Source organism: Rutidosis leptorrhynchoides, chromosome 4 (genome assembly GCF_046630445.1).
Source record: "Rutidosis leptorrhynchoides isolate AG116_Rl617_1_P2 chromosome 4, CSIRO_AGI_Rlap_v1, whole genome shotgun sequence".
Classification (NCBI taxonomy): domain Eukaryota; kingdom Viridiplantae; phylum Streptophyta; class Magnoliopsida; order Asterales; family Asteraceae; genus Rutidosis; species Rutidosis leptorrhynchoides.
Window position 1 is genome coordinate 550,494,122 of NC_092336.1, and position 72,089 is coordinate 550,566,210.

Genomic DNA, 72,089 nt, shown 5'->3' on the forward strand with positions numbered 1-72,089 from the left:
AACATTTGATCTTTTGAAAATTAAATCTAGTTTTTACCCTAGATAAGTTTTCCGGAATAACCCTTTACCGGTGTTTGCAAAATATTTGTGGGTTTGGTGGGTTTCAGATTTGAAAATTTTAGCTCAAAACTTGCGGTTTTGTGTCACCCACTTGCTAACCTTGTATTTGGAAAGCAACACGTCCAGTTTACTTGTTCCGTATATTACCTTTCGGCAAACTACCGTCCGGTTGTAAAGGAAAGCGTTGAACAAGCAACTGTTAAGGCAATGTCCCGTGACATGCTTTTGATTATGGTCTATAACGTGTCGGACGCAATTACTATCCTTGGTAGGAGCAATAGTAAAGCTCACCCTTATAATTTTTTTCGGTCTGGCACAAGGTCATGTCTTTGACCACTATGCAACCACCGTTCTTACGGTTGACACCCGATTTAGTTCAGGTGACCTAATGAATTTCAGGTGAATTCCTAGGATTTTACGTTCAATGGTAATGAACGCATTGAAAATAGGGTTTTCAGAAAACAAATCGGTTTATAATTTTGATCAAAATATTTTCTCGTTTAAGCTCGAGTTTAGATATCATTGAATTCCATGAGTTTGAATTCTCAATCTTTAAGGTCAATCTCTAGGATTGAGTAATATCAGTCTTAAAAGCTGATTTTTAATCTTTAAGGAGATTATCCTTTCTGGGGATCTGATTCATTAGTCTTATCAAGCTAATTTGCACGGTGCCTCCCCATTGTAAGAGATAAATCCTTCTCATGGTTAGGATAAATCTGACCACTTGGCGACCCTGTTTAATGCTGAGGTCCGTGGATTTCCTGCTGATTTTAGTGATGACTTTTCTAGATTTTTCGTCAACCTACAGCTGGTCTGGACGACAACTTCATGACCTAAATCAAGAAGCGCGTTTCTTTTTCGGAAGACTTTACTTCCTTTTAATGATGGAATTGATTCATCGTGTAGATCCATCTCTTCTTTTCTTTCATTGGGTAAAACAGTTTAGTTTAGTCCAAAGCAAAAGTATTTTCAGTTATTTGTTACAGATATATGTGACATATGTTTAAAATAATTTGGTAAATTTTCCCACACTTGGCTTTTTATTTTTCTTTTTATCGTCCTCTATTCCATTTTAAATGAATTTTAACATTTTAATTTGTTTCTCATTTTATGTCCTTTCCGAGGTAACAATAATTTCGGTGTTAAAACCTAGTTTTATCGTTCATAAATATGTATAAACATGATTTTGAATTCATTTAATTGAAAATTTTGAAAAATTTTACTAGAATTGGGTAGTCAGTATATAAGACTAGGGCTGTTCTTTTTTATCAGAGAGCACTAGATTCTAATACAACTACTGCTTTACTAGTATTTTTAATGGTAACCAAGTGTATAAAGTAAAAAATTTTAAAATCCGAAAGAATTTAACCCCTTCCCACACTTAAGATCTTGCAATGCCCTCATTTGCAAGAAATCAGTAACAATTTAAATTATTGAGGGTGATTTGTGTGAAAATGATTAAATTTTTACCAAAGTTTCCAAATATATTGGCGTTTGTTTGCTGAATGATAAATGGTGCACATCATTTGTTCATTCCGTCTTGTTGTTATTTCACATATATTTTGCATCTTGTCGTCAAAATTAGTTGCTTTTGCTGAACTTAATGCCAGTCTTTGAAAATGCGTTGTTTTACCCTGTTGTGTACATAAGATAAACTGCAAACATATATACATATTTTTGAAGTTTGGTATATTACCCCACATTCAAAAATTATTAAAATCTAAGAATAAAAGTTAGATAATTATAAAAATGATTACAATATTAACAAAAATATTAAATGCATCAATAATTACAAATTACAAAATAATAAAAATAAAATAAAAAGTAAACTAAGGATGATATTGGTACCAATAGGGGTTCCACGCATAACCATAAGTGCTATAGAATGCTTCAGCAGGGTCATACGTAGGATATGGTGGCTGCATCTCTATCGACCAAGGAGGGAAGACGGGTTTCGGTGTAGGAATATAGTTTCTACCTATATGTTGGCAATGCGCTATGATCTGGTTCTGATGAACTTGCCAATCTTCAAATGCCCTCTGTCTAGCATTTTTGTATTCCTGAGAAGCTATAAACCTATGCATTTCTTGCATCTCATTCCCCCCTCCTACATTACCTTGCTGCTGGTTTCTCTCTACCTGTGGATGTCTACCATTGTATCGTACTGCGGCGTTATTTCGCCGCTTCAAAACTTTCGCACCATGGTATACATTTAAACCTATAGTGTCGCGGGGTTCCGGCTCTTCTACTAATAATCCCCCCCGACTTATATCCACACCGAGATATTCACCAATCAAAGTAATAAAAATACCACCTCCTATTATGCTATGTGGACGCATCCCCCGAACCATAGCTGATAAATAATAACCCACACAATATGGTATACTTACAGCGCTGTGTGGGTCTCGAATACACATATGGTAAAACAAATCTTGTTCATTTACCTTTTCTTTGTTTTTACCCCTTTGTGTAATCGAATTAGCTAAAAACCTATGTATTACTCTTAATTCGGCTCTATCTATATCCAAATAAGAGTAGTTTCCCCCTTTGAAACGGTGATGGCTTGTCATTTGACTCCACACACCGTGTGTATCAAAATTCTCATCTATCTTTCTACCGTTTAGTATCAATCCTCTACAATCGGCAGACGCTAACTCCTCAGGCATATATATACGTAAAGCCTGAGCCATGTCCAGTAAAGACATGTGGCGCATCGAACCGCCTAACAAAAATCTAATAAAAGAACGATCGGTTAAACTAGCTACCCGATCATTCAACTCTATACTACATAACAACTCTTCACACCATACTTTATATACAGGTCTGCGTATGGTGAATAAACATATCCAGTCATTAAAAGAAGAATTACCATACCTCTGTACCAGTAATTCCCTAATTGGCCCGGCCAATTCTACAGCTTCTAAGGGTCCCCATTCTATGACCCTCGGTACCTCAACAACCTTGGAATGAAGAGTATGCAAACCCCGTTGATATTTTGGATAATCTATCCAAAGTCTGTCAAATCGCAGGTTCGGGTGCAACTGTTCCAAGTGCATATCTGAAAAGGTCATGACTGGATGAGGTACATCCTGCTTGTAGTAGTTATCTACCTCCTGTTGTTCCAAGTTCTCAGCAGGAGCATGGCGGGCTTGGGATGAAGATTCACCCCTTTCATTCTGCAAAACACATCAAACACAAATTTTGTGCATCCAAATATGCATTAGTGTCAGCAAAATCATCAATCAAAATAATTACAATGACATTATTAATTTATATCAAACTTAAGCTTATTTTCACATTTTTATCAAATCTACACTTTTTCAAATAAGCATATACGAAAATTTTCGCCAAGTTCATAAGCATTCAACTTAAATAACATGTCAAAATAATCATTACTAGCAATCAAACAAGTCTCAAATGGCATTATCTTTCAAAAATCAAGTTCATGAATTTTAGACTTGAAAAAGTCCACTTTAATTCTCAAAATCATGTTTAGGCTAAAAGTTTGGATCATTTAACTACCTAGACATGTTACACTACTCAATTTAGCAACAATTCATGACAAAAATCGGCCATAACCTGTTTATATCAAAAAGCCCCAAATTTGCTCAAGAACACAAACCCTAGATTATTCAAAAATTGAAGTTTAAGGCTTCTAATCATGTTAAACAACATCAATCTAGGTTATACAAGCATAATACATAAACAATTTAAGTCTAATTACACTAAAAAGCATCAAAATCAAATTGGGGAAAAAATAGCTCAAGAACACTAAAATTCGAATTAAATGGTGTTTAGGTGTAGAAATTTACCGTTTTTCTTGAGTAATTCTTAGATATCATCCTTCTCAACATGATTTTAGCAAAAAATTTGGTGATTAACGGTTAAAAATTGGGATTTTTGGGGTGTTTTTGGGTGGTTTTTCGGGGTTTTTTCGCAGCTATTTCGCTGTGTTTTTGTGTGTTTTTGTGTGGGTTGAGTGAACTGATCGTGCAGCTCTTTTATTTTTTTTTTCTGTAATTTGGTCCCTCCGCGAGTCGCGGAGGTTTTGCACACCTTTTTTTTTTTTTTTTTTTTTTTATAATCTTTAACTTATAAAACAATTAAGAAATTAATTTTAAAATTTTGTTTCCCTTGTTATTTAGGACGAGGTCGTTTCGGATCGATGTCCTAGTCCGTCCCTCGACAAAATTTTAAAATTTGTCTTTTTGTAGCGATTGTTTTAAAAGCTAAGATTTTTGGGTTTTTTAATGTTTTTGGCATACTTTAAATCAATAAGATTAAAAATAATGATAATAAAAGTTCTCGTCCCTCCCTCGGGTAAAGCAATTTCGGTTCAAAGACCTAGTCTTCAACTTACGACGAATTTTAAAAATCATATTCTTAACTTAATGAGATAAAGTAAATTTTTTTGTTTTTAAATTCACACAACTTAAATATAAAATTCAAAATTAAAAATTAAAAATTAAAAATTCACACCAAACTTAAAATTTGAAATGCATAAAATTTAAATTTCATATTTTAAAAATTAAAAATTCACACCAAACTTAATTTAAAAATTCATAAATTCATACCACACTTATATTAATTTTTCAAATATTTACAATTTTAAATATATTGTTTTTACAAAGTTTACAATATTAATTTAAGATTTAAATATTAATTTTAAAAACATGGTAAAAAAAATTAAAAATCTTTTTGTCTTTTTATCCCACTTTAATCAATCAAATATTATCAAAAATATGCGCCCCTCTTTTCGGTAAAGTAATTTCGGTTCCAAGACCTAATTTAACTCATGACGAATTTTTGAAATATTTTGGGTTGATTGATTAAAGATATTTATACCTTAAGAATAAACGTTAAATTTCGCAGTGATGTAATAAATTTTTGAATGATATCAATAATTTCGGTCGCCAAACCTAATTTTATTTAATACCAATTTAATACTTTTTAGCGAACAAATTAGCGTTTATTATCAAAAGGTTAAAAATAAAAATAAAAATAAAAACTGTACAAACATACCTGTGAAATAGATTTCTTAGTTATATGATCTATTATATTCATAAGATAGTCGGTTTAATTGGTTTTCCATGGCTGCATAGGCGTAACCTCGAGCATTCATTGTCTTTTCTTCTAAACATATGAACGGTCCGTCTCTGCATAAAGTAACAAATTCGGTATTTGAATAGGTTTGATTATTTGAACATTTACCTCCATGTGACCATTTTTCGCATTTGTGACATCGTTCTAGGTGTCGTGCTCTTCTTTTCGCTGCGGATTTTGATTTTCCTTTACCAAATTGTAACTTATTATCTTCGCATCTGGATCCTTTTCTAACTCCGTCCATTCTTTCTCTGATTACTGATACTAATTCACTCGGTAGTATGTCATTATTTCTTTTAGTGATCAAAGCGTGTAGCATTAGACCATGGTTTAATTCACAGGCAGTCTTCATTTTGTAAAAACCTAAAAAAAATAAAAATTCAGAATGGGGGGAGAAGACTAGTTCTTTAGGGTCTGCTAGGGAAAGACCATTCGGGTTCCATTTTCGAAAACTACACGAAAACAGACAATCTAACTCTAACAGAAATACATATTATCCTTTAAAGACTTGATTCTCCCCACACTTAGTTAGCTGTGGTGTCGAAATTGTGATTAACTTCGTTGTCGACTTCCATCGGACCCTGTATGTAATGTTTAACTCTGTGACCATTAACTTTAAATTCAATCCCATTTGAATTTATTAATTCTATCGTTCCGTATGGGAAAACTCTTTTGACTATGAATGGTCCAGACCATCTTGATTTCAATTTTCCAGGAAATAGCTTGAATCGTGAATTGAAAAGAAGAACTCTGTCTCCTTCTTTGAATTCTTTTGAACTTCTGATTCTTTTATCATGCCATTTCTTCGTTCTTTCTTTATAGATTAACGAATTTTCGTATGCTTCATGTCTTAATTCTTCTAATTCGTTTAGTTGACTTAATCGTAGACGTCCGGCTTCATGTAAATCAAGATTACATGTTTTCAAAGCCCAAAATGCTTTGTGTTCAATTTCTACTGGAAGATGACATGCTTTTCCATACACAAGTCTAAAAGATGTGGTTCCAATTGGAGTTTTGTAGGCTGTTCTAAAAGCCCAGAGTGCATCCTCCAATTTAATGGACCATTCCTTCGGATTTGATCCTACGGTTTTCTCTAGAATACGTTTTAAAGCTCGGTTTGTATTTTCAACTTGTCCACTTGTTTGTGGATGATATGCGGTGGAGATTTTATGAGTTACTCCATATCTTTTAAGAACTTTCTCAAGTTGATTATTACAGAAATGAGTACCCCGATCACTTATTAAAGCTTTCGGTGTTCCAAACCTTGCAAAAAGACGTTTTAAAAAGTTGACTACAACTCGTGCATCGTTAGTTGGGAGAGCTTGTGCTTCCGCCCATTTAGATACATAATCAATGGCTACGAGTATATATAGATTATTATGAGATTTTGGAAATGGACCCATAAAGTCAATACCCCAAATGTCAAATACTTCACATACTTGGATGACATTTTGTGGCATTTCATCACGTTGACTTATTTTTCCGGCCCTTTGACATGCATCACAGGATTTGCAAAGAAGGTGTGCGTCTTTGTAAATTGTAGGCCAATAGAATCCAGCTTCATAAACTTTTCTTGCTGTTAGTTGAGGCCCATAATGCCCTCCTATTGGTCCCGTGTGACAATGGTTTAAAATTTTACTAGCTTCATCTCCAAATACACATCGGCGTATTATTCCATCGGGACAACTTTTAAACAGATGTGGATCTTCCCAGAAATAGTGTTTTATATCACTGAAGAATTTCTTTCGTCTTTGGTACGATAATCCTTTTTCAAGGAATCCACAAACTAAGTAGTTTGCATAGTCTGCAAACCATGGGATTTCTTTATAATCTATCTTCAATAGATATTCATCAGGAAAGTTGTCTTGTATGGCCGATTCATTTAGAACTTCTAATTCGGGATTTTCAAGACGAGAAAGATGATCAGCGGCGAGATTTTCTGCTCCTCTTTTATCTCGGATTTCAATATCAAACTCTTGTAAGAGTAAGATCCAACGGATTAATCTTGGTTTAGCATCTTGTTTTGAAAATAGGTATCTAAGAGCAGAATGGTCGGTATAGACCACCGTTTTTGCTAGAACGAGATATGATCGAAATTTGTCAAAAGCAAAGACAATAGCAAGGAGTTCTTTTTCAGTAGTTGTATAGTTCGTTTGTGCTCCTTGTAACGTCTTACTAGCATAATATATAGGTTGAAATCGTTTTTCAATCCTTTGTCCTAAAACGGCTCCCATTGCAAAATCACTTGCATCGCACATTAGTTCAAATGGTAGATTCCAATTTGGTGTTATCATGATTGGTGCATTAGTGAGTTTTTCTTTAAGAATATTAAAAGATTTGATACACTCATCTGAAAAGATGAATGGCGCATCCTTTTCTAGGAGTTTATTCATAGGAGTGGCAATTTTAGAAAAATCTTTTATGAAACGTCGGTAAAAACCGGCATGCCCTAGAAAACTCCTAACTCCTCTAACATTGGTGGGATGTGGAAGTTTAGCAATTACATCTACTTTAGCTCTATCCACTTCAATTCCTTCTTTTGAAATTTTATGTCCAAGAACGATGCCTTCTTTAACCATGAAATGGCATTTCTCCCAATTAAGTACTAGATTTGATTTTTCGCATCTAATTAGCATTCGTTCCAGATTAACTAGACATGATTTAAATGTATCACCGAAGACTGAAAAGTCATCCATGAATACTTCCATGCATTCTTCTATCATGTCATGAAAAATCGCCATCATACACCTTTGAAAGGTTGCAGGGGCGTTACAAAGTCCAAATGGCATGCGTTTATAAGCAAAAGTACCATAAGGGCACGTGAATGTGGTTTTCTCTTGATCTTCGGGTGCTATTGGAATTTGAAAATATCCGGAAAATCCATCTAGAAAACAATAGTAACTATTTCCGGCTAATCTTTCCAACATTTGATCTATGAAAGGTAAGGGAAAGTGATCTTTTCTGGTGGCGTCATTTAATTTTCTATAATCAATACATACACGCCATCCTGTTACAGTCCTAGTAGGAATAAGCTCATTTTTCTCATTTGTGATGACAGTCATGCCACCCTTCTTAGGCACGCATTGAACTGGGCTTACCCATGGACTATCAGAGATTGGATATATTAAACCTGCATCTAGCAGTTTAATAATCTCTTTCTTAACTACATCTTGCATATTAGGATTTAGTCTTCGTTGACGTTGCACATACGTTTTATGACCTTCTTCCATAAGGATTTTATGTGTGCAATACGAAGGACTTATTCCTTTAATATCATGAATCTTCCATGCAATGGCTGGTTTATGAGCTTTCAACACAGAAATGAGTTGTGATTTCTCATTTTCAGTAAGAGAAGACGATATTATTACAGGTAATTCAGATTCACCATGTAAATAAGCGTATTCCAAATGGTTTGGAAGTGGCTTTAACTCTAATTTCGGAGGTTCTTCTATCGATGATTTATATCGATATCTGTCTTCTTCTTTTAGCATTTGAATTTCTTCTGTTGTTGGTTCATATCCATTAGCTATAAGTGTAGCTAACATTTCAGCTTCATCAATTGGTTCATTACCTTCTCCTAAAGAACATTCTCCTGTTCCTTGTAATTCTGGAAATTCTTCTAATAATTCTGCATGTGCATCTATAGTTTGAATATAATAACATGTGTCATCTGCAGATTGTGGTTGTTGCATTGCTCTATCAACTGAAAAGGTAACACTCTCATCCTCTATACTTAGGGTCAGTTTCTTACCGAACACGTCTATCATTGCTTTAGCCGTGTTTAAGAATGGTCTTCCTAATATGAGAGGAACTTGAGAATCTTCTTCCATGTTCAAAACAACAAAATCTACTGGAAATACTAAAGTACCAACTTTAACTAGCATGTTCTCCATTATCCCTCTAGGATATTTTATTGATCTATCGGCTAGTTGTATGCTTATTCTGGTTGGTTTTAATTCTCCAAGGTCTAGTTTAGCGTATAGTGAATACGGCATTAGATTTATACTAGCACCTAAGTCTGCCAATGCTTCTATTGAACTAAGACTACCCAGAAAACATGGAATTGTGAAACTTCCTGGATCAGATAATTTTTCTGGTATCTTATTCAACAGCACTGCTGAACAATTAGCATTCATAGTAACAGCCGAGAGTTCTTCCATTTTCTTTCTATTCGTGATTAGATCTTTCAAGAATTTAGCATATCTTGGCATTCCTGAAATCACATCAATGAAAGGAAGATTTACATTTATCTGTTTAAACATATCCAAGAATTTGGATTGCTCGGCTTCAAGTTTTTCTTTCTTCATTTTACTCGGATAAGGAAGTGGTGGTTGGTATGGTTTAACATAAGGTTTATCCTTAACTGTGTTATCTTCATTAACCTTTTCAACTACCAGTTCTTTTTCCTTATCTTGATCAGGTTGTGGTTCTTGTGGAGTAGGAATAGTTTCATCAGAAGTTACAGGTATTTCAGGTGATTTAAGTGTTGTACCACTTCTTGTGGTAATAGCTTTAGCTGTTTCATTCCGGGGGTTAGCATTTGTATCACTAGGTAAACTTCCCGATTTTCTTTCACCTATTAACCTTGCTAGGTTACTTACTTCTTGTTCCAGATTTTGAATAGAAGCTTGTTGATTTCTAAATGCTTGAGCATTTTGTTCATTGGTTTGTTTTTGAGATGTGAAAAACTGCGTTTGAGTTTCAACTAGCTTCGTCATCATATCTTCTAAATTCGGCTTTTTATCATCGGTTTGTTGTGGTGGTTTGTTTTGAAAATTAGGTCTTTGCTGATTGTAAGTATTATTGGATACTTGTTGATTGCTAGGACCTTGTTGGTTATTGTATGGAATATTTCGGTTATAGTTCTGATTTTGATTGTAAATAGGTCTTGGCGGTTGATAATTATTCTGATAATTATTTCCAGGCCTTTGGTTTATGTATGAAATATTCTCTCTTTGTTCCATTGTTAATTCAATACTGAGACAATCTTTTGTCAAATGTGGTCCTCCACACTGCTCACAACTAATTCGTATTGAGTGAATATCCTTAGTCATCTTTTCCATTCGTCTCTCGAAAGCATCTATCTTTGCTGAAATGGAATCTAAGTCATGGCTAGAATCGGCTCTAGCTGCTTTAGATGATCTAATGATATCTTTTTCTTGGTGCCACTCATGTGAGTGGGAAGCAGTGTTATCAATAATTTTGTAAGCATCAGTTTCGGTTTTCTTCATAATAGAACCACCAGCTGCTATATCTATGTCTTTCCTTGTAGTGATGTCGCATCCTTGGTAGAATATTTGTACTATTTGACAGGTGTCTAAACCATGTTGCGGACATCCTCTTAACAACTTTCCATATCTTGTCCACGCCTCATATAGAGTTTCATTTGGTTTCTGTGTGAACGTAACAATTTCTGCTTGAAGTCTTACGGCTTTAGATGCAGGAAAGAATTGTTTAAGAAATTTGTCAATTAAAACATCCCATGTATCGATCGCCCCTTCAGGTAACGATTCCAACCAATCTTTGGCTTCTCCCTTTAAAGTCCAGGGAAATAACATGAGATATATCTGTTCATCCTCCACTTCTCGGATTTTAAATAGTGTGCAGATCCTATTAAAGGTACGTAGATGTTCATTTGGATCTTCCTTCGGCGCACCACTAAATTGGCATTGATTAGTCACCATGTGTAGAATTTGTCCTTTGATTTCATAATCTGGCGCATTAATGTCTGGATGAGTTATTGCGTGACCTTGGCCAGTGCGTTTAGCTCTCATTCGGTCTTCCATACTTAAAGGTTCCAGATTCTCCATAATTGAATTTGTTGAATCGGTATCACTAGATGATTCTGATTTAATGGTTCGTTCCTCAACAATCTCTGTTTGAATGATTGGTGGTTCCGGAGGAAAGTTTAATGGTTCAGGATCTACGAACCGTTCCTGAATATTCTCTGGATTCTCAATTGTGAGGTTGGGTTCAAAAAATGGATTATCGGAAATTTGAACTGAAGTACTTGGTCTACTGGATGACGATTCTAAAGAAAAATCAACGGCGGTTATATTTGTTAAACGATGTCTTGATCGAGTTACAGGTGGTGAACGTACAAAAGGTGGTGAACGTCTTGCTCGGTGCATTCACAGAATATCCTATTAGTTTTTAAAAGGAAAGAAAAATTATAATAAGTTATCCAATCAATAGACTTTTCTGATTTTGCCCACGTTTCGAATAGCCAAAAGATGCAGCAGAGGGGCAGGATTCGTTTGGTCTCAATATAATTGAGGACTGTTTGGCTCCAATAACCCGGTCCACGTACAAATCCAACTATTACTACGAACCAGAAAATTTTGATGTCTATTAATTTAACCACTTAAAATAAATTTTCGTAATTTTAAGAAATTTAGATAAGAAGTAGAATAAAATTCTAAGTCCTAAAAACTAGAATGGCGAGAAATAAGAAAGACAAAGAGTTCGTCGCAAAAGGTCGAAAAAGAAAAATGGTTGAAAAATAAAAGGTGACGGAAAAATAAAAGAAACTTATAAAAACTTAAAAATACTTAACTAATTTAACCTTATTACTACAACTAACTTAAAATTATAATCGCAAATTGATATTACTAATTGGAATGATAATTGATACATAGTAAAAGGTCTAAAAATATTAAAGCTTACAGGAAAAACTAAATCCCAAATGGAAATAACTTAAAAAGAAACTAAAACTTAAAAAGGCGTCGCAAAATTCTAAAGCACCTAATTCTTAGTCTAAAGAAAAAGCACTTGAGGAATTCTACGGCAAAGCCTAAAAATCTAGGAGTAAAAATAACTATAGCAAAAACTAAGTTTAAAATTAAATATGAGCTAAAAAATACAAATATTACGCTACAACGATTAAAAAGGGACAAAATATAAAAATATACAAAAAGTTGTAAAAAGTACAATTTTTATAAAAAAATATTATTTTTATATTATTTATTAAATAAAACTACTAATTTTACAATTTAATAAAACTAATTAAACTAAAATATATAAATAAAATAAAAAGTAAAAAAAAAAATAAAACTAAAACTAATACTAATAATAATAATAATAATAATTAGGTTTAATAATTAATAATAATTAATATTAACCGTAATTAATGCAGGTTTAGGGCTTCCTGTCGCCTGTCAGAAACCCTCCGCGAGTTGCGGTGATTAAAGAAGAAAACCCCGCGAGTCGCGGGGTTCAGAATTTGAGCTGACAGATTTATCTTTTTTTACGCGTTTTTCTTTTTTTTTTTTTTTTTTTTCTGTTTTATGTTTTTTAAATAAATAAAAGATTTTAAAATAAAACTTATATTTTTATAAACTAAAATAGAAATAAAGAAACTTATAAAACTTAAATATTTACAAAATCTTAAAAATACATATATTTTTGTTTTTTTTTTTCTTTTTTTTTGAATAATTAAAACGTATTTTTACAAAAGCGACTTTTAATAAAAGTAACTAAAAATCTTTTTTTTTTTTTATATTAGCGTTGCGCTTCCGGTTTTTAAGAGTATTCCCCGGTAGCGGCGCCAAAAATACTTGATGTTATGCGAGGTGTATATAAAATAGTTATTATTTTACTAGGAAAATACTATTAAATACGATACAATTTTACACAAGATATTTATTTATTTATAGAATGGATATACTTAAACCTTGCTACAACACTTATAGGCAGTGTACCTAATCGTACAGTAGTGTAGTTTTTAGTAAGTCCGGTTCGTTCCACAGGGAAATCTTTAAACAAAGCTCAACGCTATATTAGTTTACTTTTATAAAAATACAAATATATATAAGTAATATTATTATTATAAAGGGGGGTTTTTACCGTTTAATGACCGGTTTGTCGATTTTAAGACTTTAGTCGCAGTTAAAACCTAATGTAAAAAAATAAATACAAGACTTTAAATTAAAGCGTAAAGTAAATAACGATAATGAAATTGCGAATAATAAAAATGCGATAAAATAAAATTGCGATAATTAAAAAGTACGATAATTAAAAGTGCGATTAAATAACAATAAATAAAAGTGCGATAATTAGAAGTGCAATTAAATATAAAATAAAGGAAATTAAATATGAAATAAAAGAATTATGCTTATTTAAACTTCCGTAATCATGATGTTTGACGTGTTGATTTTAGTTTTATGCCCATGGGTTAATTGTCCTTTGTCCTGGATTATTCAATATGTCCGTCTGGTTTTTGTCCATAACAGTCCATCAGTCATAAATATAAATTGCAAGTGTCCTTGTCAAATTATTATTATACCCGAAGTTAAATATTCCAACTAATTGGGGATTCGAATTGTAACAAGGTTTTAATACTTTGTTTAATGAATACACCAGGTTATCGACTGCGTGTAAACCAAGGTTTTACTACTTTGTTAACAATTACACCAATTACCCTTGAATGTAATTTCACCCCTGTTTTAATTATTCTAGTGACTATTAATCCATTCCCGTGTCCGGTTAAATGAACGATTATTCGTACATATAAATACCCCGCCCATCGTGTCCGATCGAGTGTATATGGTAATTTATAGGGACGCCCAATTGTAAATCTTTATATTAACATTAACAAACTTTCATTTAGTTAAACAAATATAAAGCCCATTAATAGCCCATAGTCTAGTTTCCACAAGTGTCGTTCTTTTATCCAAACCCCAATTATGGTACAAAGCCCAATTACCCAATTTTAGTAATTAGCCCAACATCATGATTACTTCGTTTTAAATAAGCATAATAATAACTTAGCTACGAGACATTAATGTAAAAAGGTTGAACATAACTTACAATGATTAAAAATAGCGTAGCGTTACACGGACAGAATTTCGACTTACACCCTTACAACATTCGCTAACATACCCTTATTATTAGAATTAAAATTAAAATTAAAATTAAAATATAAATTATATATATATATTACTCGTATGAATGAGAAGAAAAAAAAGATATGAAATTTGATCAGAATTCGGTTGGCTTTATAGCCAGAGTTGAAAATTGGGGCTCCGCGACTCGCGGCAAAATGCCCTTAAAACTCCGCGAGTCGCGGAGATGTATTTACAGCTCACACCCTTGGAGTTTCTTGCTGCCGACGGTTTTTAATATATATATATAATATATATATAATTAATATAATTAATTATATATTATATTATATTTATATACATAGTTAACTTGTAATTTTTAGTCCGTTGCGTCGAGCGTTAAGAGTTGACTCTGGTCCCGGTTCCGGATTTTCGAACGTCCTCGCGTACAATTTAATATCTTGTACTTTGCGTTTTGAATCTTGTACTCTTGTGATTTCGAGACGTTTCTTATCAATAATTGGAACCTTTTTGATTGTCTTTTGTTCTTTTGAGCTTTTTGGTCGTTTGCGTCTTCAAATCGTCGAATCTGTCTTCTGTCTTCACCTTTTATTATTTAAACGAATATCACTTGTAAATAGAACAATTGCAACTAAAAGCTTGTCTTTCTTGAGGAATAATGCTATGAAATATATGTTCGTTTTTAGCATTATCACTGTACATTCTTCGAATCTGTTTCAACAGTCATTTACGATCCTACCCTACTTACATCCATCGATATACGTATCCGTTCACCACAGAATAACCATTTTCATTCAATTTCATATTTGGATCTTGACCTATCAGAATCCGACAAGTGGCATAATGAAGAAAACATTGGACAAAATAAAATTTGTTAGAAACAAACAAATTAACTATGATAAATTTTGTTAAGAATTCACGCTAACAAAATCCTAGCTAACTGTTCCTAGCTAACTGTTAATTCCGTATTACATTGTAACTATCGTAATTTATTTTATCGCAATTTTAATTCTCGCCATTTTATTTATCGTCATTTAATTTCTATTATTTACTTTACGTACTTTATTTATTGTCATTTAAATTTCTGTTATTTATTTTACGCACTTTAAATATCGGGACACGTATACAAGGTTTTGACATATCATATCGACGCATCTATATATATTATTTGAAATCACCATAGACACTCTATATGTAGTAATGATCGAGTTCTCTATACAGGGTTGAGATTGATTCTATAATAATATATATACTTTGAGTTGTGATAGAGTCTGAGACATGTACACGGGTCAAGATATGTATTAATTAATTTGAATATTATAAAATAAATTATATATGAATTATTGGACTGTTAACTGTGGACTATCAATTGTGGACTGTCAACATTTGACAAATTAAAATGAATTAAAATATTGATTATCACCTATGAAACTAAACAATTCTTCAAGTTGCCACTTGATTTTATCTCAAACCTCATTTGTATCTTGACGATTACGATCCACGTTCAAACCTTTTATGATTCTTGAAAACATCTCAAACGAGAGGATGAACCAACCGCACTTCATCTACGGGAGAAAAGATTGATGCATTTAGTTATGCATCTGAAAAACTCTCGAAAACTGAGTAAACGTTTAACACGTAGTTGTGCTAATTCCTTTAGTATTATTATTACCCAAAATAACTTGGTAATTCCTTTCAAAGTAGCAAATTTTGTCACAGCTCCAGCAAATCAACTTCGACTTTTCGTTCGAAACAACCTTATTATCACCTTGATTTATATGTATGCTCTTTTATTGTTACCGGGGAACCTTTTATATTCCACCATATTACCGTCAGCGTTTAATCATCTAAAAACACAATTCTCTTGAAATCACCTCGGATCGATAACCAATGATTCAGATATGGTAGCAGTAAATGTAGAGGAATCGGTAATCAGTACTTTGAAAACTCACAGCATATCTATATCAACAGTTATATGTATAACATTTATCTCCTAGAATAATGACCTTCCATTCTGAAATTTTGAAAAGCACCCAGTCTACAAATCAATACTCTGAATATTGAAAAAGTTGAATGAAGCAGTAGAAACCGTAGACAACCTTAAACGATCTTAACAGCTAGAAGTTTGATAATAAAGAATAGTATGTTGGAAAAGCTCAGAAAAGTTGGAACTGGAAAACAGATTAAGCTAACCATGAAGGAGACCAAGGACAAATACAAGGGCCAAACCCTATATTCAAAGAATCCAGGTAATTCTGGATCCGATGAAATCTTTAGAGAATATCCTGCTCCGAAATCATGTTAAAATCTTGCGGAAAATCTTTTTCTTATCAAATTTTGAACTTAGAAATTCTAAAATATCATCATAAATATCTTCGATACTTCTGAAGATATTTTCATAAATATTCTCGTCCGAAATTATATACCTCTTCGTGCTATCTGTATTACATCATATTGAAAACTGTTTTAGTTTTCAATATTCTGTAACATCTAAGTATAAATTATGAATGAATTCCGGAGAAGTGTTGGGAATTGAAGCATGAGTTAGTATAATATAATGATACTTGATCAACGTGATTATATTACAGTAAGTCATGCTGAGTTTATAATGGAACGTGATGATTCACAGAACATATCGTCATCACGTGCCATGTTACATAACTCTTTCATTCAAATTAACTTCTGAACATATCAAGAAAATATATTCTTGATAGTTCTATTCTCAGTGATTCTGGTAATTTGACAAATCAAATCGTGCTATTACGTTCTTTCTTGCTTAGAACATTAAGTTCATTTGGAACTCCATACCTACAAATTCTGGACCAATACTTGCGAAAAGAAAACAAAAGCATGAAGCTCCGAAATAGAAAGGGGGTATAAATTGCAGCAAATAAGAGAGAGCATTAACTGTGGATGACGATGATTATAGGAGACGGAAGCAAGAACACCGAAATATAAGAGAAAATATAAAGCCCAATGACGACACATAGATTACAAACTGTGGATATTAATACAAATAGCAATATAAAGACATGGTATAATTAAGAGTAGTATCACCCAAGGTAATAGTAGAAGTAAACAGATTTTTCTGGGGGAAGATTGAAAAGAAGGATGACAGAAATGATAATTAGGAAATTATCAAGGATTAAAACTGGATTAAGCATTTTCACAATCCTTTGGATGTACGAACTAAGAAAGAAAGTATTGGAATGGTAAAAATAATGGAACGGATGAAGTTCATTTATAGTGGAAATATCAGACAGAGTAATCGAGGCAGATCACCGTATTTAATTATGAAGATCTTAATTTCCATAAATCCCGAAGAATCAGATCTTATAGATTTCATAGATTTTCTTTTAAAATCTCTTGAATTCCAGAATTCAACCAAGACAATGTCAAAAGTTAAGACGAAACTTTATTTATTCATCTCACTCTTTATGATAGCTTCATTCGTGCTCTTCGAATAATCGAATTATTTTTTATCCATATTACTCAATGATGATGAAACTCTATTTATCAAATCATATTCGTCATGAAAACATTTTTATTGTTAGCCATGACCACCTCACTCAAATTTCAGGACGAAATTTCTTTAACGGGTAGGTACTGTGATGACCCGGGAATTTTCGACTAAATTTAAACTTAATCTTGATATGATTTCGATACGATAAGCAAAGTCTGTAATGTTGAGTTTCAAAATTTTGAACTGTTTTCATATATGCATTTACCCTTTGACTATGCTCGACGATTCACGAACAATTGTGTGTAAACAAATATGTAAGCATATATATATATATATATATATATATATATATATATATATATATATATATATATATATATATATATATATATATATATATAAGTGTGTATATATATATTAACTTAGATTTACAGAATATAAATTAATCATTTGAAATCAATATGAAAGAGAAAATACAAGTTAAGGAAGTTGTTACTAAAATAAATCTATGTATAGATATATATATATGAATTTTATACAAAATTATTAGATGTATACTGAGATATATAAAATTTATAAAGGATCAATAAAAGATATTGTATGATTATTAAATATTACATATTTGATAATTAACAAGTTAAAATATAGTCGTTAAAGTAATAATATTATTATTTTTATTATTACTAATATTAAAATTAATATTAATAATTAATCTCGGTATTAGTTATATTTTTACAGATAATATATGAATTTGAAGTATAACACATCTAATTTGTCATATTTACTATTATTATTATTATTATTATTAATACTCTTATTACTATCATTAGAATAAATAGTTAATCAGTGTTGTTGTTATTATTATGTAGAATACATAAATACGAAATTTGATATAATTAATGTATTGTATTACTAGTATTATTAATAATATTATTGTTATTATTTTTAGTATGTTTATTATTAAACTTATTTAAGTTAATATTTTTATGATTATAGTATCATTGTTATTTATTACTATTATTATTAATAGAATTTTTATTATTATTATTATTATTATTAGTATTTGTATTATTACTAATAGAATTATCAATATTTATTATTAATAATATAATTATTAATACAAAATTACGTAATAGCACCAAGATCAGATTCATATCAACTGTATTCAGTTTTTGGATTTGTCTCCAATCAGTTACCCATCTCCTTCAAACCCTACCTGATTGAGATATCAAATCTGCCTTTAGTTTATTTAATTATTTTTATTTTTCTTTGCTGATCGAATTTAGTGTACTTCTTGTCTACCAATTTAGAAATGTCGAATTCAATTATCAATACAAACAAACTAGAATCCAATAATAATCCACTCCAATTCCATTATATCAGAGGGGGCAGCAACTCACAGGAAAAAGAATTTTTTTTTATTTTACACCGATAACCCTGTTCTTTATAATTTCTTCCATAATTCGAATTCAATTACCTTTTAAAAATCTAAAAATGCAGTTTCATTTTAAATCCTCTAGTGAAACTTTCTATAAAGTTTCAGTTTCCAGTTCCTCAAAACGAATTTGAATTTGGGAGTCAAACTTTCGGTTTTTAAAGTCAAACGAACATTCCAAGATTGAATTGAAGATTTATAAGGTGTTTTAGTTGAAATTAATGATTCATAAAGTTTCTATTTGGGATTTAAAACACATTTTGTTTTATAGTCAATATCTAAAAGTGTCTTAAATTAAGAATCAAACTTTGAGTTTATAATATTTTTTTTTCCTCTTCGCGTTCAGCTTCTGTTTCCCTTTTTGTTAATTTTTTTTTCTGGTAATTCAAGTTAGACACAACTGATCATTTCTGTTTTAATTTCATATCATAATTTGAAATAGCAAGTCGTTTTTATGAGTAGTTATATTCTCTGGTCGAGCTATGGTGTGAAGAAGATGGACAGTATTATACGGGTTATAATTAAATTCTGGGTATTATAAATCAGATACGGGGCAACTGCCCAATGGTTAGGAACGTTGGCGGTGAGCGGGAGGTCTTGAGTTCAAACCGTGCTAGTGGCAATTTTTTAAAAAAAAGGGCTTTATGAGGTAATCATTTAATTTCCTTATTACTTTTATTATTATTATTGTTATTACTATTATTGTTATCCTTAGTTATTGTTATTATTATTATAAATATAAATATATTATCATTACTATTATGATTATGATTATTGTTATTATTATTATTACTAATATTATTAGTATCATTGTTATTATAAATTATTATTGTTATAGTTATTGTTATTGTTATTATTGTTATTATTAGTATTATAATTAGTATTACTATGATCATGTTTATGGTTATGAATAAATAAAAATAGTTATTAGTTAAAGTTATATATATATATACAGATTATAAATGCAAATACAATTTTAAAGATGATTATACTTGTAATTGAATAAGGATTTAAAATGAAATACTATTATTATTAATATCATTATATTATTATTATTACTATTAACTCTCTCTAAAGGGGCGTAAGCACTTTACTCGCTAGGGGATGGGATTCATTCACTTGCATTCCTACTAGCACTACAAAAAGCTCCGGTCTTAACGCCCCTACTACTGCTGTGCAGCCTTTCCTCGGGTTCGTAGACTATCATTAAAAATTAAATACTTGTATTATTTTATGATTGATAACATCATTATTAGTATTATTACTAGTATTATAATTATTATTAGTAACACAATTATCATTATAAGTACCATAATCATTATTATTATCATTATAAGTATGACTATTTATATTATAATGAGTACTACTAATAGGTAATTACTAATGTCATTATTATAAATATCATTATTAATATCATTAACATAATTATTAACAATAATACCTTATTTACTAATATTAAGTATTGTGATTATTATCATTTTTATCAATATTAATATAATCGTCCTATTACTAAAATTACTATTTTTTTTACAAACAAATGATATATACATATATATAAAAATATATTTAATACATATAACATAACAACATTACTAATTTTATATACAAAATGAATATATGAGACGTATATATATATTATTAATATAAAATTGATATAATTAGTAAATTATATATATATATATATATACAAACTTATCCGATTACAAATATGTATATTTATAAATATACAACTGATATAGGTTCGTGAATCCGAGGCCAACCCTGTATTGTTCAGTTGTTTAATGTCGCCATATGTATTTTTGCTACAAAATACATTAGGTGAGTTTCATTTGATTCCCTTTTACTCTTTACATTTTTGGGACTGAGAATACATGCAAATGTTTTATTAACCGTGTTACAATAATTATATGCGTGAGTTTCATTTGCCTTTTTACCCTTTATAATTTTGGCTGAGAATACATGCGAAATTTTTATAAATGTTTTACGAAATAGACACAAGTAATCGAAACTACATTATATGGTTGAATTATCGAAATCGAATATGCCCCTTTTTATTAAGTCTGGTAATCTAAGAATTAGGGAACAGACACCCTAATTGACGCGAACTCTAAAGATAGATCTATCGGGCCCAACAAGCCCCATCCAAAGTACCGGATGCTTTAGTACTTCGAAATTTATATCATGTCCGAAGGAGGATCCCGGAATGATGGGGATATTCTTATATACATATTGTGAATGTCGGTTACCAGGTGTTCAATCCATAGGAATGATTATTTTTGTCTCTATGTATGGGACGTATATTTATGAGAACTGAAAATAAAATCTTGTGGTATATTAAAATTATGAAATGATTTTTTATGTTAAACGAATGAACTCACCAACCTTTTAGTTGACACTTTAAAGCATGTTTATTCTCAAGTACGAAAGAAATCTTCCGCTGTGCATTTGCTCATTTTAGGGATATTACTTGGAGTCATTCATGGCATATTTCAAAAGACGTTGCATTCGAGTCGTTGAGTTCATCAAGATTAATATTAAGTCAATTATAGTTAGATATATTATGAAATGGTATGCATGCCGTCAACTTTCGATATAATGAAATATTGTCTTTTCAAAAACGAATGCAATTTTTGTAAAATGTATCATATAGAGGTCAAGTACCTCGCGATGAAATCAAATATTGTGAATCGTTTATGATCGATACGGACTTCGTCCGGATGGATTAGGACGGGTCTTCACAATTTCTACTAATGTGGCCCGATTTTCCACATGCAAAGCAAACTATGGTGGCATTATCTGTTCCGACATTATTTGTTCTTTTAATTCTGTTAAACTTTGGTCCGTATGCCTCACACTTTGCCGCACTATGACCATTTCTTCTACACCTAGTGCAAAATGTCGTGCAGAACCCCTGGTGATTCTCTTCACACCTTTGGCATGACTGTTTTTGGTTTTTGTTGCCATTGTTGTTATTGAGATTGTTGTTGGGATTGTTATTGTTACTATTGTTGTTGTTGTTGTTATTGTTGTTGAGACGGTTATTATAGTTGTTGTTAGGACGTTTGTTGAAGTTGTTGTTGCGATTGATGTTGCGGTTGTTGGGATAGTTATTGCGATTGTGGTTGTGATTGTTGTTGTTGTATTGGTGACTCTTGTCATTAGTTTCTTCCCACTTTCTCTTGACTTGTTTCATGTTAGCCTCTTCAGTCGTCTGCTCTTTAATCCTTCCTTCGATCTGGTTCACTAATTTGTGAGCCATTCGACTTGCCTTTTGTATGGAGGCGGGCTCGTGTGAACTCACATCTTCTTGAATCCTTTCCGGTAACCCTTTTACAAATGTGTCGATCTTCTCTTCTTCGTCTTCGAACGTTCTGGGGCACAATAGGCACAATTCAGTGAATCGTCGTTCGTACGTGGTGATATCGAAACCTTGCGTTCGTAATCCTCTAAGCTCTACCTTGAGCTTGTTGACCTCGTTTCTGGGACGATACTGCTCGTTCATCAATTGCTTGAATGCTGACCACGGTAGTGCGTAAGCAGCATCTTGTCCTACCTGCTCGAGATAGGTATTCTACCATGTTAGCGCCGTACCTGTGAAGGTATGCGTAGCGTACTTTACTTTGTCTTCTTCAGTACATTTACTTATGACAAACACCGATTCAACCTTTTCGGTCCACCGTTTCAATCCAATTGGACCCTCGGTTCCATCAAATTCCAAAGGTTTGCAGGAAGTGAATTCTTTGTAGGAGCATCCTACACGATTTCTTGTGAAATTAGTTTCACTGCTAGATCCAGAGTTATTGTTATTTTGCATCGCAGCCTGTACTGCGGCTATGTTTACTGCAAGGAAAACACGGAAGTCTTCCTCGCTCATGTTCAAATTCTGACGAGTCGCCGGTGCCATTTCCTTCAAAAATAGCCCAAAAGAATTAAGTTAATCATATAGAATTTTAAGAGTAGTCAATAGTATTTCGTAGCATAGTAAGAACTTATTTATAAAAGCTTTTTCTTCATATTAGCGTTTTATAGTTTTTAATTCGGGTACTACCTACCCGTTAAGTTCATACTTAGTAGCTAATATACAATTCAACTACTACAATTCCATATGAAAAACTGATTATAATAATATATCACATACAAATATTCTTCAAACTTACAACTTCGCTATATTACATATAACATGAAATATAGTACACTTTGATACAGGACAGTTTTGAAGATAAATCTAGTTAATACGCAAGTTATTCAGCAAAGGAAATAAAGACATGTAATTCATAAGTCCAGAAACAAGTCATGCATTCTGGTTTTACTAAGACGACTTCCCATCCTTGGTCTTGTGGAAAATAACCGTTATGACCATTGGCTAGGCAGCATGTTGTAATGTCGTCAAAAGGACGAGGGTTTCGTAATGTCCAACAGCCCCGTAATAATCTAAAAACCTTATTTCTCACCCCAACTACTGAATCCGTGAGAAGGTTTTATTTAAAAGTTGCAATTCGATGTTCTTTTTCTCACTTTGGTAAGAAGCGAACATCACTAACCCGTAAACATAACATGCTTCTTTATGTTGCATGTTAGAAGCTCTTTCTAATTCACGAAATCCTATGTTGGGATATGTTGAGTCAAAATAGGTTCTTAACCCGTAGCGTAAAATTGCATTTGAGTTCCCCGCATTTAACGCTTTAAAGAAAACACGGCGTAACTTACGGTCTCCCCAATGTGATATACCCCGCCTATTAAAGGAAAGCCTTTTATAAACTAAGGCATTTCTGGAAAGTCTTTCAAATGTTTGACAAGTTAATTTTGCCATAATTAATTGTGCTGATGAATTCTGACCGACTCTAGACAAGATTTCCTCAATCATATCCCCTGGTAGATCTTCTAAAATATTCGGTTGTCTACCCTTAACGTCCATTTTGTTTTTACACCGTAAAATAGACAAGGATTAGATTCGTAAAAGATAATTAACAAACAATACTAGCAATTTTTACATAGAACATAAAAGTACAAGCACACTACAATACATATAATACACAACATGATTACAACCCTCTAATCTGAATCACTAGTTTCTTCTTCTTCGGACTTGGTTCGTTTTCCTAATTTTCTAGGAAAATATGGTGTTCCTCTAATACGAGCCTTCGTTTTCCACAATGTTTTAGAAAAACCTGGTGGTTTAGAGGTTCCCGGGTCATTGTTACATTTTAAGAAATACGGATGTTGCTGATACATATAAAGTTCATCGGGGTTGGAATCGGGTTTCTCTATTTTTATACCTTTTCCCTTATTATTTTCTTTCGCTTTATTAAATTGGGTCGAGGTAATTTCTATAACATCATCGGAATCCTCATCAGGATCCGATTCATCGGAAAATTGGTAATCTTCCCAATATTTTGCTTCCTCGGCGGAAACACCATTGACCATTATTAACTTTGGTCCATTGGTTGAGGATTTTCTTTTATTTAATCGAATTACTGTAGGTATCAATATTTCTTCCTCCGGAACCTCTTCTTCTTCCGGTTCCTCCTCTTCCGGTTCCTCCTCTTCCGGTTCCTCTTCTTCCGATTCCTCCTCTTCCGGTTCCTCCTCTTCCGGTTCTTCTTGGGGAATTTGTGAATCTTCCCAAAATATATTCGACTCTTCATTATTATTAGATGAATTGATGGGATTTGTACTAGTGGTAGACATCTATCACACAATATCAAACACATTAAGAGATTAATATATCACACAATATTTACATGTTAATAATATATAGTTTCCAACAAAAGTGTTAAGCAATCGTTTTTAAAGAAAACACGGTCGAAGTCCAGACTCACTAATGTATCCTAACAAACTCGATAAGACACACTAATGCAAATTTCTGGTTCTCTAAGACCAACGCTCGGATACCAACTGAAATATCCCGTTCATATCGATTATAAACGTTCCATATTAATTGATTTCGTTGCGAGGTTTTGACCTCTATATGAGATGTTTTTCAAAGACTGCATTCATTTTTAAAACAAATCATAACCTTTATTTTATCAACAAGGTTAAAAAGACACCACCTAGATTATCCAGAAATGATAATCTAAAAATATCACACTTACACACTACCAATACATATTGGTTTACAATATTAATATGTTACAACAAAATAAATCTCGAATGTAGTTTTAAACAATATTATACAAGCATGCTGACACCAAATCTTGTCCACATATTAGCATGCAACAGCGGAAGCTCTTAATAATCACCTGAGAATAAACATGCTTTAAACGTCAATAAAAATGTTGGTGAGTTATAGGTTTAACCTATATATTTATCAAATTGTAATAATAGACCACAAGATTTCATATTTCAATATACATCCCATACATAGAGATAAAAATCATTCATATGATTTGAACACCTGGTAACCGACATTAACAAGATGCATATAAGAATATCCCCTATCATTCCGGGACATCCATCGGACATGATAAAACAACATCGAAGTACTAAAGCATCCGCTACAACGGATGGGGTTTGTTGGGCCCAATAGATCTATCTTTAGGATTCGCGTTAATTAGTAGACTGGTTTACTAATTCTTAGGTTACCAAGTAAAAAGGGGCATATTCGGCTTCGATCGTTTAACCATAGAAAGTAGTTTCATGTACTTGTGTCTATTTTGTAAAACATTTAAAAAGCTGCATGTATTCTCATCCCAAAAATATTAGATTTTAAAAGTGGGACTATAACTCACTTTCACATATTTTTACTTCGTCGGGAAGTAAGACTTGGCCACTGGTCGATTCACGAACCTATAACAAATATGTACATATATATCAAAGTATGTTCAAAATATATTTACAACATTTTTAATACGTTTATGTTTTAAATTTATTAAGTCAGCTGTCCTCGTTAGTAACCTACAACTAGTTGTCCACAATTAGATGTACAGAAATAAATCGATATATATTATCTTGAATCAATCCACGACCCAGTGTATACACGTCTCAGGCTAGATCACAACTTAAAGTATATATATATTTTTGGAATCAACCTCAACCCTGTATAGCTAACTCAAACATTACTGCATATAGAGTGTCTATGGTTGTTCCAAATAATATATATACATGGGTCGATATGATATGTCAAAACATTTGCATACGTGTATATGGTATCCCAAGATTACATAATATATTAGAATACATGTATAATACAATATAAGTTAGCTAGGATATGATTTGTATAGAATTGTTACAATATTTCCCGTAGCTAAAACAATCAAAAAAATATCCAATCTTGTTTTACCCATAACTTCTTCGTTTTAAATCCGTTTTGAGTGAATCAAATTGCTATGGTTTTATATTGAACTATATTTTATGAATCTAAACATAAAAAGTATAGGTTTATTGTCATAACCCGTCCTTAACCATAAGAACGTGTTAGATAACGTATGATTTCATTGCGAGGTATTGACCTCTATATGCGACATTTTTAAAAGAACAACTGCATTTATTTTACATTACAAACCATAACTCTTAGGATAATACAAGCTTTAGACAATATAAAGATGATTATCGTTTAGCGATAATCTTAGACTTACAAACTTTACATGTGATGATAACAATACGATTTCTAGCATATTTTACATTACAAATCCTCCGATATGCAGTTTTATTTTTGACACAAATATGCATACTCAAGATCTTGTTTAAATTCAACATGTTGCAGCGGAAGCTTCTAATTATCACCTGAGAATGAACATGCTTAAAACGTCAACATAAAGTTGGTGAGATATAGGTTTAATGCCGGCAGCAATATATATATAGACCACAAGATTTCATATATAAACATTTTAATAAAAATATTCTAAGTGGTTGAGCACTTGGTAACCATACTTAACATTTAATCACGTCGCATATTCCCTTTATTATGAAATCTTACTACACCGTACCAAGTGTAGTCACGAAACGAAGTACTGTGCAACCGTTGAATACTGGTCGTCCAGTCCGGTTGGGGTTGTCAGGCCCGATAGATCTATCAACAGGATTCGCGTTTACAATACCGCTGTAAATAATAGTTACCAAGCTACAGGGAAGTATGCCAGTGGTACAACTCAACGTAGAATATATTTTTCAGTTACTTGTGTCCATAACGTAAATCATTTATAAAAACAGCGCATGTATTCTCAGCCCAAAAATATTTAGAGTTTAAAAGGGATCTATATACTCACTTTCGTCTTGAAGATATGTAATTTCGACTTGGTCTCCGATTGATATCACGAACCTATCCATATATAGTTTATCAATATATTTCTATTTTAAACAATCGTCACATATATATACTTTTTATACTTTTAATAGTTTTAATAATTTCTTAGTCCGTAGTTAGCAGTCCGATGTTAGTAATTCAATTTTAATGGTTCATTTTTAGGTGTTTAATAAACCCCCAATGAAATAAATAAAAACCCCATCGTATATGTATTGGTCGAGATTAATCTTGACCCACGGTACCGGTGTTGTCAAATGACGTGTTGCGTACATAAAGTACCGGTGTTGTCAAATGACGTGTTGCGTACAATCATGAGATCTTATGATTAATCTTCTCGTGTTGTTTACGGGTGATCCTGAACCATATAAAATTGAATTATAAGTACATATATATAAAATATCATGTTATCTTAGAAAGATGTGATTTTATTTAATTTTTCCCAATTAATCCCGAAGTTAAACTAGTCTTGGATAACCAATTTTGTTTCGGTCATAGTTTCTTCGTTACAACTCCGTTTTCGTTGATTCAACTTGCCATCTCCTTGGATCGAGTCCCTCTTTAAGACTATGAACTGTAAATACCTTAGTTTATATTCAAAATCACACAGCTTAGGTGAAACTTTAGTGAAACTTATGAAGTTAAACATTTTCCTTTATGTAAACAACCTTAAATGGTTATTTTTCTAAAAATACTTATACTTTGAATTAAATCATGAAATTTTTATGTGTTACCATATTCATAGTAAAAATCATTTTTCCAGAACATAAACCTTCAATTCAAAGTTTAAGATGGTTTTTAATTATCCAACCCAAAACAGCCCCCGGTTACACTCCGACGTCGTAAAAACAGTTTTTAAGGTGTTCTTTGAAAAACCAAGTTATACCTTGTTAAATTAGCATATATTTAAGTTATATTACAGGTCTTGAAGTATTTTAAAAGTTAAGTTAGAAGGATCTATTTAGTTTGCAAACAAGTTTGAAAATATTCAAACTATGTTCTTGTTGTTAAAATTGTATACCACAAAATATGATAGCTATATATATATGAATCGAATAAGGTTATGAACATAGATACTACCTCAAGTTCCTTGGACAAGGTTTCTGTAAAAGAGGAGTAAGAACCTAGAACCAAAAGGGTGATGGAATTGGATGAAAGATTGGAAGTAAGTTTGTGTTCTTGGAAGGATTTCTTGAAGTGTTTTTGTAAGGTTTTCTTATGAGATTTAAGTGTTGTTTTTGAAGCTAAATGATGGAGAAAATGCTTGGAGATGATCAAGTATGAAGTTAAGAGTATTTTGAGAGAGAAATGGAAGTGTAAGTATGAGAAAATGGGGTGAAGAAATGGTGTGCATGCATAAAAACGTTTTTAGGTTATAAAGGAAAAAAAAGATACCTAACTTTGTTTTCTTGCTAAATAATTCATGCTACTTGACAAATGGTTGGTTCCACATGTTTCTTAATCATTTAAGGCTGCTAAGGAGCAGATTTTTATTGGTATATACCAATAGTAAATACATCTAGAAGCTGCGTATGATACGAGTACATATACTCTAGATATACGTATAGAAATTTTGTGAAAAATGGAATGAGGATTCAAATATAGCTATCTTTTGTGAATACACTTATATGGTTTTATGTATTTAAGTTCTTAAAAGTGATTAAATTCATTACTTATACGATATATGTATAAACATTATAGGTCATAAGTATTTAAGTCAAATAACGTTGCGTATGGTTATCGTTTTGAAAACTTAAGTTAGTAGTTTCAAAATATACATATAACTTATTGTTATTAATACAAAATGAGATATTAAAACATTCTTAGATCATGTTAAATATGTATATATACATATATATACACAAACGTATAATTATCATATGTTATATAGTTCGTGATATCATCGGTCAAACTAGACGGTCAAACGTTGTGTAAAACTCTTTTCAAAACATAAATATCAACAATTTGGATTGCTTATCATGTTGGTAAGGTTTAATTTATGTAAATATTAATCTTACAAGTATAGAATGATCGAAAAAGTGCGGGTCATTACAGTACCTACCCGTTAAATAAATTTCGTCCCGAAATTTTAAAATTGTACCTATTTTGCGTCATCGGGAAACAAGTGTGGATACTTTTGTTTCATTTGATCCTCTCGTTCCCAAGTAAATTCAAGACCCCTTCAAGCATTCCAACGAACCTTAACGATCGGTATGTTGCTCTGCTTGAGCCGTTTAACTTCACGATCCATGATTTCGATTGGTTCTTCGATGAATTGTAGTTTCTCGTCGACATGGATTTCTTCAAGAGGAATGGTGAGGTCTTCCTTTGCAAGACACTTCTTAAGGTTTGAGACGTGAAAGGTATTATGTACTCCGGTGAGTTGTTGCGGTAACTCGAGTCGATAAGCTACCGGTTCAATGCGTTCGATGATCTTGAACGGGCCTACATACCTTGGGTTTAGTTTACCCCTTTTTCCAAAACGTATTACACCTTTCCAAGGTGACACCTGTAACATAACCATGTCACCGATCTGAAACTCTAATGGTTTCCTTCGAACATCGGCGTAGCTCTTTTGGCGACTACGGGCTGTTTTCAATCTCTCCTTGATTTGTACTATCTTCTCAGTCGTTTCGTGTATGATCTCGGGACCAGTTAATTATCGATCTCCTACTTCATTCCAACAAATAGGAGATCTACACTTCCTTCCGTACAATGCTTCGAATGGCGCAGCTTTAATGCTCGCATGATAACTATTATTATACGAGAATTCTGCTAATGGTAGATATTTATCCCATCCGTTTCCAAAATCGATCACACATGCCCTGAGCATGTCTTCAAGAGTCTGAATCGTTCTTTCACTCTGCCCGTCGGTTTGCGGATGATACGCGGTACTCATATCCAAACGAGTTCCTAGGGCCTCCTGTAGTGATTGCCAGAACTTTGATGTAAATCTACTATCACGATCGGATATAATGGAAATAGGTATTCCATGCCTTGAAACAACTTCCTTTATATACAATCGTAATAGTTTCTCCATTCTATCCATTTCCTTTATAGGCAAGAAGTGTGCAGACTTGGTGAGACGATCAACAATCACCCAAATGGTGTCGTATCCCCAGGCAGTCTTTGGTAACTTCGTGATGAAATCTATGGTAATACCATCCCATTTCTATTCTGGGATTTCTGGTTGTTGAAGTAACCCTGACGGCTTCTGGTGTTCAGCTTTGACTTTGGAACAAGTTAAACATTCCCCAACATATGTTGCAACGTCTGTCTTTAAATTAGGCCACCAATAATGTGTCTTAAGATCTTGGTACATCTTTCCAACTCCAGGATGTATCGAGTATCTTGTCTTATGTGCCTCATTTAATATCAACTTCCTTAATCCACCCAACTTCGGTACCCAAATACGATTTGCAAAATATCGAATTCCATCTTCCCGCATAACGAGTTGCTTCTCATACTTCTTCATTATTTCATTTCCTATATTTTCTTTAGTAAGTGCTTCTCGTTGAACTTCTTTGATTTGTGAGTTGAGATTCATGCGAATTTTTATGTTCATCGCTCGTACTCGAATTGGTTCTCGTTCCTTTCTGCTTAAAGCATCGGCCACCACGTTCGCCTTCCCGGGATGATAACGAATTTCACAATCATAGTCGTTTATTAACTCGACCCACCTACGTTGTCTCATGTTCAGCTGTTTCTGATCAAAAATATGTTGAAGGCTTTTATGATCAGTAAACACAGTGCATTTAACCCCATACAAGTAGTGCCTCCATATCTTCAATGCAAACACGACTGCTCCCAGTTCTAGATCATGCGTCGTATAATTCCGCTCGTGAATCTTCAATTGTCGGGATGCGTATGCAATAACTTTCTTTCGTTGCATAAGAACGCAACCAAAACCTTGTCGCGAAGCGTCACAATATATTTCAAAATCATCATTCCCTTCTGGTAACGATAAAATAGGCGCCGTAGTTAACTTCTTCTTTAGTAATTGAAATGCACTCTCCTGCTCAGAAGTCCATTCATATTTCTTCCCTTTTTGCGTTAACGCTGTCAACGGCTTAGCTATTCGGGAAAAATCTTGAATAAACCTTCTATAATAACCGGCTAAACCCAAAAATTGGCGTATCTGCATTGGTGTCTTAGGAGTCTCCCATTTTTCAATGGCTTCAATTTTTGCTGGATCAACCTGAATTCCTTTGCTACTAACAACGTGGCCAAGAAATTGCACTTCTTTCAACCAGAAAGCACATTTAGAAAATTTAGCATATAGCTGTTCTTTTCTCAACAACTCTAATATCAACCTTAAATGCTGCTCATGCTCTTGCTCACTCTTGGAATAGATAAGAATATCATCAATGAAAACGATAACAAACTTATCTAAATATGGACTACAAACTCGATTCATGAGGTCCATGAATACAGCTGGCGCATTTGTCAACCCAAACGGCATGACCAAAAATTTGTAATGACCATAACGTGTCCGAAAAGCAGTTTTCGGAATGTCCTCTTCTTTGACACGTAATTGATGATAGCCCGACCTTAAGTCAATTTTTGAGTACACACATGATCCTTGGAGTTGATCAAATAAGTCGTCAATTCTCGGTAGTGGATACCGATTCTTGATAGTTAACTTATTTAATTCACGATAATCTATACACATCCTAAAAGATCCATCTTTCTTTTTAACAAATAGAATCGGAGCTCCCCACGGTGAAGTACTTGGTCGTATGAATCCATGATCCAGTAATTCTTTTAACTGACTCTGAAGTTCTTTTAACTCGGACGGTGCAAGTCTATATGGAGCACGAGCCACTGGTGCAGCTCCTGGTACTAAATCTATTTGAAATTCTACAGATCTAAATGGAGGTAATCCCGGCAACTTTTCCGGAAAGACTTCAGGAAAATCTCTTGCCACAGGCACGTCATTGATGCTCTTCACTTTTTCCTTTGTTTCGACTTTATTAACATGTGCTAAGATAGCATAGCACCCTTTCTTCAAGCACTTTTGAGCTTTCAAATAACTAATGAGTTTTAGCTTTGAGTTACCCTTCTCTCCATAAATCATTACTGGCGTTTTATCCTTACGAGGAATGCGAATTGCCTTCTTGGCGCACACAACTTCAGCTCCTATTTTGGACATCCAGTCCATGCCGACTATTACATCAAAACTTCCTAATTCTACGGGTATCAAGTCAATTTTAAACGTTTCTCCGGCTAAATTTATTTTACAATCACGGCAAATTTTATCGGCTTTAATTAGTTTACCATTAGCTAACTCAATCATGTACTTAGCATCGAGAGGTAATGATGAACAATTCAATTTAGCGTGAAAGTCTCTACACACGTAACTTCTATCAGCACCAGTATCAAATATAATAGATGCGGATAAGTTATTAATGGTAAACGTACCCGTAACAAGCTCCGGGTCTTCACATGCCTCTCTAGCATTAATAACAAATGCTCTTCCACGTGCAGGTCCGATATTCTTCTCTGGATTCGGGCACTGGCTCTTATAGTGACCTTGTTTTCCACACCCAAAACAAGTAATGGTAGCCAAAGCAGTTCTATTTGCATTGGTGGCAGGAGTCTTGGTACCATTTGTATTTGTAACGAGAGCCCTACAATCTTCAGCAAGATGACCCTTTCGATTACATTTGTTGCATACCACATTACAGTAACCAGAGTGATGTTTGTGGCATCGGTTGCATAAAGGATTTTGTCCTTTATAACCAAAGCTTAAACCACTACCCGTACCTTGCGTGTTTTCTTGTTTCTTAAAAGATTGTTGTTGGTTACCTCGATCATAATTTCCATTCCACTTTCTTTTGTTACCTGATACCTTCACATCAGTATTGGATACTTTCTTATCCATGATGACCTGATCCATTAGCTCGTTTGCCATGGTTATAGCTTCATGAATTGTCTTAGGTTTCGATGCTGTAACATTTGCCTTGACCTTTTTGGGCAAACCATCTTTGTACATTTCAATCTTCCGTTCTTCGGTTGGAACCAATTCAGGACATAGCAAAACTAATTCCATGAATCGCTGATTGTAGTTGGTGATTTCAGTACCAATAACCTTCAGACTTCGTAACTCATCTTCCAACTTCCTAACCTCGTTCCTTGGACAATATTCGTTGATTAACATTGTTTTGAATTCTTCCCACGGAGTATCATAAGCTACATCTCCTCCTACAGCCTTCACATAATTTTTCCACCACGTGAGTGCACTATCTTGTAAAGTGCACGATGCGTATTTGGTCATGTCCTTTTCAACACAACCACTGATTTTGAACACAGTTTCCATCTTTTCTATCCACCGGGTTAAACCGATCGGTCCTTCTGTTCCACTGAATGATGAGGGCTTGCAAGCTTGAAAAGTTTTGTAAGTGCACCCCACACGAGGATTTGGGTTAACTGCAGCACCTCTTGCAGCCTCGACCCATAACATTCTGTCGTTCACTCGCTGATTGATGAGTTCCTGGATTTCTTGTTCCGTCATTCGGTTCAATCGCGCCATATTCTTCTATAAGAATGAAAAGAAAATAATTATTCACATGGAATATTATAGATGTAGTGTATATTTACAGTACATTATAGCTTATTAATAATATGAACCAGGTATTATTATAAAAGCCTTTTCTTCTTATTAGCGTTTTATAATTATATCTAGGGTAGTACCTACCCGTTAATGTCCATACTTAATAGCTTAGTACAGAATCAATTACTACCATCTAAATAATACTTAACCATGGAAAATTATTGCATTTCACACTTCACTATTTTACATATGCTTATCTTACATCGAACATTAAGCAAACCACACTAATAATATTATACAAAACATTATATGATCCCATGGTTTAATACGGCAGCGCATCGTTTGGTCTATTTTCTAGGACGTTTAGGTTCAAAGAATCGCTTAACGCTTATCCTGGCTGTCTGCCTATATTTTGGCTGTGGGACTGAAGAACTGGATGCCGGGATAGAACGAATAGGAATAGCGGGAATAGGGGTGGTAGTGTCTAGTGGAGTTGGTGCCACATCATCCTTATTAAACTCAGGATTTGAATTTTCTAATTCATTAGCCTTTCGTTTCTTTCCTAGTTCGAACTCTTCTTTTGTAATTTCCTGTATTTCTTCCTCGGGTTCACTTTCCTCCTCGGGTTCACTTTCCGGGTTCTCTATAGTCGGTTCATCCGGAATTTGTGAGTCTTCCCCAAAGATATTATTTTCGTCATCGGATAGGTTAATGACTGGAACACCATCTGAAGATTCTGGTTCGGAGTCGCTGAATGTGATAACAAGTTTTGAGCCCGACATCTATCACACAACAACTAACCCATTAGTACTACATAATATTTACATATAAATTTTAACCAACAATGATAAGCAATGGTTTTTAAATCAGACCCGGTCAAAGTCCAGACTTACTGATGTATCCTAATGACTTATCAGTTAGACACACTAATGCAAACCTGGTTCGCTAAGACCACCGCTCTGATACCACATGTCATAACCCGTCCTTAACCATAAGAACGTGTTAGATAACGTATGATTTCATTGCGAGGTATTGACCTCTATATGCGACATTTTTAAAAGAACAACTGCATTTATTTTACATTACAAACCATAACTCTTATGATAATACAAGCTTTAGACAATATAAAGATGATTATCGTTTAGCGATAATCTTAGACTTACAAACTTTACATGTGATGATAACAATACGATTTCTAGCATATTTTACATTACAAATCCTCCGATATGCAGTTTTATTTTTGACACAAATATGCATACTCAAGATCTTGTTTAAATTCAACATGTTGCAGCGGAAGCTTCTAATTATCACCTGAGAATGAACATGCTTAAAACGTCAACATAAAGTTGGTGAGATATAGGTTTAATGCCGGCAGCAATATATATATAGACCACAAGATTTCATATATAAACATTTTAATAAAAATATTCTAAGTGGTTGAGCACTTGGTAACCATACTTAACATTTAATCACGTCGCATATTCCCTTTATTATGAAATCTTACTACACCGTACCAAGTGTAGTCACGAAACGAAGTACTGTGCAACCGTTGAATACTGGTCGTCCAGTCCGGTTGGGGTTGTCAGGCCCGATAGATCTATCAACAGGATTCGCGTTTACAATACCGCTGTAAATAATAGTTACCAAGCTACAGGGAAGTATGCCAGTGGTACAACTCAACGTAGAATATATTTTTCAGTTACTTGTGTCCATAACGTAAATCATTTATAAAAACAGCGCATGTATTCTCAGCCCAAAAATATTTAGAGTTTAAAAGGGATCTATATACTCACTTTCGTCTTGAAGATATGTAATTTCGACTTGGTCTCCGATTGATATCACGAACCTATCCATATATAGTTTATCAATATATTTCTATTTTAAACAATCGTCACATATATATACTTTTTATACTTTTAATAGTTTTAATAATTTCTTAGTCCGTAGTTAGCAGTCCGATGTTAGTAATTCAATTTTAATGGTTCATTTTTAGGTGTTTAATAAACCCCCAATGAAATAAATAAAAACCCCATCGTATATGTATTGGTCGAGATTAATCTTGACCCACGGTACCGGTGTTGTCAAATGACGTGTTGCGTACATAAAGTACCGGTGTTGTCAAATGACGTGTTGCGTACAATCATGGGATCTTATGATTAATCTTCTCGTGTTGTTTACGGGTGATCCTGAACCATATAAAATTGAATTATAAGTACATATATATAAAATATCATGTTATCTTAGAAAGATGTGATTTTATTTAATTTTTCCCAATTAATCCCGAAGTTAAACTAGTCTTGGATAACCAATTTTGTTTCGGTCATAGTTTCTTCGTTACAACTCCGTTTTCGTTGATTCAACTTGCCATCTCCTTGGATAGAGTCCCTCTTTAAGACTATGAACTGTAAATACCTTAGTTTGTATTCAAAATCACACGGCATAGGTGAAACTTTAGTGAAACTTATGAAGTTAAACATTTTCCTTTATGTAAACAACCTTAAATGGTTATTTTTCTAAAAATACTTATACTTTGAATTAAATCATGAAATTTTTATGTGTTACCATATTCATAGTAAAAATCATTTTTCCAGAACATAAACCTTCAATTCAAAGTTTAAGATGGTTTTTAATTATCCAACCCAAAACAGCCCCCGGTTACACTCCGACGTCGTAAAAACAGTTTTTAAGGTGTTCTTTGAAAAACCAAGTTATACCTTGTTAAATTAGCATATATTTAAGTTATATTACAGGTCTTGAAGTATTTTAAAAGTTAAGTTAGAAGGATCTATTTAGTTTGCAAACAAGTTTGAAAACATTCAAACTATGTTCTTGTTGTTAAAATTGTATACCACAAAATATGATAGCTATATATATATGAATCGAATAAGGTTATGAACATAGATACTACCTCAAGTTCCTTGGACAAGGTTTCTGTAAAAGAGGAGTAAGAACCTAGAACCAAAAGGGTGATGGAATTGGATGAAAGATTGGAAGTAAGTTTGTGTTCTTGGAAGGATTTCTTGAAGTGTTTTTGTAAGGTTTTCTTATGAGATTTAAGTGTTGTTTTTGAAGCTAAATGATGGAGAAAATGCTTGGAGATGATCAAGTATGAAGTTAAGAGTATTTTGAGAGAGAAATGGAAGTGTAAGTATGAGAAAATGGGGTGAAGAAATGGTGTGCATGCATAAAAACGTTTTTAGGTTATAAAGGAAAAAAAAGATACCTAACTTTGTTTTCTTGCTAAATAATTCATGCTACTTGACAAATGGTTGGTTCCACATGTTTCTTAATCATTTAAGGCTGCTAAGGAGCAGATTTTTATTGGTATATACCAATAGTAAATACATCTAGAAGCTGCGTATGATACGAGTACATATACTCTAGATATACGTATAGAAATTTTGTGAAAAATGGAATGAGGATTCAAATATAGCTATCTTTTGTGAATACACTTATATGGTTTTATGTATTTAAGTTCTTAAAAGTGATTAAATTCATTACTTATACGATATATGTATAAACATTATAGGTCATAAGTATTTAAGTCAAATAACGTTGCGTATGGTTATCGTTTTGAAAACTTAAGTTAGTAGTTTCAAAATATACATATAACTTATTGTTATTAATACAAAATGAGATATTAAAACATTCTTAGATCATGTTAAATATGTATATATACATATATATACACAAACGTATAATTATCATATGTTATATAGTTCGTGATATCATCGGTCAAACTAGACGGTCAAACGTTGTGTAAAACTCTTTTCAAAACATAAATCTCAACAATTTGGATTGCTTATCATGTTGGTAAGGTTTAATTTATGTAAATATTAATCTTACAAGTATAGAATGATCGAAAAAGTGCGGGTCATTACATTTATAGTCATAAATATAAGTTACAAGTCATTTTTGTAAGAGGTAGTCATTTCAGTCGAAAGAACGACGTCTTGATGACCATTTTGAAAAACATACTTCCACTTTGAGTTTAATCGTGATTTTTGGATATAGTTTCATGTTCATAAGAAAAATCATTTTCTCAGAAGAACAACTTTTAAATCAAAGTTTATCATAGTTTTTAATTATCAAACCCAAAACATCCCGCGGTGTTACTACGACGGCGTATATCCGGTTTTACGGTGTTTTTTCGTGTTTTCAGGTTTTAAATCATTAAGTTAGCATATCATATAGATATAGAACATGTGTTTAGTTGATTTTAAAAGTCAAGTTAGAAGGATTAACTTTTGTTTGCGAACAAGTTTAGAATTAACTAAACTATGTTCTAGTGATTACAAGTTTAAACCTTCGAATAAGGTAGTTTTATATATATGAATCGAATGATGTTATGAACATCATTACTACCTCAAGTTTAGTAGGTAAACCTACTGGAAATGATGAAAAATAACTTGAGCTTCAAAGGATATTTGGATGGCTTGAAAGTTCTTGAAGCAGAATCATGACACGAAAACAAGTTCAAGTAAGATTTCTACTCGAAATAAGATTGTTATAGTTATAGAAATTGAATCAAAGTTTGAATATGAGTATTACCTTGTATTAGAAAGATATCTAACTATAAATAAGAAAGATTTCTTGAGGTTGGATGATCACTTTACAAGATTGAAAGTAAGCTAGCAAACTTGGAAGTATTCTTGATTTTATAAAACTAGAACTTATAGAATTTATGAAGAACACTTAGAACTTGAAGATAGAACTTGAGAGAGATCAATTAGATGAAGAAAATTGAAGAATGAAAGTGTTTGTAGGTGTTTTTGGTCATTGGTATATGGATTAGATATAAAGGATGTGTAATTTTATTTACATGTAAATAAGTCATGAATGATTACTAATATTTTTGTAATTTTATGAGATATTTCATGCTAGTTGCCAAATGATGGTTCCCACATGTGTTAGGTGACTCACATGGGCTGCTAAGAGCTGATCATTGGAGTGTATATACCAATAGTACATACATCTAAAAGCTGTGTATTGTACGAGTACGAATACGGGTGCATATGAGTAGAATTGTTGATGAAACTGAACGAGGATGTAATTGTAAGCATTTTTGTTAAGTAGAAGTATTTTGATAAGTGTCTTGAAGTCTTTCAAAAGTGTATGAATACATATTAAAACACTACATGTATATACATTTTAACTGAGTCGTTAAATCATCGTTAGTCGTTACATGTAAATGTTGTTTTGAAACCTTTAGGTTAACGATCTTGTTAAATGTTGTTAACCCATTGTTTATCATATCTAAAGAGATGTTAAATTATTACATTATCATGATATTATGATATATTAATATATCTTAGTATGATATATATACAGTTAAATGTTGTTACAACGATAATCGTTACATATATGTCTCGTTTCGAAATCATTAAGTTAGTAGTCTTGTTTTTACATATGTAGATCATTATTAATACACTTAATGACATGTTTACTTATAATTTATCATGATTAAACATAGTGTATCAATATCTTAATATGATTTATCATATGTATTTAGTAAGACATCGTTATAACGATAATCGTTATATATATCGTTTCGAGTTTCTTAATTCAATAAACTCAATTTTATGTATATAACTCATTGTTAAAATACCTAATGAGATACTTACTTATCATAATATCATGTTAACTATATATATAATCATATATATGTCATCATATAGTTTTTACAAGTTTTAACGTTCGTGAATTACCGGTCAACTTGGGTGGTCAATTGTCTACATGAAACTCATTTCAAATAATCAAGTCTTAACAAGTTTGATTGCTTAACATGTTGAAAACATTTAATCATGCAAATATAGTTTTCAATTAATATATAATCATGGAAAAGTTCGGGTCACTACATTTTTTACGCGAGTAACTACATTACATATGTATGCAAAATAGATGTTTCAATAAAATGTTGTAATATAGGCTTTTGATAAAGTTAAGTACATCAAGATAGTTTATTTATTCTGACCAAGTACATCAATATATTTGTAAAAACAACGACGAGTTTCTTAGTCAAAAATCGTTGTTCCACGGGTCATTAAACTAAATGACTTTATCATTTACATTATCTTAATACCTAAAACATACTCGTATTAAATTGTTTTGTTTAAACAAACCCGTATTTTGAATTTGAATGACTAATGATGAATCGCTAAGGTAATGGTTTGAAGCGAATGTCATTAAGCTTGCACGTGAAGTATTTTGCGATATGTTTATAACTTTATAATTTTTGTAAGATTATTATTAAATTTTCTACGATTTTAAGAATATCTTTAAACCATACTTATAGATTAAGCTCGAAACTTTCATCTATTTTTTTTCAAACTAGTGAAATGACCCGTGAAATCACGGGTTTGTTTAAACGAAATAATTTAATGACATGTTTTAGGTATTAAGTGAATGTAAATGCTAAAGCCATTAATTTTAATGATCCGTTTGACTAAGAAATTTTTCGTTGTTTTTACAAATATATAGACATTTATTTTCTCATACATATGTAACGTAATTAATTTCGTAAAAAAACCCTTATTTGAATATTAATAATATAATAATTATAATTATAATTATTATATTAAAACTAAATAATTATATGGGAGATTTTACAAATTTAGGAGAGATTAGTATTTCCTTTTATAAATGATTTCGTATTATTTTTTTAATTAAATTAATATAAAATTATGACATCATCATTATGAAAATTAAAGAGTAATTAGCTTAATGATGACATTATCATTTTAAAGCTTTATATGACAGATAGATATAGATTATCACATTAACTAGTTAATTATAAGCTATTAATTATTGTACCATTTTATCTAAAAGATCATTAATATCGTACATTTTATTATATATTATATTATATTATATTATTTTAAGGTTAAGATATAGAATTAAATACATATGTGATATGTCATATGACTTTTAATAAAAACATCAACGTATTATACTGAAAATATAAATTAACTGATATACTCTCAATTTATCAAAAAAATAAAATAACTAATAATGTTTCAAAATTGTATTTGATAAAGAGAGGAGAGAAGAAAGAAAAAAAAAATTATAGATATTATGATAATGAAGTTTTGACTGATGTCATGAAGATTTTATCATATTTTATCATTTTACTATTCATCGAGGGTTGAAGAATAGATTCAAAATCTCAATAAAAATTTAATTTTCACATGTACCCAATACTACAATTATTAAATTGCATTTAAATTAATAAATCAGTTATTAAATATAAGAATAGCATGTCTGCATATAATGACGTCGGTATAATGACGTCAACATTTTTCTCAATTATATATAGGAAAATAAGAAAAAATTGATTATGATCTAGCTATATGTGATGAGTCCTTTAATAATTAATAGGTTGAGCTCTCATGACTCATACAGTAGTAACTATGTAGATATTCGTGAATGAATTCGTTTTAGTGTGTAAGTTTGCCAAAAAAATATATAGTAAAATAAGATAATATATTGATAGATTCAATATCAATGATTCTGTTAGGATAATAATTAAACTAATTTTATATATCTCAAATTTAGTACTGTATGATGTTTGAATATTTTCAAACTTTAGGGGGTTTATTTGCAAGTTAAGAAAGTTATTGGGGGCAGTACGCCGAAACTTTCAAAACTTTAAGGGCCAAATAGTTAAGTTAAGAAAGTTATTGGGGGCAGTACGCCGAAACTTTCAAACTTTAAGGGCCAAATAGTTAATAGGAGTATGAACCGGGTGTTGATAATTCCATACTCATTTTTTATACATCCAACACAATTATAAATAACCGACCAAAATACCCTTGATGTCATAATTCTTTAGTACTCATACTTGCTCCGTATTATTTTTGTTTATTCTTTTTTTAAACTCCTCCATAACTTTTACACTTCTTCCACCTACCTGGTATTCTTTCACTTCTCATCTCAAAAAATCATTCCTCATATATAAACAATTTTAATCCCACATGATTGTGTCTAAACTCCTTCTGTTTGACTAAAAAGCTAATAATTTTTAAACATATCTAAAGCATTAATGGCTTCACTTAAATGGGTTTGACTTTATTTTGATAAAGATTGAACATCAGAACATTGACTAATGTTTTTGGGTTAAGTAAATCCAATTCAAATGAGATCAGGTTTTGATTGACAACAATGGTATATAAAACGAAAACGCAGCCAATATTTTTTTTTTTTTTTTTTTTTTTTAATAAAGGTCAATAATGATGAAATTGTGATTGAAAAATCTAGAATGTTTAGATTTGAAACATTTTACTGTTATCGACATATCAATTTATCAATTGACATGAGTAATTAAAGTTGACTTGGAATGGATGGATATTAGGGCAGAGGTAGACAGACAGGAAGAAAACTCAAATGAAAGAATTGAAAGGGAACAGTAAACAAAATACGGAGTAATTTATATTTAGTCTAAAAGGGCAATTTAGGAAGTTACACCAAATAATGTTGGATTTATCAAAATGGAGCGTGGAAATATCACTACCCGAACTCAGAAGCCTTCTTTTTCTTCGAGGCTTTTTCAAACAAAAGCACAAGGGTTTGTACTTTGTAGTCGAAATCGGAGGCGATATACCAGCAAATAAGATTTCAGCTGTATATTAGGTGCACCCATAATTCATTTTCATTTAATCACGTGATTAGTTATTCAAATTCAGACTTTATGTTTCTTTAGGGTTCTGAAGAAACCGATGTATTGATATATTGTTTGATATATATGTATATATATGTACGTATTTTGTGGAGGAATTCGTGAAATTGATATTATAAAACCTTACTAAACAACTAAATGGTCTGGGTTTTGTTGTGAAAGGTCGAGTCGAATACAGTAGATTCTCCATTTGTTGCTTTTGTTGATATTGTTTAAGCAATTATGAGTGGTATCTAGGTATGGAGCGCCAGGTGTTCGATGAAATGCCCTTGAGAGAGTTATGTTTTAAATAGCTTTTATTATTATCAGTGGGTTTCTAGCTGACGGTGTAGTACATAGATAGGCATCAGATCTAATGAGATTATGAAAATTTGTTGTGTCTTTGAATGTGATGTTGTGTAAACTGGCTATATTAGGTTGTGAGAAATGATATAAAAGCCACTGTTCAGTAGGTTTTGTTATTACATCATGTATTTTGTTATTTAGATATAGCTCTTGCTAATGTGTGTTTTTATTTAAATTTAAAAACGACCCGTCCTGTTGCGGTCCGTGAGCCCTCCTCCTCCTTTGCCCATATTGACCCATTTCACATGAATACTCTTCTTTATTATGTTTGTTCCCCCCAATGCCATTTGTAGGAAAATATGCTGACTTTTCTCTTGTTAATAACAATGACTCGATATCGTGTTTGAAGTTAGGGCTTGTGAGTCATGTTGAGACGAGCGTGTTCTATTCCATATCTGCTCAATGGAGATGTGAAAACCAAATTGTGTTTGAAGCTTATTACCAGGCAGATTCACAGTGGTCAGGTACATGGTTATTTTGATCACCTCCTTTATGTGAGCTGATTTTATCAATAATTATTTGGAACACAAAATCTTTTTAAATTTATTGGAATAACAAAACTGCCATTATAGATATTTTTTTCCTTTTGAAAAATCAGCATGTAGACCTTCATTTTAGTAGCAACTAACTATTTATTTGTGTTAATTCATACCCAAAAAGCTGAATGAATCAATCAAACATGTAAGTTGACTCAGTAGCAACAAGAAAAACAACTTAAAAGTTGACTTGCCGGCTTCATTTTCAAATTGATCAAGGTTTAATGCATAAAAAACTAAACTTTTGGGCAACTTTTCTACCCGTTCGACAGGTGTCTTTATACCCTTTAAAGCTGATTGTAATATGAGTTAAGGAATTATTATGTTTTTTTGCTACTTTTAAAATCTGCCTTTTCTTGGCAGCCTCATTGCTCAGCAAGAAGCTTTTTTGGAGTAGAGGACTTCTTGGATGATGATAACAGTCGTCCGTATACTTACCAGAAAGAAAAAAAGTCCAAGAATTTAAACAAACACGTCTCCTTCAAGCAGCGTACAATAGCTTACATGGAGCCATTCACACTGGATGTTTTCATCTCAAAGCGATTTGTTTCAGCTTCTCTTACGCACAGGGTAACAAGCAAGCAAGTTGCAGTTGCTGGCACCAATTCAAAAGATATCAAGGCTGCGCTTAAATCTCGTTCAGATATTCCTGCTTGTATGGCCATCGGGAGGATTTTGTCTGAACGTGCTAGAGAAGCTGATGTATACACAGCTTCGTATACACCTAGAGAAAGGGATAAATTTGAAGGTAAAATTAGAGCAGTTGTTCAATCTCTTATTGATAATGGTATTGATGTCAAAATTTATCTTGATTAGTGGACGTATGTATTATGACTTCTCATTCTGAATGATTATGTTACATGATACCAAAGTTGCAGACTCCAATCATTGGCCATGAACATGCATACACCCAGCGGCGGAACTTGAACACGACTACAGAGGGGGCGAGTCTAAAAATTTAATAAATTTTTCATTGTCAGCAGGGGCGAACACTAAAAAAAACCTTATTTTTTGGTAAAAAATTTTTTTTTTAGTGTAAAATTTTTTTCCCCGTTAAATCCAGGGGGGGCGGATACCCCCTTTGGGTTGCTCTATGTTCCGCCACTGCATACACCATGCTCTATATGACTTGTATTATTATAGCACATATGTACTTTATTTGGACTTGAGTATGCTATTGTATTTCATTGGGAGTCATATACTCGAACAAAAGAATAATTACCACATTAATCTCTAGCTTGTGAGGTTCATGTATCATAACTAAATTGTACCTTGAATTCGCATGCATGAACCAAACTACTGCAGAGTGCGGACTTAACTTCTACTGAACACAATGAAAAAGGTGTGAAGGTGGCTTCTTCGTTGTCTTAATCTTGGGATAAATCGATTTTTTAAAGTACTTGATTACGTTATTGGTTCTTGCGGTGTGGATGTTGCTCTGGTTTCTTGCAAGAAGATGAATGTGGCCTTGGCTAAGGATTCGGTTGGTAATGGTGCGGTTAAGAAGGTGGCTTCTTTGTCGTCTGAGTCTACCATGGAGTTTTTGTTCTCTTTTATGTCGGGGGAAGTTCATTTGGTTTGTCAAGGTGGAGGGGAATCACATTAAACCGGTCTTGAAGAGTCAGAAGGTAAGCTTAGCAGCGGAGAAGCTCAATTTGTGCGTGGATGGTCTCAAAGAATCTTAGCTTATAGATCCGCATGCTTATAACGGACTCGTAATTCCTTTCACAATCTGATGTCGGACGGCATGGCCGATCTGAGAATTTAAGTACCTAGAACGAGGTGAAAAAAGGTTCTTAGGCTCTAACGAATAATATATAATATAAGCTATTTTAAAAAAGGTATTTTAGAATAATGTTATACGTGGAATTGTATTATTATGACTGTAATATGTTTCAGATTGTACCAATAGATATTACACATTAAGTTATCTTTAATATTAGATTGTAGTAATGGATCAACTAATATGTTCATCGATTTTAATGACAGTAATATGTTTCAGATTTCATCAGTAATATGTTTCATCAATATATAAATCAAAATACTGCAAGGTTGCTACATACACGTACAAAACATACTAATTTAGGTCAAGAATGCTACTTTGGGTCACGATTGCTACGTTTCAATTTGACTACGGGTCAAGATTGCTAATTTGGGTCAAGAAAGCTACTTTGGGTCAGTGAGGGTCAAGAGTGCTATTTTGATGTTATTTTCATGTTTTTTGGGTGTACCTGAATAATGTTAAACGGTATCTGACCTTGAGCGTGCTGATATGGCCACATGTCACCCATGTAGGACCCCGGTCGAACCAGGGGCTAAACTCACTACTCACGGTCCTCCCGTGAAGGACCCGACTTTATACCGCAGCCTTGCAGGTGCATTACAGTATCTGACCTTCACTCGGCCTGACATCACTTATGCTGTTCAACAGATTTGTCTCTTCATGCACGATCCACGAGAGCAACACCTTCACGCTCTCAAGCGGATCTTACGATATATTCAGGGTACTACAGATCTTGGTTTACAGTTGTACGCATCATCACCCACCACTTTGGTTGCCTACTCTGACGCTGATTGGGCTGGCTGCCCCACCACAGACGCTCTACATCTAGTTATTGTGTGTTTCTTGGAAACAACTTGCTATCATGGTCGTCTAAACGACAACTCACACCTTCTCGATCTAGTGCTGAGGCCGAGTACCGTGGTGTGGCCAACCCCGTTGCAGAGACATGCTGGATACGTAACCTTCTTCGTGAGCTGCATTGTCCTCTTACTTCAGCTACACTCGTCTACTGCGACAACGTCAGCTCTGTCTATCTCTCATCCAATCCAGTTCAACAACAGCGAACCAAACACATCGAGATTGACATTCACTTCGTTAGAGATTTGGTTGCTCAGGGACAGGTCCGTGTTCTACATGTGCCTTCGAGATATCAGTTTGCGGACATCTTCACTAAAGGTCTCCCGTATGCATTGTTTGATGACTTCCGATCTAGTTTGAGCGTCCGCAGCACTCCCGCTCCAACTGCGGGGGATGTTAGACTAGATATTTATATGGACCCTTGTTAGCTCATGTCCCTTTTGTATTGGGCTCAGCCCACTTATCAATTGTAGGGTTATAGTCTTTATATTGCTTTGTGTACTTACATTGGTGATGATCAAATGATAATACTCTCTACCGTTTAACAAATAATGATGCTACTTTGGGTCAATGAGGGTCAAGATGTTATTTTTAAGTGTTTTGGTGTACTAGAATACTATTGGTATATTGATAAGTTCTTTGACTTGATTAACGATGTTATTTTCATATTATTTTGATTAGTTTATTTTACTTGAATACTGATGATGTTTTGGTGGACTAAAATACAGATGTTTTAAACTGTATATAACCTCGACATACTTTGGAACTAGGGTTTGGGTAGGGACGATTGAATTTTGGGGACTAGGGTTTATTAAGGGATGATTTAAAAGTGCAGTTGAGATTAACCTGTATACACTTCATAGTATGTTACATTAGACATTACCATATTAACTATTAGACAAAACTTATGCATAGTTTCAGGGGTATTTTTGTCTTTTCACCCTTTTTTCACCTTCTTTCTTTCAAGTAACACCACAAAAGCCCCCCCACACTTTGTTCAAAAATTAAAATCGGCCCCCAACACAGGGGGTTAAAGCGTCAAATCAAAATTTTCATAAAATATCTTAAATAAACTCCACTCAAATATTCAACAGGTCATATCTTCTCGTTCGCAACGAGTTAAATTTTTCCGACACCATCCTTAAACTCGAAATAATTTTATGAACACAATGTCACCAACTATACGCAAAACGGACACTTTTAAAAAAAGCTAAATATTTAGGGTACTTTTCATATATGTTGATTTTTCACTCGCAGACTCCGTAACTAAACACAATAAAATACATTAAAAATCGAACCCCTGCCGCGAAGCGAGGGTTCGAAAACTAGTAAACACAAAAAGACTATTTTAGCCTCGGTTGGTAAGCATGTGATAAGGACCTAACGAAGATGATGTAACGGACGTTAGAATTGGGGACGAAATTGAAACCGACTCAAAACCATGAAAAAAGAAAACCTTAAGACCTATGATGAAATTAATTGTAAACTTTAAGGACTATTGGCGTAATTAAGCCGGTTTATATTCACTCTCGGCCGCCTACGTGCCGCGCTCTTTCGTACACCCTAACATTTTTTTTTTTTTTTTTTTTTTTTTTTTTTTTTTGAAGGCAATGTTAGTGGTTAGTGGTTAATACACGAAAATCCCCCCCCCCCGAGACTCGAACCCTGGTCTCCTCGAACACCATGTTAACATGGTGACCAATGAGGCAAAGCCCCATCGGCAAGGAGCACACATAAGGAGCACACATACGCTCCATATTCAATGGATCAAAACGACGACGTACAGCTCCAATCATCACCAACCTCAAAGCAACAACATTCAAAAAAGAAGCATAAAACTAAAAGAATTCGTGAAGCAGAGGAGAAAATGGAAGTCAAAATTGAAACAGTCAGCTCAATATCTGATAAATCGTTACCTTTAATCGGATACTTTCCATCTGGATATGATCAGGTTAAACGAAAACGGACGGAAGAACCTAGGGTTAGGCTTTTGAAACATGTGAAACGTAGCAATAGGTTACAGCTTGTTGTTAGCCCTAATCAGTCTTCTCAGGTTAATTTCGTCGGAACTAATTATTCCGGCGAGACGGCGGCACAGCAGGTGTGTTCTTATGCTCTCGGTGTTTTTGATAAGCAAACTCAAACTTTGAAGATTGTTCAAATTGAAGCTAACAAGGTATTGTAATTCATAATTTGCATACTCTTATAGTATTATAGATTATAGATGTGTATACACATATAGATATACTTGTATTTATGATTAATGTGAATATATTTTTGAGTGTATAAATGTATACGTTTAGGTGTTTTCTGTATCTATAAAACATGTTTATGATTAATTTGGATATTATTTTTTGTATGAATAGATATTTAGAATGGAACCAAGGTTTGGAGATGAAGATAATGTTATTGATGAAACTTCTAAAGTAGTGGATAATGAAACGACGGTGGAAGATACGCAGTTGAAATATAACTTCTCAACTAAGAAGTCTGAACGAATGGTATGCAATTTTGTTATGGAATTAACACATCGAAGATCACCTTTTAAACTCAATGCCAAACGCCCCCTTTAGTGTTACCTTTGTTTATCTATTTGTGTAATCATTGATTAAGTAGTTAAACCATACAATATTATTGACACTATTGTGATGTTTAATTTTTTATTTATTTGGTTTATGGTACCATAGGCCAAGATAAAAAAGGCTCAACTTGCATACCGTGATCCCGAAGCTCAGGAAGATTTGAATAACAAGATGCTTGATGTAATGTTTAACAAAGAAGCTCTAAAAACCAGTTTAGAAACTATTAGTACTGCTTGTAACATTCCACCTCATGACATGTCAGCAACCACACCTCACGAGGCTTATCCACTACACAAGATCATTACAAAGGGAGAATGGAGATATCTTTCGGATATTGCTGAGCTTTTGAAAGAAGGGAAAAGTTTAACACCTGAATTTTACCCACTCTTTGTTTGTAACAGAACTTACAAGTTTGAGGGAGCTAAGGTATAGAATTTATATTTATACTTCTGTTATAAAATATCACATGAGTTTTTTTTTGTAGAGGTGACAAAGTGGGTTGGGTAAAGTGTCAAATGGGTAATTGATTACTACTTGTTATTAGGCTGGGTTGACCACAAAGGCACAAACACTTTTTGCCAGTCCATTTACCCTATTTTTTTATAAGCTAATATGAACTTACGTGATGTGCGCTTAAGCACCATGTTTTCTTTTATATACCATTAAATTAAGCTAGAGGTCACAAAATGAGTAACTTGGGTGGTTGTGGTTAAGTTATAGTGATTAGTTTATGTTCGTGACAGAATGTGTTGAGTTGATCAGAAAGACTTTTTTTGGAATGTTCAAATGTTCTATAAATAATTAGCGTGTCGAATATGATTTCAAAAGATAATTATAGTAAAATGATTTAGTAGGCTTTGTGCGTTAGGAATACAATTTAGTCTACTTCCAACCCATTCTCTTGATGCTACTTAGCTTTTTTTGAACATACTTATACCTGGCAATAAGACCCATACACCAAAAATTGGGTCCGTTGGGTCAACTATTTGGTCAACCATTTGGGTGCATAGGCTCTCGAGAAAACAAAGGAATGGGGTCCAGTGTGGACCCATCTTTAGTCCATTAATATAGAAGGTTCATCTAGACCCGTTGAAACCCATTTCAATTTGAAAAAATTAAAAAAATAAGAAACTTAAATAAAATTAAAATTTAAAATTTGTTTATAGAAGTAATAAAAAAATATATAAAATGAAAAAATTGGGAAAATTTTATTTTATTTTATTTTATTTAAAAATCATTTTTTCAAGAAAAAATGAGTCTTGACCCGACCCAACCCGTTTGGATCTGAGGGGTTCGGCTCGTTTGAATTTTGAGACCCATTCAACCAATGACTTGTTTTGACCCAAATCCATTTGGGTCTCGACCCAACCTGACCCGTTTGTCAGGCTTAAACAAATTGACTCGTTAGAGACAAAAATTATACCTAGACCTATTTGTAAGTAAATGGGTCGAAAAGGACATCCGTAGATTACATAAATGGGTTAAAAAGACCTATCTGAAAAATAAAACTATTCACTGTGTTTTACTCATTCTTTGGTAATCTGTACATTACTTCATTATTGTTTATTCTCTTTGTTGTAGAATGAGGATGCGAAGGGCCTTGCTTGCATATTCTCGTACATTAATCATCTGATAAAGTTTAACGATATGCACCATTCCATGGATGACCATTCCAGGGATGGTTTATCACTTGTAAAAAATCATAAGTTTCCAAGCATACTGACTCAAAAATTCAACGACATGTTTGTGGACCCGGAATCAAAAAAGCTTACTAATGCCAGAAGGGGTCTTCTTATTAGCTATGTTTTGGTACTTACTCTTTTTGTTGATGACTTTAAAACAAAATTCACAGACATAGCTAGCGATCTGAAGATGAAACCTGGTGCGTTGAGGGATTATTTTAAAATGTTAGGCTGCAAATTCATTAGAGAAAATAACATAACATTGGCAACACTACCTGCTCCTTTGAAATTCCCTGAAGTCAGGATTAGGGGACGAAGATAGACATGATTGCTTGTTTTTTGTTGCTAAATGGGTTAGCAGAAACATGTTTATTGAAGTTTACTTTTGGATATTTATCAACAATAACTTTTGGATATTTATGAACAATTTATTGTTGAACTTATTTCGAATAGAGTCTCGATTTGGTAATAAATGTTTTCAAAACCCCCTTAATTACCGTTAGATTAGATTATTACATTACAATACCCCTTAATCTAACGATCATTAATCATCTACTTAAAAATATTAGCTAATAAATCAATTTTAAATGCTAAAATTCCTTTTTCTAATAATAAAAAAAAAAACACGGGATAGCCTATTAAAAAACTATAATAACATGTTGAATCATCCTTCATCAAAGTAAAACATACGGAGCTAATCTGAAAAAACTGATTGAAAAAACTGATCGTGAACCCTAACATATATGCATACATTTTTCATCTCTCATACCCTAAACCACCAGCGCCGATGACATAATCGTCGACAACCATCGGAGGCGATTGTGGTCTGAATCCAATCTAATAGTTTACTACGCATTCACGAAATATGTATTCTTCAAATACCATTCAATATATTCACCAGCATATTGTCTACTAGCCTTCAATTGTCACTTTTCATGGCACATTTTGTTTGTATGCGAATTTGGGGGTATAGGTTTCAGCGATTTTCGATTACATTTTATTCAATAGCTTGCGTCTCATTCGCTAAATCTACAAGTCTTACGAACGATTTTGTTTATAGGTGTTCCATGTTCTGATAATTCGTAAACTTTTTTTTAATTATATCTAATAATTTTTATTATTGTTTTTTGGTTTTTTCCCTTTTCAGATTTCTTACTGTTTAATTCGTCCCCACACTGTGGGATTTGTTTTTGTTGTTGTTGTTACTGTTTAATTAGGTTTGAAGAAATTCATTTTTTTTAATTTAAAGGTATTATTTTAATTATTGCTTAATTTTACATGTTTTAGCTTTACATGTATTTATATTTCCCTTTCCTATCTTGATACAGATTTGATCGTTCAATGACGTGTATGACCAGAATTATTGGTGATTTCCACCGTTTGATGACGATTCAACCCGCCATCTGATGATGATTCAACCCACACGCGATACACGGGTTCGTTAGGAAAATCTAAAATTTTATTGTAAATGAGTTATTTAAGGTATGATGGTGTGATGAATGCAGGCTCTTCGAGTAGTGGATATGGGATGTTGTGGAATACGGAGAAATAGAGGGCAGATAAGGTGTTTACCGATGCAAGCGCCATGTTTGAACAGAAACGAGTACGTGTTCTAGGACGCATTTCATCCGACAGAAACGGTGAATGTGTTGATGGGAAATAAGGCTTTTAGTGGTACTCCTGATGTTGTTTACCTTATCAACATTCAACAACTAGCAATCGAATGATTAGTACCTTCTCATTGCTCACTTCATTTGATGTATAAGGTCAGTATAAACATGTTTGAACCTTATTCGGTCAGTTTGTATAGTATATCAAAGTTACTGCTTTACATTTATTGTAGAATAACGTTATAATTTACGATGATGAACACAGTGTCGATATTCATGTGGAAAAACGAAGAAAAAACCAACTTCGGTTGTTAAGGCTTCAAATGGCCAAAAAATTATTTTGGAACGATCAGAACACGTGAGCATGAAAAAGAATGTGACGGCCCCCGTTGCCTATATTCACTTTGAGTGAATATAGGACTTGTTACACATATGGTTTTTCAAACTAGAACAAGCTCGGTCAAGGTGGTTTTGGACCAGTTCACAAGGTTTGTTCTTCAAATTAAACGAATTTTCTAATTTATTGATATTGTGAGAATGATATGGTCTCCCATTTTAAATATGTTTATCTGATTATTGCGTTTGGAGTTTGTTATTAACAGTTTGACAAATATATTATGCTTTTAATACATGATATAATGACTGCAGGACAAGAAATCGTCAGGGGCAGGGCTTAGTGAAATTTAGAAACGAGATGATTTTAATTGCGAAATTGCAGCATCAAAATTTGGTTAGATTATTGGGATACAGAAATTACCGTCGTCGCCTTCTTCGTCGTTCCAGGTAGACCGCCGACTGAATTGGTATTGCCGGCGGCTGAGTGACTCGATATCGCCAGCGTTTGTTGCTTATTTCTTTTGTTTATTTTTTGATGCAAACCTCCATTCGTTTGCAATTTCAATTTATATCAGTTTTTTTTTTTTTTTTTTTTTTTTTTTTTTTTTTTTTTTTTTTTGCGTTTGGTTCAATTTGTTTTGCAGGCTTTTTGAATTACTAGCACCGTCTTGAAATTTGTAAGACTGTTTTTTGTTCTTTTTTTGGTTCCTTTTATTAACATAAGCCTAAATTGACATAATTTGTTTGCAGTTTGAAAATCACAGTTTCTTTATTTTTGATTCGATTTGTTTTAGGATCCATTTTGATCTTCAAGTTAGTCTCTCTGTTTACAGGTACTCATCTTTTCTTCCAGCTATACTTTGATTAGCGTTCGTGTATTTCCCATTTTAGGAACTTTCAAATTTTTGTTTTTAAGATTATACATTTAAATGTGTTTGCAGCAGGTCATTTAAGTGTGTGTCCCACCATTTATGTAACACCGAATTTTTTTTGTTTTAAACAGCGGAAGTCATACTTACAAAGCGTACCCTTATGTACACACATAAACATAATTACTACAAATTCATTTATCAATACATATTTAACAAATAACCGGTGTTACTTTAATATCCGATTTTATATAGAACACATCAGAGTTCTAGACTTGTCGAATACAACCCAACACGCCCATCTTCTCCCATGTCCACAAAAGCAAAAGACCTACAACCTGCAAGGGGGAAGGTGGAGGGGTTAGCACGAAGCTAAGTGAATGGACTAATCTAACAGCTAAAACACATAGGTACAATCACTAGAACACGCATCATCAAATTAGGCAGACAGTTAATCAAATAACCACTAGAACATGCAGAAACAGAGTAATCTACCATTAGCATATCACATAAAAGCAATACAAGTACAATATCTACAACAACGGTCTATCCAAAGCAACCGTGATGACTACAAGCAATGGTCAATCAGAAGCAACCATCTGGGTAATCCGAAGCAACCCATTGAGAGACTCGGCGGCCTGGCCTGGCCAACGACCCCAGTTGATCAATCTAAGGTCTACCGAAAACTCATAACTCTGTATTACTAGTATAAGTCTTCCACACGCGACGGACGCGTGATTCCGACTTATATTAATCATACAACATCAATGAGCCCAACCTGATCTGAAGCAAGGTTGATCTCTCCCGACCTGATCAGAAGCAAGGTCGGTCCAACAAACGCGCGAGGCAACAGTCCACAACTCTTAACAACGTAATTCAAATCATAGAAACTAGGTCAACGGCCTAGGTCATGTCACTATATGCCTTAACGGCTAGATTAACCCACTCACCGAATACCAGCACGAGAAGAACTCAGAGGTCTTATATTTCTGAGTCTTCACTTCTCCTGCTCACCTGGAAAAGATACAAATAAAGTCAGTAATTATATCCTGATAGTATTCTATCAACAAGACAGACACAAAAACGAGATAGAAACAAAACAATCATACATGCTCAGTTAACCGTACGAGTAACACCATCACACGCACGTTTGAGAACACTCAATCGTGCGGTTGACAACTCACTCGCACGTTTGGTCTATGACCAAACATCCAACAATGACTCACCTGATCCGTACGGTTCACTACACGAGTGACCAGTTACTCGTACGAGTCACATCTCAACCGTACGTATCATCACAATTAAAACATAAGTTCCCATCACCACTCACTCGCACGGTTCACCACACGGTTGACTACCTCAACCGTACGAGTGAAGGCTCACTCGTGCGAGTGATGAAGAACAGTAGCAACAGCTAAATATATGGGTTTCAACCCAAAAACACAACATCAAACATCAATACATACACTAAATCAACACCTAAAAACATGTAATCACTGTATGATAGGTCTACATCATAATTTCAACCCATAACGACACTCTAAAGCGTGTAAAACAAGGTATACACCCTAAAACCCATTTTTCTGACCAAAATAAAGTTTGATCCAGATTCTTAAAAGTTTACCATTGGAAAGTATTTTTCATTACGATTCCAACGATACTTGTTTAATCAAAAAAGGAGTTACGGTTTGAAAGTTATGACCAAAACAAGTTTTCCACAAAGCTGACTAGTGCTCACACGTGTGACTGAGACATCACACGTACGAGTGACTCCTCAACCGCGTGGTTGACCATCAAAAGTGTGGTCACACATACGGTTGATCTGTCAAAAGTGTGGGTGATGAAAATCAATTTCAGCACGCTGTTTTCGCGTTTTTTGACCCAAAATCATGATTTTTGCTCAATCTGATCATGAAACCACTTCAAAAACATCATATAACAACTATAGAACATATACCTAACAACAATCAACACTAACAAACACAATTCATCAAGATTCAAGCTAAGAAAGCATATTTTTATTCAAGAACACAAAAACCCATTTAATCAAGAATTCAAGCAACAATTCAAGCAAGCTAACCTGGATTATTGATTACAAGGATGCAAGAATTCAATCTCTAAAGCTTCTTGGTTCAATTACACACTTGAATTAGATTAGGATTAGAGGTAGGAGATGAAGTTAGGTACGGTGTTCTTGATTTAATTTGGGAAAATGGAAGAAAAGTCTGAAAACAGGCTTATAAATGGGTTAAAAACCCATACCCCATAACACACGGGTATTTATCAGTTATCTGATATCTTTCGTACTTAATTTGACTACCCTAACGGAGTCCAAATTAAACAAACGAACATGTTCTGTGACCCTTGTCACAAACTGGTCCTAACCAAATAGTCAAATGACTATAAATATTCAACTAATAAAATATCAATATAAACGCACGTAAGGGCAAAATTGCCATTTCATATAGGCCCAATTATCGGGTGTTACAAATCTACCCTACTTAAAGAGATTCCGTCCTCGGAATTTGGTCAAAGTCAAAATTCACGGTAACAAAATCTCATCAAGCAACACATATTAACAACAGTTTAAGCAGTAAACTAACCTACTTCTCTTCTTAACTTACTGAAACTTCCGCATGATCTATCAAAATGTGCTTACGTTGGCCAGACGTAATACATTATCATAGATCATGTCTCCATTTCAGTTAAGAAAATCCGAGAAACCTAAATCCAAGTCATCTCTATCACTACAACCAACGCTACCTCAAAGTACCTATTAATAAATAGGATACATCATCTACATAACATACTAAACACGTAATCCTAAAATCAAATGCAATAACAAGGTTAGTCTGAACATACCAGTATTTAAGTCTTCTGATACAACATCAGTATCTGCTACCATCTGATAAGCTCTAGCTATAGCCGTGGGAGGACCTTTTCTTTTCTGTCCTACTGATACGGTAGATCCACCAACAGACGCCGACTGCACCCCGGACCCTGCCCTGGAACCACCTCTACCCGCTGCCGGACACTGTGCTGACCTATGACCTTCTTTATGACAATTCCAACATACATTGCTTCCGAAAGAACATTGTTGAACATCATGTCCTACTATACCACACCCTAGACACCTTTTCATACCCGGAGAACACTGTCCACTGTGGTAAGATCTGCACGAGTTACACCACTCTTTCTGTACGGAACCTGACCCACTCGTACTCGAAACTTCCTTCATACTGGACCCGGTTGACTTTCTTGATTTCGGACTGGACTGATAACTGGATTGACCTTCCGTCCTCTTCCCATAAGAACCACTCCCCACTCCCGCACTCCTTGCGGCGTTAACATCACCCTCTATCGCTTTGGCCATCTCAAAAGCTTGCGATAAAGAAGAAGCAAATCTAACCATTGACCGATACTCCGGCTTGATAACTCTAATAAAATGCTGAATTTTATCTTTCTCATGCGGTACCCACTGTTGGCAAAACCTTAACTTAGAGGTAAAGTCCAAAATAACATCATCAATCGTCATATCATCGGTCATTCTCATCCCCAAGAACTCGGTTTTCAATTTCTCCAAATCATATTCTGAACAATACTGCTCGCGAACCTTAGCATGAAACTGCTCCCATGACACTTGACTTAGTTGTTCCTTTGATAAATGACCCGTGATGGAGTCCCACCACTCCATAGCTCGCCCCTTGAACAATCGACAAGCATATAACACTCTCAACTCTGGCTCACACTGACAAGCATCTAATGCTCTTTCCACTTCCCTAAGCCAATTTAGAGTCTCAGTCGGGTCGGTTTTACCTGTATACTCTGAAGGTTGACAATTAAGAAAGTCCTTATACGAGCACTTCTTCTTTTCAAACATCGGTGGTTGGAAGAATGGTGTCTGAAACGGGTACATCACTTGATTCGGAAGTAGTGGATTGAACTGAGATGGTATCTGGTACTGAGGTGGCACATACTGTTGTTGAGAAATGTTTCCAAACTGTGGGTAAATACTTGGAGGAAAGCTTTGATTTATTGCTGTGGTGTTAGAATGCGACATCACTTGTTGTTCAAGCTCTTTGATCTTATCTTGAGCATCTTTCTGTTGGAATTTAATGAGTTTCAAAACAACATGTTCATATAGTTTACACAATCATAAAACCAATTTTAAGATAGTTAATACAAGCGGAAGCATTAATAGAACAAGTGTATTTGTAAAGCCATTTTGTTAAATTCCACATTAATATCAAGTCATGAATCATATGCTTACAATTATAACAAGATTAGAAGAGTGTTTATACCTCCTCTAAGATAGTAGAGGGCTGAATTTGACAACAGAAATGATGATGAAGATGATGGAATAAAGCCTCTAACTTGAAGCCTCAAGTGTGTAATACCCCAAGCTTTTGATGCACAAACACAACCTTTGTTTATGTTAGGATTTTAGACACTTAATTACCTAGATAATCAAGCAAAAACCTCTCTTCCTCTCCTCTACAAGGTCACGACAGCAGCAGCACAAAACAATGAGAGAAAAAATGGTTCAACATCTTACCAAATGAGGGAGTCAATGCTTGGTTATTAGAGAGAAGCATGCACTTGAGAAATGTGACATTAAAAGTCATAAAAGACTAGCATGGGGTGTCTCCTTGGAGACCCCAAAACCGTCCCATATAGGTGTTTTATATCAAGATTCACATTTTTATAAAACTTGTTACAATTAGTCTTGTAAAGATATAAAACTTGATATATATATAAAACCATGCATTTAAGTTACTTACATTTTATAAACCAATTTATAAAATATAACATAACATAATTATTTAAACCTATAAATAATTAAATTTAAATTATCCAAATAATTTATCTCAAGTGATAATATTTTAGAAAACCGATTTTCTAAAATCCAAGTGTCGCGTATTTATTTAACGATCCAACCGTTAAGATTAAATACTTGTAAAGTGTTGTTAAGCTTGTTATTGGGTATGACCCGACTTGGATCATAACACATTAGCCACATTAATTTAATATGTCTCTCGGGCATACGAAATACCTTCAATCTCCCACTTGCACGAGAAACATAAGAAATTAATGCAAGTGATGGATACCACCTAACGACCGTCCATCACCCCCAACATGTTATGACTTTGTGCCATTCAATAAAATCATCCCTTTCGAGTTCCCATCTCGAATATGAATAGGTGAATCTTTCATTATTTCCTTTCGTCCTAGATGTCATGTTAAATCCAAGAGACACAGAGTGATCACTCTCTTCTAGATTTAACTTTATCAGGCCTTAGACATCTGACTCTCAACGAATAAGAGGGACAAATTCCATCTTGACTACATACGTCCTAAATATGTACCTTGCATTGTACCTGAGCTCTTCCTTATGAACTACCATATTTCAGAATAGCGAAGGAAAGAATCAAGGCACAATACTTGGTAAATATCTGAACCCAATATGTATCTTAGGTCAGAGGATACAATGATATTCGCCTTTACTCAAGATTACATGTGATCAACCACAAAGGCTCCATTTAGCAAATCTTGAGGGCGGGTCTTCCAATATTTGCATCCCACAAATATCTATGAACCTTGGTAGCAACCTTGCCCCACATTCAGTCCGTGAATGTATACCAATCCAAGTTCATAATAGTCTAAACCTCACACTTGTTCCCACGAATGTGATCGACTACAGAATTTAGAATAATTACTTATTCATGGATAAAATATGCAAAATAGGAACATGACTCAAAATAAATTAATACCATAATTATATTAATGAGTTTGAACAATTTCGTTCCGTTACAATACTTATAACAGATCATGACCAATCACTAGAATATCGAAGCCCTAATGCACAAACATGTTGTAGTGACCCGAACTTTTCCATGTTTATATATATTTATTGAGATTGATATTTACATGATTAAATGTTTCCAACATGTTAAGCAATCAAACTTGTTAAGACTTGATTAATTGAAATAGGTTTCATATAGACAATTGACCACCCAAGTTGACCGGTGATTCACGAACGTTAAAACTTGTAAAAAAAAAACTATATGATGACATATATATGGTTATATATATAGTTAACATGATATTATGATAAGTAAACATATCATTAATTATATTAACAATGAACTACATATGTAAAAACAAGACTACTAACTTAATGATTTTGAAACGAGACATATATGTAACGTTTATCGTTGTAACGACATTTAATGTATATATATCATATTAAGAGATATTCGTACATCATAATATCATGATAATATAATAATTTAAAATCTCTTTTGATATTATAAACATTGGGTTAACAACATTTAACAAGATCGTTAACCTAAAGGTTTCAAAACAACACTTACATGTAACGACTAACGATGACTTAACGACTCAGTTAAAATGTATATACATGTAGTGTTTTAATATGTATTTATACACTTTTGAAAGACTTCAATACACTTATCAAAATACTTCTACTTAACAAAAATTCTTACAATTACATTCTCGTTCAGTTTCATCAACAATTCTACTCGTATGCACCCGTATTCGTACTCGTACAATACACAGCTTTTAGATGTATGTACTATTGGTATATACACTCCAATGATCAGCTCTTAGCAGCCCATGTGAGTCACCTAACACATGTGGGAACCATCATTTGGCAATTAGCATGAAATATCTCATAAGATTACAAAAATATGAGTAATCATTCATGACTTATTTACATGAAAACAAAATTACATATCCTTTATATCTAATCCATACACCAACGACCAAAAACAACTACAAACACTTTCATTCTTCAATTTTCTTCATCTAATTGATCTCTCTCAAGTTCTATCTTCAAGTTCTAAGTGTTCTTCATAAATTCCAAAAGTTCTAGTTTCATAAAATCAAGAATACTTTCAAGTTTGCTAGCTCACTTCCAATCTTGTAAGGTGATCATCCAACCTCAAGAAATCTTTGTTTCTTACAGTAGGTTATCATTCTAATACAAGGTAATAATCATATTCAAACTTTGGTTCAATTTCTATAACTATAACAATCTTATTTCAAGTGATGATCTTACTTGAACTTGTTTTCGTGTCATGATTCTGCTTCAAGAACTTCGAGCCATCCAAGGATCCATTGAAGCTAGATCCATTTTTCTCTTTTCCAGTAGGTTTATCCAAGGAAATTAAGGTAGTAATGATGTTCATAACATCATTCGATTCATACATATAAAGCTATCTTATTCGAAGGTTTAAACTTGTAATCACTAGAACATAGTTTAGTTAATTCTAAACTTGTTCGCAAACAAAAGATAATCCTTCTAACTTGACTTTTAAAATCAACTAAACACATGTTCTATATCTATATGATATGCTAACTTAATGATTTAAAACCTGGAAACACGAAAAACACCGTAAAACCGGATTTACGCCGTCGTAGTAACACCGCGGGCTGTTTTGGGTTAGTTAATTAAAAACTATGATAAACTTTGATTTAAAAGTTGTTATTCTGAGAAAATGATTTTTATTATGAACATGAAACTATATCCAAAAATTATGGTTAAACTCAAAGTGGAAGTATGTTTTCTAAAATGGTCATCTAGACGTCGTTCTTTCGACTGAAATGACTACCTTTACAAAAACGACTTGTAACTTATTTTTCTGACTAGAAACCTATACTTTTTTTGTTTAGATTCATAAAATAGAGTTCAATATGAAACCATAGCAATTTGATTCACTCAAAACGGATTTAAAATGAAGAAGTTATGGGTAAAACAAGATTGGATAATTTTTCTCATTTTAGCTACGTGAAAATTGGTAACAAATCTATTCCAACCATAACTTAATCAACTTGTATTATATATTATGTAATCTTGAGATACCATAGACACGTATACAATGTTTCGACCTATCATGTCGACACATCTATATATATTTCGGAACAACCATAGACACTCTATATGTGAATGTTGGAGTTAGCTATACAGGGTTGAGGTTGATTCCAAAATATATATAGTTTGAGTTGTGATCAATACTGAGATACGTATACACTGGGTCGTGGATTGATTCAAGATAATATTTATCGATTTATTTCTGTACATCTAACTGTGGACAACTAGTTGTAGGTTACTAACGAGGACAGCTGACTTAATAAACTTAAAACATCAAAATATATTAAAAGTGTTGTAAATATATTTTGAACATACTTTGATATATATGTATATATTGTTATAGGTTCGTGAATCAACCAGTGGCCAAGTCTTACTTCCCGACGAAGTAAAAATCTGTGAAAGTGAGTTATAGTCCCACTTTTAAAATCTAATATTTTTGGGATGAGAATACATGCAGGTTTTATAAATGATTTACAAAATAGACACAAGTACGTGAAACTACATTCTATGGTTGAATTATCGAAATCGAATATGCCCCTTTTTATTAAGTCTGGTAATCTAAGAATTAGGGAACAGACACCCTAATTAACGCGAATCCTAAAGATAGATCTATTGGGCCTAACAAACCCCATCCAAAGTACCGGATGCTTTAGTACTTCGAAATTTATATCATATCCGAAGGGTGTCCCGGAATGATGGGGATATTCTTATATATGCATCTTGTTATTGTCGGTTACCAGGTGTTCACCATATGAATAATTTTTATCTCTATGTATGGGATGTGTATTGAAATATGAAATCTTGTGGTCTATTTTTACGATTTGATATATATAGGTTAAACCTATAACTCACCAACATTTTTGTTGACGTTTAAAGCATGTTTATTCTCAGGTGAATATTAAGAGCTTCCGCTGTTGCATACTAAAATAAGGACAAGATTTGGAGTCCATATTTGTATGATATTGTGTAAAAACTGCATTCAAGAAACTGATTTCGATGTAACATATTTGTATTGTAAACCATTATGTAATGGTCGTGTGTAAACAGGATATTTTAGATTATCATTATTTGATAATCTACGTAAAGCTTTTTAAACCTTTATTTATGAAATAAAGGTTATGGTTTGTTTTAAAAATGAATGCAGTCTTTGAAAAACGTCTCATATAGAGGTCAAAACCTCGCAACGAAATCAATTAATATGGAACGTTTTTAATCAATAAGAACGGGACATTTCAGTTGGTATCCGAGCGTTGGTCTTAGAGAACCAGAAAATTTGCATTAGTGTGTCTTATCGAGTTTGTTAGGATGCATTAGTGAGTCTGGACTTCGACCGTGTTTTCTTTAAAAATGATTGCTTAACATTTTTGTTGGAAACTATATATGTTTAACATATGAATATTATGTGATATATTAATCTCTTAACGTGTTTGATATTATGTGATAGATGTCTACCTCTAGAACAAGTCCCATTGACTCACCTAATAATAATGAAGAGTCAAATGTAAATTGGAATGATTTGTGGACTGATTCACAAGTTCCCGAAGAGGAACCGGAAGAAGAGTCGGAACCGGAAGAAGAATCGGAACCGGAAGAAGAATCGGAACCGGATGAAGAAATAGAACCGGTGGGGGAAATAATAAAACGGTTAAGTAAAAGAAAATCCTCAACCAACCGACCAAAGTTAATTATGGTCAATGGTGTTTCCGCCAAGGAAGCAAAATATTGGGAGGATTACCAATTCTCCGATGAATCGGATTCCGACGAGAATTCCGATGATGTTATAGAAATTACCCCAACTGAATTTAAAAAGGCAAAAGAAAATAATAAGGGAAAGGGCATAAAAATAGAGAAATCTAATTCCAACCCCGATGAACTTTATATGTATCGTCAACCCCCGAAGTCCTTAAGTTGTAACAATGACCCGGGAACCTCTAAACCACCAGGTTTTTCTAAACCAATGTGGACAACGACGGCTCGTATTAGGGGAACATCATATATCCCTAGAAACTTGGCAAAACGAACCAAAACCGAAGAAGAAGAAACGAGCGAGTCGGAATAAGATAGTTGTATTCGTGTGGTGTAATATATGGAATATAGTGTTCTTATGCTTTATGATATATGTAAAAATTGCTTGTATTAATAAGTATTTTTTTTATGAATCTAACTCTTGTCTATTCTACAGTTTAAAAACACAAAATGGATAGACAACCCAATATTTTAAGAGACCTACCCGGAGACATGATTGATGAAATCTTGTCTAGAGTCGGCCAGAATTCTTCGGCACAACTATTTAAGGCGAGATCAGTTTGTAAGACATTCGAAGAACGTTCCAAGAATGTCTTGGTTTATAAGAGACTTTCGTTTGAAAGATGGGGGATATCACATTGGGAAACCCATAAGTTACGATGTGTTTACTTTGACGCATATATTGCGGGGAACCCAAATGCTATTTTACGCAACGGGTTAAGAAATTATTTTGACTCAACATATCCGAATATTGGACTTCGTGATTTAGAAAAAGCGGCTAACATGCAACATAAAGAAGCATGTTATGCTTACGGATTAGTAATGTTCGCTTCTCACCAAAGTGAGAACAAGAACATCGGGCTACAACTATTAAACAAAACGTTTCCACAAGTGACGAAGTCGGTAATTGGGGTAAGAAATGAGGTTTTTAGATTATTACGGGACTGTTGGACATTACGTAACCCTCGTCCCTTTGATGACGTTACAACACGCTGTCTTATCAACGGCCATAACGGTTATGTTGCACAAGACCAAGGATGGGAAGTAGTCCTAGTAAAACCAGAATGCATGACTTGTTTCTGGACGTATGAATTACGTGTCTTTATTGCCTTTGCTGAACGACTTGTGTACTAGCTAGAATTGTCTTCACAACTATCTTGTATCAAAGTTATTGTGTGCTATATTTCATGCTTTATGTAAAATAAGCGGTATTGTAAGTTTGTAAAATATTGTATAAAAGTTTGAACGCGAAATATTATTATAATCAGTTTTTCATATAGAATTGTAGTAGTTGAATTGTATATTAGCTACTAAGTATGAACTTAACGGGTAGGTACTACCCGAATTTAAACTTATAAAACGCTAATATGAAGAAAAAGCTTTTATAAATGAGTTCATATTATGCTACGAAATACTATTAACTACTCTTAATATTCTGTATGATTAACTTGTTCCATTTAACTATTTTGAAGGAAATGGCACCGACTACTCGACACACCGTGAATATGAATGAAGAGGAATTCCGTACTTTTCTAGCTTCAAACATAGCCGCAGTACAGGCTGCGCTACATACCAACAATAACCTTGGATCTAGCAGTACAGGAAATCGTGTAGGATGCACATACAAAAAATTCACTGCCTGCAAACCTTTGGAATTTGATGGAACCGAAGGACCGATCGGATTGAAACGGTGGACCGAGAAGGTCGAATCGGTGTTTGCCATAAGTAAGTGTACTGAAGAGGACAAAGTAAAGTACGCTACGCATACCTTCACAGGTTCTGCGTTAACATGGTGGAATACCTATCTAGAGCAAGTGGGACAAGACGATGCGTACGCACTACCGTGGTCAGCATTCAAGCACTTGATGAACGAGAAGTACCGTCCCAGAACCGAGGTCAATAAGCTCAAGACAGAACTTAGAAGGTTACGAACCCAAGGATTTGATATTACCACGTACGAAAGACGATTCACAGAATTGTGCCTATTGTGTCCGGGAGCATTCGAAGATGAGGAAGAGAAGATCGACGCGTTTGTGAAAGGATTACCGGAAAGAATCCAAGAAGATATAAGTTCACACGAGCCCGCCTCCATACAACAGGCATGTAGAATGGCTCACAAACTCGTGAACCAAATTGAAGAAAGAATTAAAGAACAGACTGCTGAAGAGGCCAATGTGAAGCAAGTCAAAAGAAAGTGGGAGGAAAACGGTGATAAGAATCACCAATACAACAACAACAGCAATTACAACAATAATCGCAACAATTATCCCAACAATCGCAACATCAATCGCAACTACAACAAACGGCCCAACAACAACAACAACAACAACAGCAACTACAACAATCATCCCAACAACAATAATAACCGCAACAACAACAACAATCAGAAGCAGCTATGCCAAAGGTGTGAAAAGAATCACTCGGGGTTCTGCACCAAATTTTGCAACAAGTGTAAAAGAAATGGTCATAGCGCGGCGAAGTGTGAGGTCTACGGACCAGGGGTTAATAGAACGAAAGGAACAAATGGTGTCGGAACGAGTAATGGCGGAGCAAGTAGTGTCGGAGCAAGTTATGCCAATGTAGTTTGTTATAAATGTGGAAAACCGGGCCACATTATTAGAAATTGCCCGAACCAGGAGAACACGAATGGACAAGGCCGTGGAAGAGTTTTCAATATTAATGCGGCAGAGGCACAGGAAGACCCGGAGCTTGTTACGGGTACGTTTCTTATTGACAATAAATCTGCTTACGTTTTATTTGATTCGGGTGCGGATAGAAGCTATATGAGTAGAGATTTTTGTGCTAAATTAAGTTGTCCATTGACGCCTTTGGATAGTAAATTTTTACTCGAATTAGCAAATGGTAAATTAATTTCAGCAGATAATATATGTCGGAATCGAGAAATTAAACTGGTTAGCGAAACATTTAAGATTGATTTGATACCAGTAGAGTTAGGGAGTTTTGATGTGATAATCGGTATGGACTGGTTGAAAGAAGTGAAAGCGGAGATCGTTTGTTACAAAAATGCAATTCGCATTATACGAGAAAAAGGAAAACCCTTAATGGTGTACGGAGAAAAGGGCAACACGAAGCTACATCTTATTAGTAATTTGAAGGCACAAAAACTAATAAGAAAAGGTTGCTATGCTGTTCTAGCACACGTCGAGAAAGTACAAACTGAAGAAAAGAGCATCAATGATGTTCCCGTCGCAAAAGAATTTCCCGATGTATTTCCGAAAGAATTACCGGGATTACCCCCACATCGATCCGTTGAATTTCAAATAGATCTTGTACCAGGAGCTGCACCAATAGCTCGTGCTCCTTACAGACTCGCACCCAGCGAGATGAAAGAACTGCAAAGCCAATTACAAGAACTTTTAGAGCGTGGTTTCATTCGACCAAGCACATCACCGTGGGGAGCTCCTGTTTTGTTTGTCAAGAAGAAAGATGGTACATTCAGGTTGTGTATCGACTACCGAGAGTTGAACAAACTTACCATCAAGAACCGCTATCCACTACCGAGAATCGATGACTTATTTGATCAACTACAAGGCTCGTCTGTTTATTCAAAGATTGACTTACGTTCCGGGTATCATCAAATGCGGGTGAAAGAAGATGATATTCCAAAGACTGCTTTCAGAACACGTTACGGTCATTACGAGTTTATGGTCATGCCGTTTGGTTTAACTAATGCACCAGCTGTGTTCATGGACCTTATGAACCGAGTGTGTGGACCATACCTTGACAAGTTTGTCATTGTTTTCATTGATGACATACTTATTTACTCAAAGAATGACCAAGAACACGGTGAACATTTGAGAAAGGTGTTAGAAGTATTGAGGAAGGAAGAATTGTACGCTAAGTTTTCAAAGTGTGCATTTTGGTTGGAAGAAGTTCAATTCCTCGGTCACATAGTGAACAAAGAAGGTATTAAGGTGGATCCGGCAAAGATAGAAACTGTTGAAAAGTGGGAAACCCCGAAAACTCCGAAACACATACGCCAGTTTTTAGGACTAGCTGGTTACTACAGAAGGTTCATCCAAGACTTTTCTAGAATAGCAAAACCCTTGACTGCATTAACGCATAAAGGGAAGAAATTTGAATGGAATGATGAACAAGAGAAAGCGTTTCAGTTATTGAAGAAAAAGCTAACTACGACACCTATATTGTCATTGCCTGAAGGGAATGATGATTTTGTGATTTATTGTGATGCATCAAAGCAAGGTCTCGGTTGTGTATTAATGCAACGAACGAAGGTGATTGCTTATGCGTCTAGACAATTGAAGATTCACGAACAAAATTATACGACGCATGATTTGGAATTAGGCGCGGTTGTTTTTGCATTAAAGACTTGGAGGCACTACTTATATGGGGTCAAAAGTATTATATATACCGACCACAAAAGTCTTCAACACATATTTAATCAGAAACAACTGAATATGAGGCAGCGTAGGTGGATTGAATTATTGAATGATTACGACTTTGAGATTCGTTACCACCCGGGGAAGGCAAATGTGGTAGCCGATGCCTTGAGCAGGAAGGACAGAGAACCCATTCGAGTAAAATCTATGAATATAATGATTCATAATAACATTACTACTCAAATAAAGGAGGCGCAACAAGGAGTTTTAAAAGAGGGAAATTTAAAGGATGAAATACCCAAAGGATCGGAGAAGCATCTTAATATTCGGGAAGACGGAACCCGGTATAGGGCTGAAAGGATTTGGGTACCAAAATTTGGAGATATGAGAGAAATGGTACTTAGAGAAGCTCATAAAACCAGATACTCAATACATCCTGGAACGGGGAAGATGTACAAGGATCTCAAGAAACATTTTTGGTGGCCGGGTATGAAAGCCGATGTTGCTAAATACGTAAGAGAATGTTTGACGTGTTCTAAGGTCAAAGCTGAGCATCAGAAACCATCAGGTCTACTTCAACAACCCGAAATCCCGGAATGGAAATGGGAAAACAATACCATGGATTTCATCACTAAATTGCCAAGGACTGCAAGTGGTTTTGATACTATTTGGGTAATAGTTGACCGTCTCACCAAATCAGCACACTTCTTGCCAATAAGAGAAGATGACAAGATGGAGAAGTTAGCACGACAGTATTTGAAGGAAGTCATCTCCAGACATGGAATACCAATCTCTATTATCTCTGATAGGGATGGCAGATTTATTTCAAGATTCTGGCAGACATTACAGCAAGCATTAGGAACTCGTCTAGACATGAGTACTGCCTATCATCCACAAACTGATGGGCAGAGCGAAAGGACGATACAAACGCTTGAAGACATGCTACGAGCATGTGTTATTGATTTCGGAAACAGTTGGGATCGACATCTACCGTTAGCAGAATCTTCCTACAACAACAGCTACCATTCAAGCATTGAGATGGCGCCGTTTGAAGCACTTTATGGTAGAAAGTGCAGGTCTCCGATTTGTTGGAGTGAGGTGGGGGATAGACAGATTACGGGTCCAGAGATTATACAAGAAACTACCGAGAAGATCATCCAAATTCAACAACGGTTGAAAACCGCCCAAAGTCGACAAAAGAGCTACGCTGACATTAAAAGAAAAGATATAGAATTTGAAATTGGAGAGATGGTCATGCTTAAAGTTTCACCTTGGAAAGGCGTTGTTCGATTTGGTAAACGAGGGAAATTAAATCCAAGGTATATTGGACCATTCAAGATTATTGATCGTGTCGGACCAGTAGCTTACCGACTTGAGTTACCTCAACAACTCGCGGCTGTACATAACACTTTCCACGTATCGAATTTGAAGAAATGTTTTGCTAAAGAAGATCTCACTATTCCGTTAGATGAAATCCAAATCAACGAAAAACTCCAATTCATCGAAGAACCCGTCGAAATAATGGATCGTGAGGTTAAAAGACTTAAGCAAAACAAGATACCAATTGTTAAGGTTCGATGGAATGCTCGTAGAGGACCCGAGTTCACCTGGGAGCGTGAAGATCAGATGAAGAAGAAATACCCTCATCTATTTCCAGAAGACTCGTCAACACCTTCAACAGCTTAAAATTTCGGGACGAAATTTATTTAACGGGTAGGTACTGTAGTGACCCGAACTTTTCCATGTTTATATATATTTATTGAGATTGATATTTACATGATTAAATGTTTCCAACATGTTAAGCAATCAAACTTGTTAAGACTTGATTAATTGAAATAGGTTTCATATAGACAATTGACCACCCAAGTTGACCGGTGATTCACGAACGTTAAAACTTGTAAAAAAAAAACTATATGATGACATATATATGGTTATATATATAGTTAACATGATATTATGATAAGTAAACATATCATTAATTATATTAACAATGAACTACATATGTAAAAACAAGACTACTAACTTAATGATTTTGAAACGAGACATATATGTAACGTTTATCGTTGTAACGACATTTAATGTATATATATCATATTAAGAGATATTCGTACATCATAATATCATGATAATATAATAATTTAAAATCTCTTTTGATATTATAAACATTGGGTTAACAACATTTAACAAGATCGTTAACCTAAAGGTTTCAAAACAACACTTACATGTAACGACTAACGATGACTTAACGACTCAGTTAAAATGTATATACATGTAGTGTTTTAATATGTATTTATACACTTTTGAAAGACTTCAATACACTTATCAAAATACTTCTACTTAACAAAAATTCTTACAATTACATTCTCGTTCAGTTTCATCAACAATTCTACTCGTATGCACCCGTATTCGTACTCGTACAATACACAGCTTTTAGATGTATGTACTATTGGTATATACACTCCAATGATCAGCTCTTAGCAGCCCATGTGAGTCACCTAACACATGTGGGAACCATCATTTGGCAATTAGCATGAAATATCTCATAAGATTACAAAAATATGAGTAATCATTCATGACTTATTTACATGAAAACAAAATTACATATCCTTTATATCTAATCCATACACCAACGACCAAAAACAACTACAAACACTTTCATTCTTCAATTTTCTTCATCTAATTGATCTCTCTCAAGTTCTATCTTCAAGTTCTAAGTGTTCTTCATAAATTCCAAAAGTTCTAGTTTCATAAAATCAAGAATACTTTCAAGTTTGCTAGCTCACTTCCAATCTTGTAAGGTGATCATCCAACCTCAAGAAATCTTTGTTTCTTACAGTAGGTTATCATTCTAATACAAGGTAATAATCATATTCAAACTTTGGTTCAATTTCTATAACTATAACAATCTTATTTCAAGTGATGATCTTACTTGAACTTGTTTTCGTGTCATGATTCTGCTTCAAGAACTTCGAGCCATCCAAGGATCCATTGAAGCTAGATCCATTTTTCTCTTTTCCAGTAGGTTTATCCAAGGAAATTAAGGTAGTAATGATGTTCATAACATCATTCGATTCATACATATAAAGCTATCTTATTCGAAGGTTTAAACTTGTAATCACTAGAACATAGTTTAGTTAATTCTAAACTTGTTCGCAAACAAAAGATAATCCTTCTAACTTGACTTTTAAAATCAACTAAACACATGTTCTATATCTATATGATATGCTAACTTAATGATTTAAAACCTGGAAACACGAAAAACACCGTAAAACCGGATTTACGCCGTCGTAGTAACACCGCGGGCTGTTTTGGGTTAGTTAATTAAAAACTATGATAAACTTTGATTTAAAAGTTGTTATTCTGAGAAAATGATTTTTATTATGAACATGAAACTATATCCAAAAATTATGGTTAAACTCAAAGTGGAAGTATGTTTTCTAAAATGGTCATCTAGACGTCGTTCTTTCGACTGAAATGACTACCTTTACAAAAACGACTTGTAACTTATTTTTCTGACTAGAAACCTATACTTTTTTTGTTTAGATTCATAAAATAGAGTTCAATATGAAACCATAGCAATTTGATTCACTCAAAACGGATTTAAAATGAAGAAGTTATGGGTAAAACAAGATTGGATAATTTTTCTCATTTTAGCTACGTGAAAATTGGTAACAAATCTATTCCAACCATAACTTAATCAACTTGTATTATATATTATGTAATCTTGAGATACCATAGACACGTATACAATGTTTCGACCTATCATGTCGACACATCTATATATATTTCGGAACAACCATAGACACTCTATATGTGAATGTTGGAGTTAGCTATACAGGGTTGAGGTTGATTCCAAAATATATATAGTTTGAGTTGTGATCAATACTGAGATACGTATACACTGGGTCGTGGATTGATTCAAGATAATATTTATCGATTTATTTCTGTACATCTAACTGTGGACAACTAGTTGTAGGTTACTAACGAGGACAGCTGACTTAATAAACTTAAAACATCAAAATATATTAAAAGTGTTGTAAATATATTTTGAACATACTTTGATATATATGTATATATTGTTATAGGTTCGTGAATCAACCAGTGGCCAAGTCTTACTTCCCGACGAAGTAAAAATCTGTGAAAGTGAGTTATAGTCCCACTTTTAAAATCTAATATTTTTGGGATGAGAATACATGCAGGTTTTATAAATGATTTACAAAATAGACACAAGTACGTGAAACTACATTCTATGGTTGAATTATCGAAATCGAATATGCCCCTTTTTATTAAGTCTGGTAATCTAAGAATTAGGGAACAGACACCCTAATTAACGCGAATCCTAAAGATAGATCTATTGGGCCTAACAAACCCCATCCAAAGTACCGGATGCTTTAGTACTTCGAAATTTATATCATATCCGAAGGGTGTCCCGGAATGATGGGGATATTCTTATATATGCATCTTGTTATTGTCGGTTACCAGGTGTTCACCATATGAATAATTTTTATCTCTATGTATGGGATGTGTATTGAAATATGAAATCTTGTGGTCTATTTTTACGATTTGATATATATAGGTTAAACCTATAACTCACCAACATTTTTGTTGACGTTTAAAGCATGTTTATTCTCAGGTGAATATTAAGAGCTTCCGCTGTTGCATACTAAAATAAGGACAAGATTTGGAGTCCATATTTGTATGATATTGTGTAAAAACTGCATTCAAGAAACTGATTTCGATGTAACATATTTGTATTGTAAACCATTATGTAATGGTCGTGTGTAAACAGGATATTTTAGATTATCATTATTTGATAATCTACGTAAAGCTTTTTAAACCTTTATTTATGAAATAAAGGTTATGGTTTGTTTTAAAAATGAATGCAGTCTTTGAAAAACGTCTCATATAGAGGTCAAAACCTCGCAACGAAATCAATTAATATGGAACGTTTTTAATCAATAAGAACGGGACATTTCACATGTCCTGTATGTTTTGATCCATGTAAGAGCTTCGTGAGAGGATCCGCTATATTAAGATCTGTTTGAACTTTGCGAATACATATCTTTCCCTTTTCAACTTCATCCCTTATGTAGTTGAATCTCCGCTCAATGTGACGG

At 33.7% G+C, this 72,089-nt stretch overlaps 3 protein-coding genes across 5 annotated transcripts; all 3 read left to right on the forward strand.

Annotated features, from left to right (window-relative positions):
* The first annotated feature begins 43,062 nt into the window (after positions 1–43,062).
* Positions 43,063–45,098, forward strand: LOC139845209 (uncharacterized). 3 transcript variants are annotated; one of them, XM_071835452.1, is made up of 4 exons: positions 43,069–43,179; positions 43,461–43,523; positions 43,615–43,999; positions 44,557–45,098. In XM_071835452.1, the coding sequence occupies exons 1-4, from the start codon at positions 43,081–43,083 to the stop codon at positions 44,577–44,579; spliced, it is 570 nt and encodes a 189-aa protein (XP_071691553.1). In that variant the 5' UTR covers positions 43,069–43,080; the 3' UTR covers positions 44,580–45,098. The 3 variants fall into 3 exon arrangements, with proteins under 3 accessions (XP_071691554.1, XP_071691553.1, XP_071691552.1); XM_071835451.1 differs by lacking the exon at positions 44,557–45,098 and having other exon boundaries at positions 43,615–44,156; XM_071835453.1 differs by lacking the exons at positions 43,461–43,523; positions 44,557–45,098 and having other exon boundaries at positions 43,063–43,179; positions 43,615–44,156.
* Positions 45,099–45,523: 425 nt separating this feature from the next.
* LOC139842691 (uncharacterized mitochondrial protein AtMg00810-like) lies at positions 45,524–47,516 on the forward strand. The gene is made up of 3 exons (XM_071832807.1): positions 45,524–45,991; positions 46,150–46,315; positions 47,500–47,516. Exons 1-3 carry the CDS (start codon positions 45,524–45,526, stop codon positions 47,514–47,516), a joined length of 651 nt encoding a protein of 216 aa, XP_071688908.1.
* Positions 47,517–47,633: 117 nt separating this feature from the next.
* Positions 47,634–50,551, forward strand: LOC139845211 (uncharacterized). Its single transcript, XM_071835454.1, has 4 exons — positions 47,634–48,068; positions 48,259–48,393; positions 48,580–48,900; positions 50,056–50,551. Exons 1-4 carry the CDS (start codon positions 47,655–47,657, stop codon positions 50,476–50,478), a joined length of 1,293 nt encoding a protein of 430 aa, XP_071691555.1. The 5' UTR covers positions 47,634–47,654; the 3' UTR covers positions 50,479–50,551.
* Positions 50,552–72,089: the final 21,538 nt, after the last annotated feature.

Bases quoted from the DNA above. Each gene is read 5' to 3' on its own strand.
- LOC139845209 (XM_071835451.1), top strand. From the start codon at position 43,081: ATGTTGAGACGAGCGTGTTCTATTCCATATCTGCTCAATGGAGATGTG. The intron at 43,180-43,460 runs GTACATGGTTAT...CTTCATTTTCAA, and splicing joins GGCAGATTCACAGTGGTCAG to ATTGATCAAGGTTTAATGCA. The intron at 43,524-43,614 runs GTGTCTTTATAC...TTTTCTTGGCAG, and splicing joins CTTTTCTACCCGTTCGACAG to CCTCATTGCTCAGCAAGAAG.
- LOC139842691 (XM_071832807.1), top strand. From the start codon at position 45,524: ATGGCCACATGTCACCCATGTAGGACCCCGGTCGAACCAGGGGCTAAA. The intron at 45,992-46,149 runs GTAACCTTCTTC...TTGGTTGCTCAG, and splicing joins TGCAGAGACATGCTGGATAC to GGACAGGTCCGTGTTCTACA.
- LOC139845211 (XM_071835454.1), top strand. From the start codon at position 47,655: ATGGATCAAAACGACGACGTACAGCTCCAATCATCACCAACCTCAAAG. The intron at 48,069-48,258 runs GTATTGTAATTC...TTGTATGAATAG, and splicing joins TTCAAATTGAAGCTAACAAG to ATATTTAGAATGGAACCAAG. The intron at 48,901-50,055 runs GTATAGAATTTA...TCTTTGTTGTAG, and splicing joins ACAAGTTTGAGGGAGCTAAG to AATGAGGATGCGAAGGGCCT.